This window comes from Lonchura striata, chromosome 1, assembly GCF_046129695.1.
Source record: "Lonchura striata isolate bLonStr1 chromosome 1, bLonStr1.mat, whole genome shotgun sequence".
NCBI classification, from domain to species: domain Eukaryota; kingdom Metazoa; phylum Chordata; class Aves; order Passeriformes; family Estrildidae; genus Lonchura; species Lonchura striata.
Window position 1 is genome coordinate 60,455,895 of NC_134603.1, and position 71,879 is coordinate 60,527,773.

At 41.8% G+C, this 71,879-nt stretch overlaps 2 protein-coding genes across 2 annotated transcripts; one reads left to right on the plus strand and one right to left on the minus strand.

Annotated features, from left to right (window-relative positions):
* Positions 1-7,038: 7,038 nt before the first annotated feature.
* Positions 7,039-11,486, minus strand: ALG2 (ALG2 alpha-1,3/1,6-mannosyltransferase). Its single transcript, XM_021528786.2, has 2 exons — positions 11,135-11,486; positions 7,039-9,324 (listed from the first exon to the last, which is right to left on the minus strand). The coding sequence occupies exons 1-2, from the start codon at positions 11,465-11,467 to the stop codon at positions 8,422-8,424; spliced, it is 1,236 nt and encodes a 411-aa protein (XP_021384461.1). The 5' UTR covers positions 11,468-11,486; the 3' UTR covers positions 7,039-8,421.
* A 256-nt stretch (positions 11,487-11,742) lies between these two features.
* SEC61B (SEC61 translocon subunit beta) lies at positions 11,743-17,035 on the plus strand. The gene is made up of 4 exons (XM_021528677.1): positions 11,743-11,858; positions 11,959-12,056; positions 12,668-12,769; positions 16,702-17,035. The coding sequence occupies exons 1-4, from the start codon at positions 11,856-11,858 to the stop codon at positions 16,787-16,789; spliced, it is 291 nt and encodes a 96-aa protein (XP_021384352.1). The 5' UTR covers positions 11,743-11,855; the 3' UTR covers positions 16,790-17,035.
* Positions 17,036-71,879: the final 54,844 nt, after the last annotated feature.

Below are 71,879 nucleotides of genomic sequence, written 5' to 3' on the forward strand. Positions count from 1 at the left end.
GAAAGGAAAAACATGAACCCTACTGTTGGAATTGATCAGACTTAGATCCTGCCTTAGCTTTGTCCATTTAATGGTCTTAAGGTTTTTTTAACTCGCTGAAACTACAGTCTTTGTTATTTGTTTCATTCAACTTTCTATTGCCATTGTAAATGACCTTGATCCTTTCCTGAGTGTGAGAATCTGATATAAAAGGAATTGTAACGGAGAGGCAAAAACTAGATGAATCCTGCAGGCAAGAGAGAGGAGATTTGAATTAAGTTGTAAAAGGAGTTGATCTTCCTGTCTATCATCTGCTTGTTATCCAGGGGAGTTTTCATCCAAGCAACTGTAATATTGCAGTGACTGAATACTGGCATGTGAGCACCAGGGATCTTTTTTTCCACATTCATACTGTGGTCATTGGAAGAGGTCTCACAGAACACAGTGTATTGCAGATTTAATCTTTCTTTCACTCTTCTGTAGGGCTTTCACACGCTCATAAGAGAACAGCATCTCAATGCCACATACAATTACACAAAGCATTAATCACAACAGGCAGCAGCTTCCGCTCCTTTCTTCTTGCACATGCTGACCACGAAGGCCATTCTAGGAAGAAACAGAGATGAGAACAGATTCCTGATTATTTCGTAATAGGAAGGTGTCTCTTGTATCACAATAAACAGTACAGAGGTGAAGAGACTGAGGAAACGAAATCTAATAAAAGCAAACTTGCACTCCCTGTCCCCTTGTCCAAAGTATTGCACAAGGGGACAGGGAGCAGGGAGTGGAAGACACAGCAAACACAAGGTATCAATGTCAATATAACCTTTCTGGACTTGAGGTGCAGCTGCTTTCAGCACAGTAACAGCTTGGGTTTAGAGTACTTTTTCCTCTTTTCTGAACAACTCTTCTGCAAGCCCAAAGCAATTACAAAATTTTAAGTGCCCTTACTCACTGCAGAGAATGTTGCAAATTTTATTCTAATTGATATCTACTTCAGCCTCCAGAAAGCCTCACTAACAACCCCATTACCCCCAAGTTCTATGAACTGACTTCCCTTTAAGAATATATAGGCAGAAGGCAACCTTACTGTGAGCATCTTTATCCCCATGGAGGACAGCCCGGACTGGACCTCTCTCACTCAAGAGGTCAGCTCTCCACAGTGGGTTAATGTATAGAGAAAGTGCCTTGAGGCTTGAGCATCCCAGATTATTTATGAAATGTAACAGGAATATAAGATGGGGAATTTTACCCTCTCACCTATAATAAACTTACATATAGCTTTAGTGATTAAAAATTCATAGATGAAGATTTTATTCACAGTAAATCACAAATTAGTATCATAATTTAAAAGTGCCAATTTCTTGCCTTGAATTCCCACAAAAGTGTTAGAAGAATACTTCTATGCAGAAAACTAGATGCTGCTGGAATAGGTGAGAAAGCATCCTCTCCTTTAAGTATTGTTAAATCAGACACTGGTACTGGATGAATGGAATAGCCCTTCTTGGCAGAATTCTCTTTGTATATTGCTTTTTATGTCAATGCATACATTTTTCCTCAGACAGGAACTGTTTCAGAAAGAGACTTGTCTATTTTAATGTCCTTCAAGCACTCTATGTGCTCTGTGGGTGGTCTCTTGATTAATTTTTCCATGGTTTGGGATTCTGCCAAAGAACAGAAGAAGCCCAAATATGGATCAAGAATCAGATTAGATGCATATTGTTTTCAGCAGAATCTGTTCAAAAGCAAATGCTTATGTCTAGCATTATTAGTGTGCTAGTATGGTTTTCAGCTCCAAATCACAATTATTGATGGACTTTCTAAGCAATTGCTGTATTTGGACCATCACTTTTGTTGTTTGCATGTAATAATGCACACTGAGTTGTGCTGGTGTATATGTAAATGTAAAACCAAAAGCTCCACAGCCAGTGCATTGATCCAGCTGACAGTCATTTACCTGGAGCAAAGGCTACTTTCTGGTTTCGTTTCTGCTAAGTTCAGAGCTGGGCAACAGCTGTGATCTGTAACTCACACATCTCCAGGTCTGCCCTGCTCACCGTGCCTGGACGCTGTGGGATGCTCACTTCATGGCACACAGCTCCTGGCTCCCTGTTCCTGAGTGACCAAACAGTCCTTCCTGCTCCCTGGGCACTCCATGCTGACTGAATCCAGACACGTGGATAGAAAGGTTTGATGGGAGAGAAACTGAGACACCTGGGAATGAAGGTTTCCCTGGATTTCTCCCTGACCAATTTGAATATTTTCATTGTCAGCACCAACATGGTTTCATTCTCCCTGACCACTGCTGAGCCCCCACTTCATTCAGTGGGGACACTTGCTGTTCTGCACTGCTCTTGTAGGAACTCTGCTTGGACCTCTCTCACCTTGGTGGGGCATCGAATGCCCTGCCAGACTCATCACTAGGTCCCACTGAGATGTCCTTTGTCATGTTAGGCTTCTTGATTCTCAGTTTGTTAAGGAAACAGGGCTTAAAAGGGGGATAAAGGAGGTAAATCCTCTGTCTCTTGCCAAGAGCTAAAAGAGGGGTGCCAGTGTGAGACAGGCTCCAGCTAGGTTTCATGTTTCCACATTTCTCTGTCCTCTTGTCCTGTGTTCCTGCAGGAGGTGGTGGTCAGGATCTCTTCCTGCAAGGTTACAAGGTTTGTACTACACACAGCACCTTGTTCAGCTGTAGGTTTGTTTACAGGGCTAATCCTAAGCCAGGTTTAAAAGAGCAAATCAGACAAGATTTTTTCTTTCACAAATCTGGCTATACAGTGCAGCAGTTCTGTGCATAATTGTGAGGGGAAAAGTTCATTAAGTCAAGATACGTGTGTGTGCCTGTGAAGTAGGTTGTTTGAAGACCAATTTCCTCAAGACTGATTATCTTACATGTGGGTTTTTAAACTGAGCAACTTCTGCTTCCCTTCTCCATGTAAAACCACTCTAAGTTATTTCTATTTTAATTTTGTCAGTCATTACAGTTTTCTATCTTTCAGTGCACAGAAATTGGAGTCATAAAAATACTATAATGTTAATAGATCTGTCTCAGAGCTCATGAGGTGGAACTTGTTGGTCTTCTCATATGACTAACAGTGCAAAAATCTGGAACTAACGCAATTAATCTTGCTTATAGAATAATGGGCACTAAAGAATGGCACACCCATAAATCAATAGAAAGTAACCCCTAATTTATTTCCTTTTGGGTCACACTTTCTACTTTCACCATAAAAGAAGATAAGGATAACTATAATTAAAATGCCTTTCCTTCTCTACTGTTAGTGTTAACATTCATGTTATTGAATATAGCTCTTCCTTAATACTATATTTTTTCAGTATTCTACAGCTATAGTTTCATTAAAAATACCCCTGTGATACTAACTGTATAATAAATTACAATTCAAAATAAAATATCAGCTAGTTCATCCATGAGAGAGAAGAAAGCCATAATAAAAAATAATAAAGTTTACCAATATGATAATGTAGCAAGAGGTTTTTATAGACTCCATGCAAATGTTAAAATCTATAAATTTTTTATATTGTGTAAAATTGTAAAAAATAGCAATGAAGGGGGAGAGGAAAGAAAAAAAAAGCAGCAGGCTCAGGTTGGCTTAATCACAAAATTTTCAGATTTCTTTTTAGAATCTGAAAAAGAGTGTATAAAAATATGCATATTAAATTATGTTTTGGCCTATCTGATTGACTAGATTAAAGGCAAATTGAAGGACAACTCTGTCTTTGCACATTTCTATCCCCAGTATGGGTAAGTGAAGAAACTCTAAAGCCTAATCAGCTCTGTCCTTGCCTCTCCTTGCTTACACCTAATACCCTGCACGTACTCTGCCTGTATTTCTCCAAATATACTTTAAACAACTTCTTTATTTGGCTTCTTTTTATTCATTTGGGGTTTAAGAGAAGGTAGTAGGATGTGCAAATTTGGGGAGAGAGGAGAGGAGAGGAGAGGAGAGGAGAGGAGAGGAGAGGAGAGGAGAGGAGAGGAGAGGAGAGGAGAGGAGAGGAGAGGAGAGGAGAGGAGAGGAGAGGAGAGGAGAGGAGAGGAGAGGAGAGGAGAGGAGAGGAGAGGAGAGGAGAGGAGAGGAGAGGAGAGGAGAGGAGAGGAGAGGAGAGGAGAGGAGAGGAGAGGAGAGGAGAGGAGAGGAGAGGAGAGGAGAGGAGAGGAGAGGAGAGGAGAGGAGAGGAGAGGAGAGGAGAGGAGAGGAGAGGAGAGGAGAGGAGAGGAGAGGAGAGGAGAGGAGAGGAGAGGAGAGGAGAGGAGAGGAGAGGAGAGGAGAGGAGAGGAGAGGAGAGGAAAAAAACATCCTGGATTCTATGTTCCTAATCAAAATTCTTGTTGGATTTCCAAAAAGGAGGAGAGGAAGTAGAGAGGAAACAAAGCTACACTGATAAAATAAGGAACTAATTGCCTGAACTTCTGAAATTGTAAGTCTCTTTCTTCTGTAAACCTAAAACTTTGTTTTCATGTATGGGTCTTTAAAACAGCAGCAGGGAAAGACCAGGTTGGATGGAGCTTTGAGTAAGCAACTTTGGTTTGGTGGTGGGTGAGTCTGCCCATGGCAGAGTGGTTGGAGCAAGATGATCTTTAATATCTCTTCAAACCCTAACCACTCCATGATTCTATGATAGTATGAGACTAGATAAAGAGAGAGATGCTCAAGAGAACAAAAAAATAGCCTCACAGGCTCACTGAATAGTCTGATTGGAAAGGATCCACAGTCTGACTCTAAAGTGAATGGCCCAGGCAGGGATCAAACCCACATTGGCATTATTAGCACCCTGCTTTAATCAACTGAGGGTTCATGAGAACATGGAAACACAAGTCACAGCATAATCTAAAAACATTTAAAACAATCACAGATTTAATTTCTTGATCTGGCACTCTACCTCCACTGCCAGTATTCCACATTTTTTGTCAAAAAAAAGTATGGGACTTTCTGATGCTTCACAGGAGCCTGCCATTTTAAGGTGGCTTAAATCTATCTGGGATCAACATGTCAGTAGTGAGGGTCCACCAGGTATGCCAGGAACTTCACCCTGTGTTGTTGAAAAGAGCTGATTTCTGGGGTTTGACGTGGAGTCACCACTGCTAGAAGTGACTTAGGACATGCCTGGCATAGCCTGTGTGCCTGTTGAGTGCTGGAGAACATGAACATGGTGAGAATACCACTACACAGTTATCAAGCAGACTGTGCAGCACATGATGTACAGAACCATGGAAAGTCGTCAGAGCACAGGAGAGACCAAACAGTGCCACAAGATCCTCATAGTGTCTGTTTCTGGTTCAGAAAGGACTTTTTCTACTCATTCCCTTCTAGCGTGCAGGAAGTGCAGTGCTTCTTAGAGCTTGCCAGCTTCTTCTGACGAATCAAAACAGGCTTTTCCAGTATCATGGCTTTTCTAGTGGTACCTACTTGGAAAGGACCTCACTTCCCATGGGCATGAGAAGCACATAAAGCTCCTGAGGAACAGAAAGAGTAATTCACCACATCCTACTTTACTGTCCTGCCAAAGTCTTGGCTGGAATTTCACTACGGAAGTAGATGTCTCTGAGCCATAGGGGCTATACTGTCCCACAATCAAGCCCAAAGCAGGAGCCATGATGTCTTTCTTTCTAGACAGATCACTCCCACAAATAGGAATTTTCCATCTGAGATAAACAGGAGCTGGCAATCAAGCTGCCTCTGAGGAATGGTAGCACACTCTTGAGGCAACAGAAGAACCAACAGTGGTGCTGGCCTACCACCAGAATACATCTGGCCCAAGTTCTGGGGTAGGCCAGTCCTAACCATCTCATTTTGAGGGTCACAGACAGACAGAGACTTTAAAGGAGCATGCTTTTCACATCCAGTTTCCAGAGTCAACTGATTTGTGTATTTATTGGCCAACTACTTCCCCTGGTGGAGCTCCAGCACTCCAGTGCTTGGCCACTGCAATTGTAGTCCCTTCAAAAACTATTTAAATTAATTAAGTCACCTGGTTTTGGACCCCATGGCCAATGTCCTCCACACAGTCACAATCCATATTGTTCTGGGATATTATTACTGCTGATCATCTAATGTCCCTTGGGATATATAGTACCTGGATAGGCTGTAAAGATTAGCCATATCTAACTAATAAATCCTAATATGATTGTGCAGTCCCCACTGAATGGTTCTGGAAGACCATAAAACCACAGAAAGGTTTGAGTTGGAAGGGACCTTTAAAGACCATGTTGTCTAACCTTCCTTCAATGGGCAGGGATATCTCTTGCCAGATCAGGTTTCTCAAGATGGAAAGCAAGAGATCTTGAAGCAGCCTGCAGTTCTCTGCCACACTTGTACACATTGACCACAGCTTCCTGCAGCAATCTGACCTAATCTGCAGCTGGTGGGGAGCCTGAAGGCCAGCCTCCATGCAGTCAGCCTCAGCCTCAGCAGGTGGTTCAACCTACCTGCCATGAAGCAGCAGGACTGGGGTGAAAAGTCAGGGGAGATCACATCACGGGACAGTGACCCCACCGACCAGGGCACAGTACCCAAGTGGGGCAGCCTGGAAATAGCAGCTGCTGACAGTCACAGTGATCACCAGGTAAATGTGAGATGGCAGGTCAGGTCCAAGTGGAATCCATGAAATTCAGTGAGCTGAAGCTGCAGGATATAGGACTAGGCACATGCCTGCCAGCAACACAGCTCAGGAAAGGGCTGGAGGCCAAGGCTGGAGCAGAAAGAGCTACCCCTGCAGCTATGCTGGCAAGTGTGCATCAGCGTGTCTTGTAAGGCTCCAGGTTAACTCCAGCACAACTGAGAGAGGAGAATGTAACACAGAACAAGAACAGGAATTGGCCCCAACCACCCTGAACCTTCTAAATGGAACTTAAAACTGAGGCCAAGCATGTCTCGAGGGTATTTGCCTGGCCACAGATAGTTTTCACCATCTCTTCTGGTCCTTCAGTCATCCATTGCCACACCCATGATGAAAAAGCTGCACAAAGATTTAGGAAAACTTTTAAGGGTGGGAATGGAGTAGAAATACAGGAGCAGGCTAGAAAGAACAGATTTAGGCTTGCCAGTTTTTCAGATTTAATAGAAACGTAGGAAACAGGGGCTCTGAAACCATCCACTCTCACTCCATAACAAACAAAAATTAGTGTTCCAACTTCTTGATTAAAGACAGTGACAGACTTTGATTTTTGTTTTACTTCAAATAAAAGCTTTATAAGTATATTGAGACATGAGTTTTGGTCCTAAGCAACAGAAAGAATGGTCTCTCTGTTGTGAAGTACTAATGTGGAAATGCCTGAAACTATCTTAAGTAGAAATTGCAGAATTCAGACTACAAATTATATTTCATACCACACTACAATTTGTATTTTATAGGTAACACTGAATTTCACTGGATCTATTTTCACACTTAAAATTCAATTTTGTAGACTATGTGTGTTATAACAAAGAGAACCATCAACTAATAAAGATGCGCCAAGAGAGGCAGAACAAAAAATATATTCATTTCTCCAGGCCAGTCTGGAAAAAAAATCACAATACTGTCATGTGTGCACTCACTGCATTAGGAAAACATAAAGTTACCACTAAATTAGGCAAAATAAAATGTCTTTATTGCCTGGTCCAGATTAAGACCTTTTCTAAGTGTGCTGTCATTTAGAATGAAATATTAAATATAGATAAAATCATTTAAGTATCTACAAACCAGAAATTCCTAAAGTAAAATTATGTCTTCAAGCATTGCAGGCAACAAACATACATAGATTTCAGCACTAACCTTTTTGGCTGAGGTAGTCTGATATCCTTGGTGTTATTCAAGTGTCATTTCCTCTTGCTCACACACCTGTATACTTTTGTGACACCCAATGTGACTACACAATGCCATTGGACAAGCACAGTAATGCTCAATCATTTAAAATCCATAACATTTGTATTCCTAACACTGCCGGGTTTTTGAAACATGCAGTTGGTTGGACTGTGCAATTCTCTCTATAGTAGCTAAGACAAGCTTTTTACTTACGAATTACTGGTGACCATTTTAAATACATAAAACTATGGCTGTGTGTGTCTTATCTGGACAAATCCAGCTTCTGTAGGTTGAATCAGCCATTCCACACAGTGTAAAATAAAACATTTTATTTAATTTTCCTAGTAAGCAGTAATTTTCCTAGTAAGTTACTGCTATTAAACTTTGCATTTTCCCAAGGCACAGTACACAAAAGAACTCCTGCAATGGCAGATCAGTCAGTTTACTACATGAAAATTTTAATTGAATGACACAGTGGGACATGTTTCGATTCTTCTGTGTGTCAAGTGACACAAGGCATTACAAGGAGCAAAACAAGAACATTCAGATATCCCTAGTTCTTCATTAGTCACAATGAATACTAGTCCCTTACAGAAATGAAAGACACAATATTGCTAAATATAACATAGGAATAGTATTTTATTCTGTTAACTTGCGTATGTATTGGTACAGCTGTTCTGAGAAAGCTTCTGAAGAAAATTTTTCCATAACTCTCACTCTCCCAGCTGCTCCCATTGTGTCCTTTAAGAGAGGATCTCTCACAATTTTTTCCATAGCATCAGCAAATTTCGTTGGTAGAGGCTCACACAAAAATCCTGTAACATTATGTGAGATTGATTCTAAAGGACCACCTGAATTAACTGCTATAACTGGACATCTCATATACATTGCCTCCAAAGGGACAATGCCAAAATGTTCGTTGCTTGGTGTATAAAGCACACACACTGAATTACTAAAAAGAGAGATTTTCTGTTCATCTGAGAATGATCTCAGAAAAGTCACATGGTCATTAACATCCAGTTTGGCTACGAGTCTCCTCAGCTCTTCATAGTGCTCCACATTTTCTAGAACTCGTTTATCATAACCACCTGCCATAACCAGGTGAACTTCATCCCACTCATGAGAATCAAGTCTCCCTCGAAGTTCGTGCAAAGCTTCGAGAGCCAATGCCAGATTCTTTTTTCTCTCATACCTATTAATGGAAAGGAACAAGAACTTTTTCTTTTTTGGTATCAGATCAGCTATGTCTGCAGGAACAATTTCTTCAAAGCTACTGATGTTGAGTGATGGGTAGAGGACATCTGGGTTTATGTGTGATAGGGACTTAAATGTGTCTTTGAACACGCTGGCAGTGAACTTGCTGTTCACAACAATACAGTCTGCCATGCCAGTCGTGTACTCTTCCAGCCAGTCGAGTGGCAGTCTGTAGAGGCGCTTCAGGAAAGATTCTCTCTTGGTCAGAAGCTGATCAGGAAAGTGACAGTAAAACAAAACCTTCTTACGGGTTCTGGCCAGTCTAAGTACAGGAATGCAGGCAGACACCTAGTGCAACCAGAGACAGGACAAGAGGAGAGGTTACTTGTTTGTGTCAGTGCCACCAGTGTGTACATGTGATTTCAAAGCCACGCTCTGAGACACTGCTTTGCAAGCCAAGTGCCTTCTCCTTCTTCCCCACACAAGCACATCAAGTGGTACTCCCTCATCCAGGACCTCCTGTGGCCCTAGCTCCTCAACAAGATCCCATCAAGCCCCAGGACTTCCCCAAGCACCTCCTTCTCCCACTACACAGGGTGCTGGGAGCAGAGCACAAGCAGCAGTGGCATCCTCTCCCTCCAGCTACCTCAGAATGTAAGAGGTAAATTGAAAAATGTGGAATAGGTCAAGATTATCTAAAGTCACGATGTTCTTTGATGTAAGATCTTCGTATACTTTCAAGCCTAATCACCAAGAAAGAAGACCTCATCAGTGGAACTGTCAGCAGCTAGCATCCCTTAGTCAACGACATCCTGGAACTAACAAGCTTTACAGATGTAGTAAATCAAGATGTTGATTTAGGTCTGTGTATTCATTCCTAACTTCACGAAATACTCAAGGTCCAAGTATCCTAGAGCTGAACTATGTTCATTATAACACTAAAAAACAGACCCCTGCTCAAGTGAAGACCATTTCCCTGAGCAAATGTAGAAGTTAGCTGAGAATATGTAACTTGTATGGAATCACAGAATCAATTAGGTTGGAAAAGAGATCACCAAGTCCCAGCGATGACCCAACACCACTGTGTCAACTAGACCATGGCATAAAGGGCCACAACCAGGCTTTCCTTAAATATATCCACGACCAGTGGCTCCATCACCTCCTTGGGCAGTCCGTTTCAATGTATAATCACCCTCTCTAAAGAAATTCTTTGTAATGTTCAAGCTAAGTCTCCCCTGGTGCAGCTTAAGACTATGTTCTTTCATCCTGTCACTAGCTGTTGGGGAGACCAACCCCCACCTGCTAGAACATCCTTTTAGGCAGGTGGTAAGGTCACCCTGAACCTCCTTTTCTCCCAGCTAAACATCCCAGCTCCCTCAGCCACTTGTCATAAGACCCGAGTTCCAGACCCTTCCCCACCTTCACTGTCCTTCTCTGGAAACTATTAACCATTAACTATTAACTATTTTGAGGGGCTGAATTTGAAATGTTACCAACTTTGAATTTCTGTGTATAAAAGATGGCACAGAAAGTCTAATGGGGTGTCCTTAATTTGTGCAACACCGTGGAGCAGCCAGGCATGCACAACTCTGAAATGAACAATCGATGTCTCTCTCTTGAGTGTGTCATTATTGGCTTGTTGCACACCTGATAATGAATCCAATTTTGTGGGGATTTGATACTCCAGGGTTCTGGAGCATGTCTCTTATGAGAAACCGCAGGAACTGGGCCAGTTTAAGCTAGAGAAGACTAGCAGGGGATCGTACTAACTCATATAAATATCTCAAAAGTGGATCTCGACTCAAGAGAATGCTGCCAGACTCTTTAGCGGTCCCCAGTGTCAGGATGAAGAGCAGTGGCTAGAAACTAAAACATGAGAACTTCTACATACACGTGAAGAACTTTTTTACACTGAGGGTGGCAGAACACTGAAACAGCCTGCCCAGGGAGGTTGTGTAGTCTCTGCAGACATTCCAAACGTGCTCCTGCACCACCTGCTGTAGGTAACGCTGCTTTTGCAGGGGGTTTGGAGTAGATGATCACCAGACGCCCCTTCCAACCCTACTAATTCTGTGATGAGCAGCCCACCAGCATCCCCGCCTCCAGTCGGGCCGGCGGCAGCGGACTCCCTTTCGCTTTCCCATGGCCATGCCCGCACCTGGTCGCACACGAAGGCGTCGAAGGTCTCCCCGCTGAGCAGCAGCACGTAGAGCGCCACGAAGGCCATGCGGAGGGCGGCGCACAGGGCGTGCCCGCGGCCGCACAGGCTGCGCGGCAGCCAGCCGCCCGCCCGCCGCACCGCCAGCCCGCGCGTCTCCGCGAAGCACCGCGCGGGCTCGTAGTGCGCCGTCCAGATCTGCACCCGGCAGCCCCGCGCCCGCAGCGCCAGCGCCGCGTCCACCACCAGCCGCTCCGCGCCGCCCAGGCCCAGGTCCGGGTGCAGGAACAGCACGGACGGGCCCGCTCCTCCCGCCTCCTCCGCCTCCTCCATGGCCGCGGGGCGGCATGCGCAGCCCGGCTGCCCCGCTGCGACACGTCAGCCTCGCTTCCCTTCCTGCCGGGCCTTCCCGCCCGCCCCGCCCGCCGGGCGGCCCCGCTGCTGCCCGGCGCGCCGCTCGCCGCCCGCCCGCGCCGGCCCGGCCGCCGCGCAAGGAGCGGGCGCGACCGAGGCGTCGCGGCGGGCAGCGGTCTCGGGCCGCGGCCGCCGGGCGAGGGGCACGGGGCTCAGGGGCTGCCGGCGCTCAGGCGTTATCCGGGGAAGCCGCGCGGCCCCGGGATGCGCGGCGCGGGGCGGAGCCTGAGGCGGGCAGGGACGTGGCCGGAGCGGCGGTAGCGGAGCGTGTGTGAGACCGCGCCGAGCCCGAGCCAGCGCCGCCGCCATGGTGAGAGGCTGCCCCAGGCGGGGGGCGGCTGAGGCGCCCCGTCCCCACCGGCAGTGCTCGCCGCCTCTCACCCCCTCCCGCTTCTCTCCTCTCTCCGCAGCCCGGGCCCAACCCCAGCGCCACCAGCGTCGGCTCCTCGGGCCGCTCCCCCAGCAAGGCTGTGGCTCCCCGCGCCGCCGGATCCACCGTCCGGCAGAGGTGGGTGCCGCCGCCGCTCCCCGGCGGGACAGCGCTTGCTCTGCTAGCCCGGCTGCGGGCTGGTGCCCTCCGCTGACGTGGCAGCACAGCTGAGGCCAGTCCGGAGAAGGGCAGCGCTGCTGGGGAAGGGTCTGCAGCACCAGTGCGGTGAGGAGGGGCTGAGGGAGCTGGGGGTGTTTAGCCTGCAGAAAAGGAGGCTCAGGGGTGACCTTGTCATTCTCTGCAACCACCTGAAAGGAGCGTGTAGCCGGGTGAGGGGCTGTGTCTTCTGCCTGGCAACTAGTGGCAGGATAGGAAAACACACGTCTTAAGCTGTGCCAGCTGACGTTTAGCTTGGATATCAGGAGGAAGGGGCAATTAGACATCGGAATGGGCTGCCCAGAGAGGCGTCACTGTACCTGTAGGTATTTAAGGAAAGAGTAGGTATGGCACTTAGTGCCATGGTCGTGTCGGGTCATAGGTTGGGCTTGGTGATCTTAGAGGTATTTTTCAACCTAACTGATTCTGTGAAGTGTATTATTTCTGCAGAGTCTCGTGACTGCTTAGTCCTAGAAGCTGGTGGAGTGCTAACGTGTTGTTTGGTCTTTGTTTTCTTCTGTCATCCCTTAAAGGAAAAATGCCAGCTGTGGAACAAGGAGTGCAGGCCGTGCCACGTCCACAGGGACTGGTGGGATGTGGCGGTTCTACACTGAGGACTCCCCAGGGCTCAAAGTGTAAGTTGGGTGAATGGGTGGTGGCAGGCTTCAGGGCTTTAGAGTTCCCCTGCCTACATAGTCTTGCTTTCTTGGAATTAATACTAATCTGTCAGTGTTGTGGTGTGCATGGGAAAACTTGCTGAGTTGAGGGTTGGGATGACATAGTTGATCTGTAACCCTGGAGAAGGCATTTTCAAAGATACAGTGGTTTTAAAAAGGTAGGTACAAGTTGTATTTTGTAATTGCTAAAGCTTACCCTAAGTGGTCTTTGAAGGTTGTGAGCAATCACTTTGAAGCTGAGAAAGGCCACTTGTCTCAACGAATAAAAGCATCTGTGTGCATGTTTTCATTCTCTTTCTGTACACCCCTTGAAAATACAATATAACTTGCATCTGGTGTTTTTATTAAAAAGCTGCAGATAAATTACTTTAGCTGAACTTGTCTAGCAAATAGCCTGCCAATACCTTGTGTATCTCCATTTTCATAAGGTGAATATTCCCAAGATTATGATTGAATACCTAGTACTGTCCCTTTAACTATAAAAAGAGCCTAAGTTTTTACTCTTTTGACCAGTCTGAGTCATTCAGATGACTTTCTAAACAAACTTTTCAGCCTAATACTTGTGTAGCAAAGATGGAAGGTGTATTTGAGGTGATGGAGTGTGTGGTAAGTTATACCCTGCATGGAAATTTGTGCTTATTGTAGAATTACAGTTCATGAGCTCTTGTTCTTACTAGGTTGAGAAGTCTTGAGATGCTCCAGGCTGACTATGTTGCTTGTTTTTTAAATTTCAAATGCATTAATATTTTCTTTTGGAGTTCTTCAAGAGGGCTGCTGGTAGCTGCACAGATAGAACATTTGGGGAAGGACTGGTGATAGGCTACTTAGTGGTAGTTCTGTGAGTAATCCTTCCTTTGAAGTTGTTTTACATGTTTTCATTTTCATATGTATTTGAAACTTTAGGAAACAAAATGTATCCAGCAAACCACCAAAGCAGTGCTGTTCTGCTTTGTTCACTGCATTCTGAGTCCAGAAAGGAGACAAGGCAGAGATAATGAGCAGCAATAGTGTTCTAGAGCAAATCTATGCAGATAAGCAGGGCAACTGTTTTATCTGCTGTTTGATCTACTAAAGTTCAACTTAAAAGATGAATTACAAAAGACAAGGAAAAAAAAAGAAACAGAAGGGCATTATGATTTTTTTTTAATAGACTTGTGATACAGGCTTTAATTTTGCTAAGTTTCCTTGTGAATCCTTTGATTTCACTTTTGGTGCTGAATGACACTCAGTTCTCATGTTCAGTGCCAGCAGTAAATAGATTTTCCCATCTATTTATGTTGAAATACAGTGCTTCCTGATTTTAAGGTTTTGGAGCACTGGGAGTGGTTTATTTGGAAGCTACTTTGGGTAACTGTATGGTCAGGTTTTAATGAAAGAATCAAACCTATAAAAGTGAGTTGGTTTTACAAAGAACCTCACACTAGATGTAAATTTTTCTGAGCTATGGCTTGGTAGCAACTTTCTTGCTTACAGCTTTCTTACAGCTTTCTAGGTACTTTTCTTCAATTTTGTTGTTTTTTTTTTCCTTAGAAGCAAATTATTATTATCTCTGCCCTGTTTAGTAGACTTTAAATTGAGAATGGGTTATCAAGGGTTTGTGATTGCCTCAGTGAAGTGCTCCAGGGAAGTTGTTTTTAGAAATAGTTGTGATCAATATTGCATAAAGCAATGGGAAAGCTTAGCCTTGTAGTGGTGGTGGGTGGGCTTTTTGATGTTTTTTGATATTGTTTAAAATGCAAGCTCTTAAAATTACTATAAAAATACATAGAGCCACCTGAGAACAGGTTAACTCTTACTAGCTACAATGAGGAGAATTTTACTCTAGATAAAAAAGTTTATATATTTTATATATAAAATATATTTTATATTGTGCAGAATTAGACTGATGTTTTGGGTATTTTGTATCTGTATTCGCTATCCAAAATAGTAAATATGCTGAATAGGCAAGTTGGTTCCCATCAGGAAAGATGCTTTATTTGCATTGCAAGATGCATCAAGATGTGTATGCCTTTAAAAACAGCTATTAGTGAAAGGGAGTTGTGGGGGATTTGGCTGACAGGGGATATGATATTTTTCTCTTTAAAGCTTGGAGATTACATGCTTTGAAAAGAAAATGAAACACAAACCTTTTTGTCTTTTTGGGTCACTTGGTGCCTGTCGTTCCTGTATCTTGTCTTGGCTTTCCTGTTTAAAGAGCTATAGGCAGCTATCCTGTGGGTAGAAAGTCAAATTGAGCTTGTGGTACAATATGCAGGCTTATGAAAGACATTCTGAGAATGCACAGTACCGAATTTTTAGAGGTGTCTGAATCCATTTATTTATTTGTGGTGGCCTGAGAAGATGCAAGTGTGTGGAGGAGAATTGCAGGGTTTCAACAGGTTTTCTTTGGAACTAGAGGAAATAAGAATATGTGTCAGTGTTGGAGAGTTGATTTTTCTCTAGGAGTTCAGTGTCATCTTCATGTTAAAAAAACACTGAACACACAATCAGTCCCCACTGTTCATTTCCATGTAGTTCTGTTCTGATTAGTGGGGCTCTTTGTTCCTGTGTGCCTTTGTCAGAGCAGCTTACCTGTTCCTACTGCTGAAGGCTCAAATGAATTAAATAGTAATTCAGATACAATGTAAGGACTATAAATTATGATTTATATTATGTATACTATAAACTTACATGTATACATATATATATATAAATGATAAAATATATTTATTTATAGGTATAAAATGCTAGGGTTTGAAAACTACAATCTGTTACTTAGTGAAAGATGCCCCTTGAAGGGGTTGCTTGTGTAGTCACAAAGTATGTGGACTTTGTTTATTTTGTTATTGGTTTATTTGCTAAATGCTTTATGTCTGTGTTCAGGATTCTCCATACCCAAATAAGTCTAAGTTTGATAGATAATAACCAAGGTTTAAAACTCAGTGTAAGATTACAGTTGTGATCATTTCAAGTATGTGGATCACAGTCTCATAGAAAAATATGTCAATAAACTCTTCGAATCCCTTTTCAGTCTCCTTTTTTTTTTTTTTTTTTTTTTTTTTTTTTTTTGCTTTGTATTCAGGTAGCATTTACATGCTTATAAATGCTACCCTGGAGGGTAACACAGGCTGGATAACAGATTTCCCAATAGCATGTTGAAAATCAAAAATGAGATTGTATGAAGTGAGTGGTATGAAGGAGTGTTGAGTGTGTGTATTCATGTAACTGTTGCATCTCAGAACAGCATGAAACAGCTAATTAAAGCTAGCAACATACTCCCTAAGATTAATTTGGTGTTTAAAAACAGTACTATGCAATTTCCAAACAATATATGAAAGTAAAAATAGTTTATTCATTTTAGGTAAAGATTTAATAATGTAGTTTTGCCACTTTGTGTATGTTTTTCAAGAAAGCAGAAGTCCTGTCTCTCACCTACTGCTGCCATTGTTTCCAAATGAAACAAAACCTCTAAAATAAAACAGATAATGAGAATTTTTTGCCAAAATTTTAGTAGCCGCTAGAGGACTCTGTTGTTTTTTTTATATCGGGCTGCATCTTTGCACAGTTGGCTATCTGAGTTGTAAACACAGGGGATACTTTTCCAGAGACTGTGGAAACAGTGATGAATACTAATGAACCATTAATGGCTTTTTTAACAAGGGGGGGGGGGGTTTGTTGTGCTTTTTTTATGTTATGTTTAGGGTTTTATAGAACTGTCTTTTAAAATAGTGGTGGCAGCAGCAGTTTTTGATAGAGATGACTACCTAATTTCTATGTGCCTTAAGGTGTTTCTGTGGGAAAGGAAGAAGAGTTTTCTTGTACAATTTCATATGAACTGATGAGCTCACGTGGCTGATAATGGGCAAGACAGACTTCTTTTTTATGTTAATGCATTTTCTCTTTATTTTTAGTGGACCTGTTCCAGTTTTGGTCATGAGTCTTCTTTTTATTGCTTCTGTGTTTATGCTGCACATCTGGGGTAAATACACTCGTTCCTAGACTCAACTGCCAACTTAAAGCATACATCTTGGACCAAAACTATGGTGGATCCTGGTTGTTCTTGGAGAGAGACTGGGGAAGCTTCCTATCACCTGTTGAAGTCCTGTCAACTTTGGCTATAATACCGAATTAATTTCTCAGTTCGCTACTTGGGCAGCTTTAAAGCCTGTCATGGGTCATTTTGTATTTGTATCTGTACACTTAGAATACAGGTATTGCAATAAAAGTTGTATATGGAAATAGAAACAGTCTTAACTGTATTTTTTCCTTTTCCAGTATACCACAGCTAACACATTTTACTAGTGGTTTTCTTAAATAATCGTATTTCTGAGTAAGTGCTCTTTGACAGTTCAAACCAGATTCTTCCAAACTCTATGTTGCTATATAACTTTATGCTAGAAGATCTTTTGTGACAAAATTAGGTTCACAAACATGAGAAGGTAACCAATGTCCTTGTTGAAATAAAACTGAAGTACCAGTGCTGAGATGGGCATGTTCTTCTTTTAACTCCAGAAGAATAGCTGGATTTCTTTAATTTATTTTCTAAATGCAAGTTAAACTTTACTCAATGCTCATTATACATAAAAGTTATGATATATTTTTTTTTGAGCTGCACTTGAGGAACAACATGAACTGGCACCTAACTGATTTTAAAAAGAATAATTGCATGGCTGTCAAAGGCATTTTTCACCCTCAGTCACATGGTGTGGTTCTTGGGGCCGTCCTGGGCAGGGCCAGGAGTTGGACTTCAGTGGTCCTTCTGGGTCCCTTCCAACTTGGGATATTCTGTGATTGTAGGTGACTGCAGGTCCAGACTCTTTCAAGGAAAATTAAATTGAATGGGAGGATTGGAAAAGCAATGACTGTAACAGGATATGCAAATAGACTGAGATACAGCTAAGTGTTACTTCTGATAATCACTCCAGTTTACTTCTGGATGTTCAGTATTTTCCTTTTGAAGAGTCACACAGCTCTTTCTCCTCTTTTTAAAGGTGTCTATGTATTTGTGCATTAGCATTTCTTACTGCTAATATGATCTTGAAGTTGGATAGAATTATTTTAGCCTGCTGTTCATGTTGAGTCCTGGATGAATATCAGCTTGTTATGAGAAAACAATATTCTTAGTTAGCCTTGATAGAAATTCTAACTGCATGTTCTAGAAGCAGCCTCTCTTTAGCACCTTCCCTAAAGCAGTTCTTAAATTAGTGTTACTTCTGAAAAGACCAAACTGTTCAGAACAAAAACAAGAATGAGGAATGTGGTCTCAGGGCTACAGAGGTAATTGTTTTGAGCTGTGTTAATGGATGGTACCTAATGTAAATGTAGAGGGAAAGATAGAAGACTTGGAGCAGAAACTGAAAGTTATCTTAGAAAATGTAATAGTAGGAAGATGTTTTCAGAGGTTTGGAAGTTGAAGAGCAAGGAATTTTGGAGACTCAAAGGCAGTGTTGTAGCAAAACACTAAATTGGTGGAAACTGATACAAATAAATCATGTATCAAAGAGAAAAGGATCCATAAATAATTTACCTCTATGCATATGGAAGTTAAAACACAAGGGAAAATAAAGTAAATGGTGTGGGGGGGTTAGTTCACCACTTCAAAAGGTGGAGACAAGGATCCCTCACTTAAATGCTTTGCTTAGCAAGAAAATAAATTCTGTACAGTCAGCAATTTCATTTTAACGCAAGAAAATGTAAAGAGAAGACCAAATGCAGGTCAGTTGTTCTGCTGACCATGTGAACAGACTGTGCTAAGCTAATTTGTGGTGCTCAAAGGAAAATTAATGGGATATTCTAAAATAGTGTAAGCATAAGGAATAACAGTAATATCAAAGTAAGTAACCTCTTTTTTACTATGTTTTCTAATACACTGTTTGACAGTTTTCTAATGCAGCAGGAAACAATTTTCTTTTAAACACTTCCAGTTCCTAAAAGCTGTTTTCTCATATCAAATAATTCCATTTAAAGCCTTCCATATTTTTGCTTTTTTGATGTCCTTCTGCTTCTGAAGGCCAGAATTTATGATGATCTTGGAAAAGTGATGGGGGGAAGGCTTATTGCTGTACAACCTTTTGATAAATTTTTAATACATTTAAAATACATTTTAATACATTTAGTTCAACTGAGTATAAAAATGCTGACTATTTTGACAGTGCTGTCCTTGCTTAAATATTTTAAATAATTTTTTTTTCTAGAATGGCCTGTATAATGGATTTTTGCATGCACTGTCAAAAGAGCCTAATGTCTCTCATTTTGCACAAATTACTTTGCACTTTTGCTTGGCTTTATATTTTGTGTCAGCTTACCTCTGGTGTACTTAAGTTGGACTCAGCTAGCTGAAATATCTGTAGTTTTATTTTCTTTGTATTGAATTAAAAGCCAGATTTCTCTATTGTATGCTTCCAGGTTGTAATTATTTAAATTATTACAATGAATGTGTTGGATATTCATGCTCATATTCTTAGTGTTGCATGTACACGAGTTTTAGTGGAGTCTTGCAACTGGTGCTTATCAAACTTCAGCTCCAGAGAGGAACTGATAAAGAAATGCAAGTTGCAAAGACTTACCAGGATTTTGGCTAAAAATGAAGGTGAGAATTCTGTTTGGCCTGGGTGAATAAATTATGGCCATACTGATAAACAGTAGCTAATCTGTGATACAGAAAACTAGTCTTTCAGTAATAGGTAGACTAGAAGAAGGGACAGTAATTTGAAAAGCTTTGTATCAGGTGACTTGGAATTTGTAAGACTTGGGATTTTTATGCCTGCTGGTATGTGACTGAAATACAAGCTTGACTGTGCTGACTGTTGTAAATATCTTTACTTAGGTGCTGCAGAAGGCTCTTAAGTCCTTTAAGATCTTTATTTTGCCTCCTTTACAATAAAGATTCAAGATATCTGGAAGAACTTGTATTTCCATAGAAGAGATGATAAAGTACTAGAACCTTTTATTCTTGACTTAAAGTATTTGCAACCTCAGACTCCATTATCCCTCAGCTGAAGAAGGGGTTTTATAAGGAGATGGTTCTTTTGCACAAGTTAATCTTAAGGTTTTCTTCTCCTCCCCCCACTCCCCCCCCCCCCCCAACCCCAAAAATAAATCTGAGTATGTGAGCAGGTTCAGTCTAATTTAACAGTGACTTAGAAGCTGAAAGATAGTGTTCTTGAGGATTGGATGGAATAGGTAACTGATAGAAGAGGAAGATGGTCAAAGTTCTTGTGCAAAAGCCTTGCACTTTTAGCTTATTACCTGGGAATAAAAGGGGGAGAGAGACTTCTTTAATGCATTTATGATAGGAAAATTTACCTTTGCTCTTGCACATATTTGCACACTGAAGTCGATCACCCACGGGCTATTGATCTGTGGGTATATGGGCTTCATTAGTTCTGGTGTTTCAGATTTGCCTTTTACTTTTGCCATATGCTTAGAAGCAGCTCTAATGCTCAACACACTCATACATGCACATACATACTCTCTCCGGTGGTTTTTGGTTTTGTTTTTTTTCTGGAGAAAGAGATGACTTCAGAGTCTCACTGGTTATATACTTCCTGTTTTGGTAATAAGGCTGCATTGACATCTTCATATTAGCCGTTTATATAAGCGTGTTTCATGGAAGATTTTTCTAAACTTGGCATTGGTAATAATATACTAAGAATAGTAATGATTCTCAGCTTAAGATCTCTGAGGGGTGGGCTCTGCCTTTTAGTTTTTTTTTTTTTAATTGAGGGGAAACTTGTACAACATTTGTGATTTCTGCTGTGATTTCAGAAGTTGCTGAAAGGCAGACTAAGCAAGAGCACGTGTGAAGTTACTGAGTATATCTCATCCCTGACATGTATTGCAATCTTCTCTTCTTCCTTCTGTGCTCTATTTATCTCTTTTTCTCTGGAGACCTCAGAAGATACTGAATTGTGCCATGCAGTAGGATAGTGCTCTGATGCAGAAATACGCCAGGCAGTAAACCTATTTTACATAAGTCAAAAATTCAAGTTCAGATGTATATCACCACAGATTTGATACTGCTATGCAACATGTGGCAGCAGGTTGCAAATAATTATCCTTGTTTCTTATTTTGAGTGATTTTTCCCATGGCTGCCTTTCAGAACAGTATCTGTGACTTTTTGACCAACCCAAAATTCAGAAATTCTTTGAAGTTACACTGTTCTTTCATAAAATAGAACTAAGCTAAACTTCTCATGCAGCTCTTGAAAGAGCTGCTTGTCTTAAAAGGTGAAAAAAGTGAAATTCCAACTAGTTTAGTGTGATTTTTTTTGTTCATGCATTTATCACTGAGTAAATATACTGACTTGGTTTTCTTCTAAGATACTAGAGAGATATAGAAAATATGCTTACACATTTTGCAGAGGTTAGACATTGTCTGAGTGAAACGCTTCCAAAATCAGAAATAAATTTGTGGTTACTATGCTCCAGTTTCAATGGGGCTGCATTCCCAACATTGCTTAATTATCAAACACTATTCTGTGAGAACTTCCAGTTTATTAGCTACCATCTTGGTTGTTTTTCTGGTAAGGTAATATGAACAGAACCTAAAGCAACATTGCCTTAAATTCTCAAGATTGGCTGGTAAGTAATGTTACTCTCGACTTTCACAAAAGTGCCATGCAGTTGGAGTGTGGCATTTGTTGTAATCAGTGAAGGAGAACATATGTGTTCCTCACCTCAGGGAGACATCTGTGAGAGAGGAAACATAATTGCATGATACAACTGCACAGAAATTTGTAAAGGACCAAAGTATTGTAATTCAGTGTGAATCTGAACTTGATGCAGTTGTGGGGTTTGTAGACCTCGTTTTCTAATTCTGTTTCCATGTTCCTCCTTTCCTTTCAAAAAGTAATTGAGGAATAAAACTAATTAAATGTAATATTAAATATATTTTTTAAATTAACACTCAACTTTCTTTAACCTCAAAGCAATTATTTTTTAAATTCTTAATGATTTTTTTTTTGTTTGATTGAAACTACAATGAAGTAATTGCAAATGCCAACATTTTCCATGAAACTGAAATTCACACTGAAACACAGCTCTTAGCACTAGATAGCCACAACAGTGTGAAATAGTATTGAAAATATGGGTATAGGTCATAGCAAAATGTACTTTGATAAAAACTTGTGGATGTCTTTGATCCAGCTCCCAGCTCAGAGCAGAGTAAATCATCAAGGCTTGATCAGGTTGCTGAGGGCCTTCTGCAATTGCATTTTGAGACTCTCCAAGGAAAGGGTTTCTCTGGGTACCCATCTCTGTGCTTAACCACTCTTTGGTGAAGATATTGTTTGCTATATCCAATCAGAATTCCTTTGTTAGACCTTGCAGTGATTGCCTCTTGTCCTTTTGCTGTGCATTGCTGGGAGGGTTCTAGCTCCATCTACTTTCTAACCTTAGCTGGGGACAGCAGCTTGTGTTTTGCCCTCAGCCTCTTGAGCTAAACAAACCTGGTTGTCTCTGTCCCTGTGTGCCATGTGCACCAGCCTCTAACCATCTAAATACCCCTCTCCTAGATTCTCCAGTTTGTTTGTGTTTCTTTTGCACTGGGGGCACAAAACTCAGATTTCTGAATGAGTGTGCAATATGAGAGCATCGAATGCTTTGCTTGACATGCCCGTTGTGCATCTTGTTCCATGGTTAGGCTTTGTTGCTGCAAGGGTGTGCTGCTGGTTCATGTCCAGTGTGGCCACTGGGACATTTTGTGCAGAGCTGATCTCTGGAGCGTCAGGCCATGTCTCACTGTGTGGAGTTGCTCTATCCAAGATACAGGACTTAACATTTGTGTGTTCTGAACTTCAGAAGGTTTTTTTGTCTCATTTTTCCACACTGCCAAGGTCCCTGAGACTTCAAGGCTCTTCACCACCAGCTACCACTTTGTGAAATTTGGTGTCCTCATAAACTTGCTGAAGATGCAGATAATGAGACCAATTGCCTTCCTGCCAGCAGCATGACAGTGAGTTTGCATCACTGCAGGATTACTTCAAGCTTCTGTCCCTGTTTATGGCCATCCTGAAAAAACCTGATATGTCTGGGATTGAGTGTAATCCTGGCACTGAGATACTGAATTTCACATAAGGACAAGCTCTAGCCTCATGCATGGAGGATGCAAGTGAAGACTCAGACGTGCTTGAGAGTGCCTTCCCAAAATTCACTAGGCACTGTTCCCAGGCCTTCTGCTTATTCATTTCTCACTCACCACCTGTGCATTCAGATCTATCTGCTGGCTCATAAACTGATTTATATGAAGTTCTAACTTCTCAATAGCCTACACCATTTCTGTTCTGTGTAGATCTCACACAGACTGTACTAGAAGATGCCCACAACATGTGCTAGGTGGCCAGAGCAACATATAAAAGTTAATTTCTGGTATGATTTCAGTTGAAAAGTTTGTTTTTCTGACTTTCCTCTTAGCATTCCCAGTGAATCCAGAAGAAGGAAGAAAACTTCCAAGTATATACTCACCCTGTATTCTTTCTCCCCTTGAACTGACTATTCTCTGAAAGGAAAAGGGCTCTAGGAATATAATTGTAACAATTCTTCTAGGCACTTCTTTGCCAATAAAAAAGGATCATTAAGATATTTTGCTAAAAGGAGTTAAAGCCACTGCATACCTGTGTGATTCCTGTGTGTCCAAATGATGAGGTACCTGTGTGTCCAAACCAGGATGAGAGACCTAGTTCTTTCTCCTGGAACATTTGTCTGTCCAGAGTCTCAAGGCTGGATGGTTTTCACCTCATTCTCAAGCAGGCAAGAGGCTAAAAGTGTTGAGGAAGAATTGTCTTCATATAACCCCAGGTAGATGCCAGTGCTAACCAGCCAGTTCCCGTGTAGTGACTGAAGTGTGGGTGTTTTCCAGGGTGCTTGGGTACAGATATTTGAATGTTTGCAACTGACTTTTCTTTGCTGTATAGATGTCAAAGCTTAGTGGGCAATGTCTCAAAATTCACTTTCCCTGCTCTTGCAGGCAGCACAGCATTAAAGCATTTTACAGTTTTATCAAACTCTTTAATGTAAGATATATGAACGTCCTATATCTTGTCAGAGAAGGTACACTGGGATATGTACAACAGTTAGCTCCCTCCCCGTATAAAGACACCTCTTGGCAATGAAGTTGTAGGTGTAGTGTAGTTGTATCAGATTTAGTAAAATCTAGCCGATTCACAGGCAATGTGAATATGCCTGTACTTTAGGAAGATGGTGTTGGTGGAGGTCAGTGTGTGCCTTAGCTTTACAATGCACAAGCATCAGGTAATGAAAAGACATATCTTAAAAAGCCACCTAATCACCATGTTTCATAGAAAAGTTCTGTGAGACAAATGTATTCGTGCTCCAGACCCTGTTCCTCCACCATCTACTGTAAAACTGTGGCTTTCAGATAATGCTGAAGTTGGCAACAATACTGCTACTGATAATTCATGGATCAGATTACAGGGAACTTTGTCATAAAAATTGGCATACATTCCAAACGCAGCATCCTATCTTACTCTAAGCGTCTTTGTGAAGTACCCAACTGTGAAAAACCTGCAAAGGCAGATTAAAGTGGGAGAATGATGGCACCACGGGTTCTGGCACTCCAGCGTAAATCCATTGTGCTGTTGTAAACCAGCAAATGTATGGAGTCAAAGTGGTACTTTCGCATACAAAGTCTCATTTTTTCACTGTGCATTTAACACCATCAGGTCCCAGATTTGAAAGTGTAACTGCAATGCCTAATTAGCACGCCCATGCTAAATATTTCCAGTACCTTCTGTGACAGAAGAGCTTTCATGCAGTACTTCCCATCCTACATTTCCCTTCTCACCCTCACTTGATGCTGCTGGATAAAACCCCATTAGTGCTAAGAAGCACTGCTACTTACTAGCTATTAGTAATAAGCTATACCGCCATATTTTCATTATTCTCCCAGTTTTCTGCCTTCAGGCTTTGGCCAGACTAACCCCTCAAGCCTTTTTCTGTTTAAGCAATCATAACACTTGTGCTCACCTCCTGATAATGACCTGAAAAAGTAGCAGTTTCTACTTTGAAGGGGGAGATAATTCATGTGTCAATGGTGAGGTGGCTGGAACTTAATGTTCTTTAAGGTCCTTCCTGCAACTCTGTGATTCATGTAGCTCAAGTTTGGGTGTAGTTCACTGAAGAGCTGACTTGGCCTTGGTCTTGGTTGGTCTTGCACAGGCAGTTTCTTTCTGCTTGCTGAGAAAGGCAGTAATCATAGGTCATGTTCTTTGTTGTTGTGTGTGAGATAAAGCTGTTTCCATCAAAACAATTGCCAGTGGTTTACTCCTGCTTTCATGTCCGCACTGCATCAGTGCCACTCCCAATTTCTTTGAGTATGTGCCCATCTTCACTCCTTGCCAGAAAGTACTGCTTGGCCTTCTGCTGAGAGGATCTAGAGTCATCCTGCCTTTTCCAGGAAAAAAAAAAATTATATGAAAGCATTGGGTCAGTCCCACCTTATCACATCTGCTTCTAAAACTATCTCTGTGCATTAAGGGGTATATTCTTTTGTCACATTAATGAAGAAATCATACTGAAGAAATAATAGAAGAAATAAAGTGTTTGTCTCAGGCCAGGCTTGCTAAGATGGGCTGAATCTTAAATATATGTATTTTCTGTGGGATGTTTGCTATCCTTGCATGGAAGCAGTGTAGAAATGAAAGAATTTAATCTTTTTTGTGTAGTAATTCTGTGATCCAGGTCAGGCTGGAATTCAGGATTTCTGGGGTCCTTAAGTTATAGATATTCCTCTATGTAATGCTGTGCTTGGCATAAAAGTATGAAGTCCATCTGAGTTAGCCTGTGCATGAGCTGTGAGCATGAGGAAATACAGGAGGAGAATAGCACAATGTGTCAATTTGCAACAGAGATTGGCTGTGTCCACCTCTCACCCTATATGATCACCCTTGGTGATGGGAAAGACAGTGATGAATTGGGCTTAATAACATCCTTCCTAGAGCTACACAGAGGCCATGAAGAAGTTGAAGGCAGTCTTTTCATGGCAGTTCATGGCAGGAGGACAAGAAACAATGGGGTTATGTTGAAGTGAGATCTATTGGCTATAAAGAGATAGCTTTTCACCCTGAGGAGGGTTGAGTCAAGGTTGTCTCTAGATGTTGTGCAGGCTCCCTTTTCCATTGGATGTTTTCAAGATCTGATGGATAAAGCCCTGGGAAGCCTGGTCTGATCTCATGAATAACCTGCCTTTGAGGTGGAGGTAACAGAGGGTTGCACTAGATGACCCTTCAAGATCTCTTCCAAACTGAATTATCCTATGACCATATGATTCTTGTGGAGCCTTTTTGACGCTTAGATGAATGTCTGCATCCTCTGAAACTTGTTATGTTTCTGTTGCTCTGCTGCACAGCAGGTGATTCAAAGAGCTGATGATAAAGCAGAGCCTCAGTAAAAGTTATGTCAGATTTTTAAAGGTCTTACAGACTTATGAAGAGAAAGAAGCTATAGCTATCAGCTATATTATCCCGTCTTTGGAGCTTGCTTTTTTTGATAGACTGAACCAAGTAGAATTCCATGATATTAGGTAAAAGCATATTATGCATTACAAACAAATAAGTCCCATAAATAAGTCGGCAGGAATCATCAAAACTGTACATGCTACTCCATCTGCTGGGGAAATCAATAACAACTTCCAGTATTTAAGAGATGAAGACATTCTTCAATCACAAAGGCAGGGTTTTTCAAATCTGCTTTGTATCTGTAGGCAAGTGTCTTTGCTTTTGCAATACTTACACTACACAGGATAGACAAGAAATCTTAACTTGTATGGGGAAATTACGATTCTTGAAAAATTCTGCAGATATAATTACTATTTTTTCGCCTGTTCCCTTTATTTTGAGATGAGTCACTCCAATTGATGTGGTTGAGAGGTTGCAAATGAAAGACAAAACCCTGAAAAGTTTTACCTCCTCTTTTCTACACATTGCAGACTCAGAACATGAGAATGTTTGCTAAACTACCCAGGGCAGATCTTGGAAGTCAGTCTGTGTGGTCCAGGACCACTTTGCATTCTGTCTCTTTGTGAAGGGCTTAGTTCAGTGGTCCCTGATTAACACCTTTCTGTCTGCTGGAATTTTCTTCACCAAATTCTGTAATGACTCTGTTTAGAGATAAATGAGAATAATGATGCTGAAGTTGTCTGAAAATAACGGAATAATAACAAGCATGTTAGCATGAAATTACAATCTTATATTTTTGGAAGGTAGTAGGTGTGAAGGTCACATAGCCTCTTCATGAGCTATGAGACTCCATGTGTGATAATAACTTCTTTCTTTAAAAAAGAGAACCTCACAAGAAAAAAATCCATGAAAGAGCTAAGAATTATGTGGCTTTCATAGGTGTCTTTTTCTTTCATTACATAATCAGTAACAACTGCTTTTTTCACAGTAACACACTTTTCAAACTAATACATTGAAATGGAACTGGAGAGGTCAGAGACAGTGAGCTTCAGTCTAAATCTGTATTTATGTTTTAATATGCATGCAGAAACTGAGGATTGTGTTTACTGTCCTGAAGACTCACATCTACTGTTTATTTCCATATTTTGAGCTAGAGAAAGAGCAGTGAGCACCTCTCAGGAGTACAATCACTTCATTCTGGTGAGAAGTAAGCTTTCATTTGGACCAAAGAGAGTGTTAAAGTGCTCTTCACAGCAATGAAGTCTTCAGTTTTGATCTTCTTTTGCAATGAATAAAAATGTGTGTTTGTTTCCTGTATGATGGCAAATTTGTAATTCAGACATTCGTCATGGAGACTGACTGATGAGTAATGAAGTCTAGTCCCTTCTAATCTAGTCTGAATTGAATATTTGATCTTAAAGAGAGCATTTGCATCACAGTCCGTGTCAATTCCCAGAGGTTCACTTGATTTGAAGAGATGAATTCTTGAGAGGCTTTTTCAAGCTCAGAATTTTACTGAAGACTGTTCTGCTATATACTTTCTGATCTCCATCATAAGGCCAGGGTTCAAGGAACAGCTGTAGCCTTGTAGCCAAGTAGATAAGGTGGTTCCATTTATTATAAGAGGCCACAGGCTTTGTCTCAACAGTGGAGACTTCTGAACCTGTTTGGCTCTGAATGGACTTGTCTTGGGCTACTTGTAGATTTATTTTAGCTTATTTACCTGTATTAATGATTGTCTAATGACCATGTAACTATTACTTTGTTTTAGCTTTCAATCACTTTATACAGATCTGTTGTATACCACCTAATCCTATATATTTTTGTAACTAGAAGATATTAATAATAAGCACTTATTCTCTGTAGAATGAACTGTGTATGACTGATCCTGGAATAAAGCACCTTGTGGGTTACAGGGACAGGATGATACCAGAGGCCCCAGGGCTGTGAACAGTTCACCAGAGGTCCCTTTCAAGAAATTGAAGAAAGGCAATCTTTAGAAATTGGTAAAACCAGGTTGGGATTACAAAAGAGCTAATACTAAGTATCTGACATATGTACTGCACACCATATATAACAGTGTGCAACAGAGTTGGAGAAGAGTGAATAAAGAGCAAAGTGCAGAGGGTGATAGAAAACATGTAAAAAGGCTTTCAAGCAGATTCCAAATTGAGAAGGAGGAAACCATCAACATCATACTGGCAAAAGATTTGAACACTAGCAGCTCACTGTTCCTCTCTCCCTGCTCTGAAGCCGTCTTTGTTAAGACTCAGAGTGCAGTGGAAAGAAAAGCATACCACCAAAAAAAAAAGGGTTGGTATTTCCTGGACATAGTGACCACAAAATGATAGTTTTCAATTCTTGGTCAAGTTAGGAGTGATGCCAGCAGAATTGCCACCTTGGACTTCCAGCAGGCAGACTTTGGCCTGTTTAGGAGATCGAAAGGCAGGTCCTGCTTGACCAACTTGATCTCCTATGACAAGGTGGCACACTTAGTAGATGAGGGAAATGCTCATCCATCTAGACTTCAGTAATGCATTTGACAGCATCTCCCACATCATTCTCCTGCAGAAAGTGGCTGCTCGTGGCCTGTATAGGTGTACCCTTTGCTGGGTTAAATTGCCTGGATGGCTGGGCCCAGAGAGTTGTGGTGAATGGAATTACATCCACCTGGTGGCTGACCACAAGTGATGTTCCCTAGGGCTCAGTACTGGGATGAGTCCTGCTTAATATATTTGTTAATAACCTGGATGAGGGGATCAAGTGCATCTCAGTAAATTTGCGGACATTGCCAGATTAGGTGGGAGTTGATCTGCTGAGGCACCTGGACAGGCTGGATTGATGGGCTGAAGACAACTCCATGGGGTTCAACAATGAGTGGAACAACCCCAGGTAGTGCTACAGGCTGGGAGCAGAGTGGCTGGAAAGCTGCTCAACAGGAAGGGACTTGGGGGTGCGGTTTGACAGCGACTGAGCGTGATCCAGCACGTGCCCAGGCCGATGGCATCCTGGCTTGTATCAGAAATAGTGTGGCCAGCAGGACAAAGGAAGTGATCATCCTGCTCTACTCAACACTGTTGAGGCTGCATCTCAAATCCTGTGTTCAGTTTTGGGCCCTTCCCTTCAAAAAGGACACTGAGGTGCTGCAAGTGTCCGGACAAGGGCAGCAAAACTGGTGAAGGGTCTGGAACACAAATACAAGTCTTATGAGGGTCAGCTGAGGGAGCTGTTGTTGTTTAGCCTGATGAAGAGGAGGGTCAGGGAGGACTTCATCACTCTTTACAACTCCCTGGAAGGAGATTATAATGAGGTGAGGATTGATCTGTTCTGTCATGTTTCATGTGCAAGGAGGAGAGGTAAAGGCCTTAAATTGTGCTAGGGGAGGTTCAGATTAGATATTAAAAAAAAAAAACTTTTACTGAAGGTGTGGTTAGGCACTGGAATAAATTATCCAGGAAGGTGGTAGGATTGCTGGTAGGTAGGAAGTGTTCAAGAAGCATCTGCATGTGACTCTTGAAGCTGTAATTTTGGGGTGATACAGTGGTGCTGGGTTGATGATTGGATGAGATGATCTTTAAGGTCTCTTTCAACCTTAATGATTCTGTGATGCTAAAATGTTTGTATATATACAATTGTAAGTAATATAATTTGAGCTGTGAAGCAATCGTGTCATTGTAACTGGATGGGTAATTCTTTAATTAGACTGTTAAGACTTCGCTAGAGTCACTGTAAGATCATGGCTTTGTATATATGGTGTGTTCCCTTTGCCCTTAACTTTTCAAGTTTATCAGACTGATGGGAATTCAAGCAGTCTATAATGTAACCTAAATGCAATTATTTGGTAGAAAAGGCTAGGGAACTGATTCATGTAGCAAAAGTATCTTGGGGTGGCCTGTCATGAAGGGGTACATGCCCACCTTTTGTTGTGCTTAGCTGCAGCAAATGAATCAGTTTCCAGAAATTTTTTTTTTTCAGAAGAGGGTGAAGGTGCAAGCTGTACTCAAGCAAGGAGTGTGCTTATGTCACTAGTAGCCCTCATTCTAGAGAGGCAAGCTGTATGACTTTTCTGAGTCTTTAGAAAACACAGCTTACCCACTCCTTTGAATGACACTACTGGATTTGGCCTTCATGAACTTGACCCAAATACACTGAATACACAGTTTAATTCATGAGATGTTATTTGGGGATGTTTCAAGCAGTCATCATCCTCTGATGCCAGTATTTGCTGTCTTTCAAGATAACCTTTAAGTGCTGCTACAGTCAATCTGGTTAGGTCTTGGGAAGTCTTCTGCTGCTGAGGCTTCTAAGGAAGAAGAAGGAAACTCACTAGATTTAGAGCTTATTTACTTTGTCTAACACTGTACAGTGATTTAGGTAGAATAGTCATCGCATTTCAGAAATTGTACCAAGAGAGCTTAGCTTGGGAGCAGATCTGTGAAGGAGTCTGTGATGGTATTTAAAGGAGAGCATCAAAGACAGGAAATTAAGCTGCTACTGTATTGTTTTAAAAGATTGGAGAACAAGTTACATGGATATTAAGAGGAAATATTGTAAGCCATAGGCTGTTTCCTCTGAGGCCAAAATGCAATCCCTGCAATTCAGACTGCTCTTCATGTGTGTGAAGGACAGATTTAGACCCACGAGGGAAAGAAAAGCTGTGAAGAAGAGGAGGAGGGCTAACAGCTTACTTCTTGGCTCTTAACATTGAATAATTAAGCACTAACAGCCAAAAGGAAAGCTGTTGTTTTCCTAGTCCAAATATCCAGCCAGGAATAAAACATTAAGCAGCTATAGAAATCATGTCTTTCATTTTCTTTTCATAAAACAAATGACTAAGTTAAACAACATATACTTTGGATAGATGGAATATAAATGTATTTCATATAGCCAGAAGTTCAATTTGTGGAATTTATGCTTTGTATTTAATGGGTAAACTGAACATGATGTGCTGACTTTTTTCCCTTAAAATTCATTGTGGATCTGTGGAAATAAAGGCTAGTATCTAGAATACTAAATCTTTACCGTGACCACTTTATGGTAAAGAATCCCCTAAAGTTCTTATGTATACCAAATCTTACTTGTTTTGTTTTTTCCCAGCTGTGTTACTTGGTTCAAAAATTTTGTTATTTACTAACCTTGTCCTGCTTCTGGAAAGCAAGTCATTAGTCCATGCTTTTACTGATGGAGGGTCTGGAGGTGTGGCATTAGGCTGTGGCCCCTGCCACTTTTGTAGTCTTTTTACAAAGGCTGATCATTCTAGAAGTTCTTAACCTGCAGCTTAAGCTTACCAGAGAGGAGAATAAAACAAAACTTTTACTGGTAGGTTTTACTGGGTCTAAAGTGAGGATTGTAAAAATTTGAGTGAAAGACACACCACATTCATGATTTAAGAGTACAACCCATACCCATTCACACGTTTTATACTGTAAGAAAACTCAGAGGGGAAAAAAAAAGCCTAAGAAAAAAAGACATATGAAATGAAGGAGATATGGCATTCAGCATGTCTGACAGAAGAAATAGCCCCCAGAGCCAGAAAATTGTCATCAGGTAGCAGTGATATCAGTCTAGAGCTCCTTCCAGCTTTGGATCACAGGGCCCATCAGCAGAGCTCCCTGTATACAGCACCCCTTCACAGTCACTCGTCAATCAAACAACTCTGAAAATAAAGACCACATGTCATCAAATTTGTGGAATTCTTCTCTTCCTGTTTATGCAAGGACTGCCAGATCACTTATGTTGCTGCACCAGCTTTCTGTCCTCAGAGAGGTGGGTGATTTTCTTTTCCTAGTGTCAGCATAGATAAGTCCTTTCACTTCTGGTGTGAAAATTAGATGTTGTGAGACAATTTCATGCTGCACAGGAACACAGAGGACCTTTGTAGGAATGCAAAGGCAGTAGCTTTGAAATGCTGTTTATTCACCTCTGTAAAGACCCTCTGCCACCATGGATAGGGAGGAATAGAAGGATGGATCCAGAATGTCATGTTTGCCTGCGGAAAAGCCTTCATACTTGTTTGTACTGGTTGGATTCAAGCACTGGAACTGGCAAATTGCCCCAAAGATGCAGTGTGTGCTTGCTTGTGTGAAGGTGACAGGAACAAAGTACAGAGGCTGTTGACCTGCATTAGCTCTTGAAATGTTACTAGAGATCAGGATGTCATTTGGCCTGGGCCAAAGATGTGCAAGAAAGAGTGCTCATACTTTTGTGGGAAGGCTGATTGCTTGCTTATGCTCAGTTTACTTGGATAGGTGCAGCAGAAATGGGACAGAACAGCCTTATTTCAGTACATGAAACACCTGTATGTAGCTCACTCCTGCTCAGCTTAACATCGGTAGAGACGCTATAAAAAGTAGAGATCGCTCCTTGTAGTAACCATCACTCCTTTCTCTAATAAAGTTGCACAGATAAGGAAAAGGTTGAAAATTATATTAAAACCATCCAAAAATAGCAGTAGTTTTGCTGGCAGATTTCCCAGCAGACCATATGTCGACCTTTTCTGGTCAATGTAAAATCCACAATCAGCCTGGATGAGTGCCTAACCTCAGATGTATCACCCCATGCTTTGCTGTCTCGCTGGTGCCACCTTGTCACCCTTTCCAAGTGGCTTCAGGCTCCCTTTGTGTGACCTTTTGCTCACAATGTGTGTTCTCAGAGAAGCCATCACAAAGCATAGTCTGAATGTTCCCCACAGCCAGGATATCATTTGTTCCTCTGCATTTCCTGGGCCAGGGCCCTGTTTTTTCAGTGTTGCTTGGCCAATCTTAAATTTTTTTTTATAAAGCCTTTTTTTGATGAATGCTAGGTTTCTTTCTTTGATTATCTTCCTCTTCCACATCTGTCTGTATTTTCATTCTCTTTAACACAGAGACAAATTTCAGAGGGCTTTCCACCCTCCTGGCCCAGGAAGACAACCTGATGCCTCTTCTTTGCTGGTCTTTGCTCCATATGCTGAACAGGAAGGCTTTGTATATTTTTCAGTGTTCTCCCATAGCATTAATTCTTTATATCCAATATGAATTATTGGCAGATTAACAGCAATCTGGAAAAACAGATGGTGCTTTCCAGACCTCCCTCCTCCTTCCCTGTCATGGTTGAAAGGAAACTAACATTAATTCAGCCCCAGCCTTCAGTGAGAGCGCAGGCCTACTCAGTGTGCCAGGCTGCCAGATATTTACGTACAGCTTTATCTCATGTACGTATGTCCTATTTCTTCTGGATATAGAAAGAAACCTCTAATATATATCAATGTTTTTATAATGTGCCAAAATTTTATCTATAGTTACAGATGCAAATATAAAACCACCACTTAACTATGTCCATGTCTAATCACATAATGATATATTAGTGGCTCTGCATTTGTGCTCCTAAATATATGGAAGTGTATTCAGAGAAACAGGTATGTATGTATGTGCATACACGATACATCAGGTGTGTGTTTCTTAAAGCCATTGGAAACGCTAAACTTAGTCTGATTGAAAATTGTTATTATGGCTTGGAATGGCAAATGTCTACCAGCTACTGGTTAATCACAAATGCCTTTCCTGGCTAGAAACAGATCCTTGTATAATTTTCTCTGCACATTTACACTATGTCCTGGCTTTATGTATCATGGTTGGCACCATTTCAGTCTTCCTCTGCTGGACGACACTCTTCAAAGATTTCTTGTCAAGAAAATTCATCATGCCAGTTGTATGTATGACTTTTCCCTGTACCACCCATATTATTTGTCACTGATTGTACTCTAGAAATAACTAATACACTACACTCAAAATCTTTCTTCAAATTTCTTCCAGGAAAACATTAATTTTTTAAGCAATTCTTTCATTTCATTGGAGTAAAATTAATAAGAAATGCACTGAAGCCAACATTAGCAAATAATATGTACACATGTATATACACACTGATGCGCAGAGGTTTCAGTCTGAGATGTAATCTCCTTTTGGCAGATGCTTTCCCTTTGTTTTCAGTAGTTTATATTTTGACTATCTTTTCTCCCAGCCTACAATTTATAAAGCCAGTCACCACAGACTGTGAAATTCTTTCTTCTTTATTCTTTTGTATGCTAATAATCTGTGCTATTCCTTACTGTGCTATCTGTAAGAAGGGTTTTGATGGAAACCTTTTCAAGACAGAAAGAATCCCACAGCGCTGGTTACTGACGTCTATGTCACCCTCTTAAATTCTGCACTTCTGCACTACTTACAATATTTATTTTTTCAGGATTTTATGAAGAGTAGTGTTTACTCACTTGATCACAGCTCCCTTACATTGAATGGCAAGAGGCCACCTTGCCAGTGAATGAGTATAGCATCTTTGATGGAAAGCACTGCAGGGAGAGAATGTCAACTGGGATGTGATGGAATTTTGTGAGGTTTTGCTCTGGTTTACTTTGGTTTTGTTTTTCTGTTTAATTTGTCATTTTGGATGTCTGGAAATATCAAGTGTACTTTAAAAGTAATGGTGTTTTCCTCAATCCATGTCCATCTCACTTAAGGTCAAACACATCAGCAAAAAGTTTACCAAGAGAATCTGGAGGCCTGTGATGAAAAGCAGAATTTATTTATTACTAGTGGCTTCTAGTGTCATTTCAGACTGTTTCATGCTCATCATATAAACAACCCCTTGCATTTACTCAGCTAGATACTTATATTCCAAAATGAGTAGCATATGGTACAAAAACCAGATGCCCCTGCCCACATAAAAGCTCTATACATTTGTTTGAGTGTAGTCAGGAAACAGTCACGATCTTCTTCCCACTCTCAGAGGAGTCAGCTGAATGCAGTCAAGACCCCGTTTAGCTCTCTGTGACTACTGGTGTTGCCTAAGCTATCCTGGGGGATAATGGGATGGACTGTCTGGCCTCATGGGAACATTTCACTATGAGAACTGAACTTCCCATGCTCTGTGGATTAATTGTCTCTACTGAAATAGTTTTTCTCTTCCCCTAAAAGGCTGTCTGGAGTCCTCCACAGAAACTTTTAACTCCATCCTTCTCTTGCTTCTGTCTCTGTAGTTCATTCTTTGCTTCTGTAGAGTAGTAAACATCATTAGGACTTCCTTCCTGGTTGCATTTTATGTACAGGTATGGTCTCTGCTTCCAGAAGCCAAGTTTGCATCCTGTCTAAAACCTGTCTTTAATTCCTGAGATTTTAAAATCAGTACTCCAGATGAGAACCTGTCACAAAGCCTGTGATAAGTCACAGATTTCAGCTCTCTTGCATTTTCCCTTCTGACCATTCTTTTTTGCAGGTTGGTATTTATGTCAGCCATTAATTTTTGATAGGCTCCTTTCAGCTGTCTTGCTCCTACAGTTTTCTGGCATGTGCAGCTGTAACAGAACGCGATGCACTGAACACTAACACGGGTCCCTTCCATGTGGCATAGAGTCTCTGGCATGCTTTGCCATGAGATGATGGGTTTGTCAGCATGCAGCGAGGTCTGGCTCCGTGCTCTGCCAGTGACCTGCCATGCGGGGGCACAACAGCTCCACCTTGGAACATTGCATGAGTTCTCCCAGAGAGAGCTGGTGGCTCTGCAGCGCTTCTCTCCACAGAGGCAGATACTCCACTGAAGAAACCTGCAGGATTAACTGGGTTCTCTAGAAGGCCCTTAGGTTCAGAAGATTCTCATTAGGCTTGTGTTGTTCTTCTTCACCTTTGCAATTGTTGATTTGGCTGCTCCTGCTATAGTCCCAGTTCATAGGAAGCCCCCAGTCAGCAGAAATTCCGTATCTTCTGCTGCACCTGAGTTGTCAAACAAGCCAAAGTCAGCTTCAAACATTTAGTGAAGATCAGAATAAGGTAAAAGTACATATGACTACTGTGTGCTGGCAGCATCCTTGTGTAGACTGAGTCAAGTGTGATAGTAGTAGGAATTGCATATGCAGAGGAACTGCATGGCATGCAGCAGTGGTCTCCAGTGGATGGACCTCTGCATCTCCTCTGCAGACTCCAGTTACAAGAGATACAGAGGCATGGCTTTCTGTTAGGACCTATATTATTTTAATATTCTGCTTTTTTCAAGATTTCTGGGCATGGACAGTAAATCTTTAAAGGAATTGATTCTATTTTTAGTGGTGCTATTCTGAAAGTCTTCCCTGCAGAAACTGCAAATACTATTTTAAAAAGTCTTTACACCTCTAAGTCATATGAGTCACAAAAAAAAGGGTTTATATCTTATTTTTTAGATTTAAAAAGAGTTTTTTCCTCCAGTAGATACTTTGCTCTCCCAGGAAAATGGATGGGTTCTTTCTTTCAGTCAGACTAGAAGGTGTTGTTAAAGGCCCTTTGATATATTTTTCTCATGTACATCAGATGATGCAGCTAATGAATGGACAGTGCTGTGCCTGATATTTGACTTGCAAATACCATTTAATACTGGGCTTGGCCTGCCATTTCTGTCCTGTTGGTGAAGCTGCACTTACTGCATGCCACTTGATTTTTCCTTGTTGCATGTGTCATGCCATTAAAGGCCAGAATTCAAGCAAAGAATCTTTTTGGTTTTGATCTTTTATAAAAAAAAAAAAAAATATCACATAAGCAAAAAGGTTTAGAGGGACATGGAGGAAAGGACCTCTGCTTTCTCCTCCACTTCCACCTATAAAGGAGCTTCCCTTCTGAACTGAGTTTAGCCTGAAGAAAAGGAGACTCAGAGGCGACCTTATCACTCTCTACAACTTCCTGTAGGGTGGTTGTACTCAGGTGGGCTTTGGTCTCTTTCTCCAGGCAGAAACTGACAGAACCAGAGGACACAGTCTCAAGCTGTGTCAAGGGAAATATAGGTTAGATATTAGGAAATATTTTTTTCACAGAAAAAACTCACAGAAAGAGTGATAAAGTTCTGGAATGGTCTGCCCGGGGAGGTAGTGGAGTCACTGTACCTGGATGTGTTAAAAAAAGACTGGATGTGGCACTCGGTGCCATGGTTTAGTTGAGGTGTTGGGGCATGGGTTGGACTCAATGATCTTTAAGGTCTCTTCCATCCTAGTCATTCTGTGAATTCAGTGAATTGTATTTCTGGTAACACCCGAGTTTCTCTTCTCTCTATCCTGCTGTGGAAAAATCTTCCTACTGAAATTGGTGAAAACTTCTAAAAAACTACTTTTTTCAAAACCTGCAAGAAATAGTGCTAAGCCTTTAAAAAAATCTGAGTAAAATCTAATTCCTTAAATCCCCGATGGAAGAAATCTTATTACCTTCAATACTATTATATACAGGACAAAGCCTGTAAGGCTTTGCTGAGAGATTGAAAAAGGCAAATTAATGACAGCACTTGAAATTACCTGTAATTATCAGTGACACTGGGTCAACATCATTGCAATGACAGTCTCACAGAGTGATGATTCTAACTGGTTCGGGATTTATGCAAAACTGCCAAACAAAACGTGACCTCCACAATCAGTATTAACGTATCTCTGGAGCATTTGAGCATCTGAATTCACAATCTACTGTGTAGCTGCTTTCATCTTTTGAAGAGCAGTTAAATTCTGAAGGGTCCCAAGCGTTTTCCTGGTCAAAATCACCTCTCCTTTCCCATTCATATTTACTCAGGCCTCTCTCTTCACTGTCACCATCGCACAATGTCTCTTCAGCAGCTATAACAACTGCTTATATGAAAAAGTAATAATAGGAAGGCGTTTAATGAATTTTAAGCTGACTTTAATGTAATTTAGCAGCTGGAAACAAGGAGAAGAGCCAGCACAATGTGACCTGCCAGCTCTCTATGGATTATCAGTGGTCAATGTAGCACATATTTCTGCTCTGCTCTCCAGGGTACGCTGGCAATGTTTCTTTTCTCCAGCTACATTCCTGATTTCAATTAAATCAGCATCTGAAGTACTCTTTCTGATATAGTTAGTGCCTTCCAATAAATGCTCCTGGCTCTGCTTCTCCCCAGATGCTGTCCTTCCTAACACTTCTGTTCTCAGCGAGTGAAGCAGACATCACCTGAAAAGCAAAGATGTTTTTAGAGAGACTCAACACAAAATTTTATCTTGAAAAAGTAGCCCTTTGGTTACAGAGCCATAATTTCTTCCTTCCTGGGGAACGTCTCCAAATTGTTCTTTTGTTCACTCCCTGTTACTTTTCAATATTAGTTCTGGAGTGGTGTTGGTTTTTTTGCTTTTCCTATAGCTACAAAGAAATTTCCAACATAAAACGACTCATCAAACTATACAGCTGACGTTTTAAGTTTGTGGTCACCAAGCATACCTTGAAGTTCTTTTCTCTTTATTTTCCACTAAGTATACAAACCAAATTGTTAACACATTGACCCAATGCCTTTGAGGCCTTTATAATAGTTTTTATGACAGCCTGCAATTAGTATTATATAGTTTCTTTTGAAGGAGACGTGCAACAGGTGTCTTAGCTTTCTAGTCTCTCCTTCCGTCCCCTCCAGTTCAATGAAAAATATGCACTTTAACACTATTTATTAAGATTACCCTTGCTTCTGGTTCAGATGTGTCTGTACTAGGACACAGGAGGAAACTACATTTATATACTCAGCTGGACAAAGGACTGCATTTGTCTTTTTTTTTTGCAAAACTTTATTTTGATACAAATTAATGTTTGCAGTTTTCAGCTGTTTTAACCGTTAAGGAAAAAAAGCAAAACACAAAACCAACCAACCACAAAACCTCTCTGTGACATTACTGTGATGAGCTCCACAAGCAACTCTTTGTGGTGGGCCCACTACTGAGATACAGAACAGGACAGAGAGTTGTGCTGGTAACATCTGGAGCCACTTGCTTCGGAGCTCTGCAGAAACTATCCCAAAGAAGACAACAGCCTTCAGATAGTTTTCTTTGCTTGCTGTGGAAGGGTCTTCTAGATCTCTTCAGGCTTATTTGTCCAGGTGACAGCATATTCCTTCATTGTTTGTTGGCACTCTCATTTTGCCTGTTTGGGTTGATCACTACAGTGATAACCCGAGGCTGCTGAGCCACAGGAACCAGCCTGTCCATGGCAGTGTGCAGCAGAAGGCTGCAGCTCCAGGGACCCGACTGCTCATGGCCACCGAGGATGCCTCTAGCTCCCAGGCTTTCCAGGTTTGTGCATGGTAGGACTTCCAAATACCAGCAGCTGTTCTGCTCACAGCCAAATAGCAGAGGTTGTTTGGGGCTTCTTGGTGCTGCAAACCGAGCACAGTGTTGCTACCTCCAAAGTGAGATGCTGGGGTAGGATCCATGCTGTGGGAGGGGAGAAAGAAGGGAAAGGAGCTGGCTCAGAGAGAGGTAGGAGAAAGCCTGGGGAATTCAACGTGTTAAATGGGATGAGTGAAGACCTCAGTTGAAACCTCTGACTCCGTTCTCAGTGGAGTCAGCAGCTGTGTTGGCATGGCTTTCAGCAGCTCCAGTGTACACAGCAGGCATCAGGGCTGTGGTTGGTTGTCAGCCTGCTACCCAAGACAGCTGTGTCCTTTGTGCTTAAGATTGGCTCTGCTGTGCATGGAAGTTGAAGGCAAACAGGCAGAGATGGCTCAGTCCCCAAAGTCAAGATATGTAGAAGCCCTTGAGCACTGACCTCTCACTTCTATCCCTTCACTGCACTTTCCTGAGTAATTTCACCAACTGAAGACTCAGGTTGAGGATAAACACCATTAAAGTTGGGACCACTGCTGACTATTCCTCCCCAGTTACACATTCTTGTCACTTCTGTTGTGGTGTCTCTGGCACCCCAACACACATTCAGGAGATCAGAAAACTGACCATGTTACAGAAGTGAAGCCAAGAGCAATAGTATGACATTTGTCTGAAAAAAACCCCAAACAAAAAACCCAAACTACAAACCATAATATTTACATCCCCTTTGTCTTTTTCAAATTGGCCCTATCTCCTCTGACATGTCCCTTAAGCATCAGTGGCATGTTGACAAATTCAATGATTGTTATAATTAGTACCTGTAGCCAGAAAAAGAGCTTGATGCTTACAAAACATCCTTGTGATTCTGATAGTTATATACATGCACATGGGAAACTAAAAATCCCACATGCAAGTTTTTAGGACAATTTATTTTGAAATCTGTAAATGCATATGTATTCATGCTCTCTTGTACTATTTCCTCTGTCCTGAAATATTCAGTTAATACATGGGTTATTTTCTTAATTAAATTGTGAGCATCGTGTTCTAAAAGTAGTTCTTATTAATATGAAGAAAGAGAATGTTTGACTAAGCCTGAGGGTTCCTAAGGAATGGTGTCTAATTGTCAGGGCTATAAGAGCCCAGACCTGAGGTGTGAAACATACCACTAAGTGCTGGGGGATTCATAGTTACTTGCAGACCACAATGTGAGTGGGCAGACTTATGAGCCTTTCTGAAGGGAGGCATGATGCTTTGATGTGCCCAGTAATGACATTATGAGTTCTAATTGATGTAAGCAGTAAAGACAGAGTGCCTCATGGCATGGAAAAAGAGACTGGCAGATACAACTAGTTGATAGCTGAGCTTTGGTAAGAGATTGTCCAAGTGAACATCTCTCCATTCAATCACATTTTCCACTGGAAATTCCTCTTTCTATTTAACATACAAGACTGTCTGTGGGCTCATTTGAATAGGTTGCCACACAGGTACCTCAGATGAAACCACAGACTGTAGCCTCAAAAGGAGCGGAAATACTATTTTAAAGATCTTGTCTCTCTGTGCGAGTCATGCTGGCACTGTCTGTTGCTTTCCTGCTTTTACATGTACTTGCCTAAAAGAAACTCCACTCCTCAAGGACTTAAAAACCCCAAGTAAATAAATAAAAATCACTTTCAAGGCCAAAAAGTCTGCCAGCCAGAATTTGCCATGGTTGTGTTGCACCCTTGGAAAATCCAAGGTTGTTTCACAAAATCCTGTATGCAAGAAGGTTGGAGCAGTATTTAAATCCTGAGGTGTGACACATGTCTAATTAGTATATCTGTCTGTGCATAAGGGTGCTAGCTCTGTGTGAGTAATTGGGGCAGGAGATGGTGCCTAAAATCCCCTTTTAGACATCACACAGGTGAGGAATCAGTGACAGGGTGGGAAACATGACTCACATCAGTAGCGATCGTTGAGATTAGACCAGAGAACAAACCTTCCTCTAGCTACCATGCTGGATGCTGACAGCAGGACTTCTACAGCATTTGTCTCTGTTGTTTAGCAGGTTAATAAATCACATTTTGGAGCATACAGTTCCCCACCAGTAAAATGCTGGGCAGGAAAGAGTAGGGCAGCACTATTCATCTTGGCAAGAGCAATGAAGAAGAAATCTGCACAGAAGTCGCCTGCTTACTAGAACTGTGTTCTTGGTTATTCCTCATCATGAAGACTTACTAGAAAAACTGAGGTGAAAAGATTCTTCTTTTAGGCAACAGAGAACTTAAGATACAGACACATCAGAGTCACTTATAGCTGTGACTGTGAATTCTTTCATCATGTTTGTTTTAATGTTTTTCCTTGAAGAACCACATTTTAATAGACTTTTTAACGTGGAGATACCAATTCTAACTTGACAAAAACATCTGAGCTCTGCCCTACTTAGCGTGGAAGGTTTTAAGAAGTGACTTAAAATCTCAGTATTATTTTACTTCTTACTGTGTCTGAGAAGTGCCCTTCATAAAAATAATTATCCGGGATGTGGCAGTTCAGATAGACAGGGCCTGAATCCAGAATCCAGCACCGCAGCCCCCTGGACAAGCAGATGTGGCTGCTGGCATAAGGAAGCATCAGTATGTGAGAGTAGAGTGTCTGGATAACACAGGATAGGTCAGGAGTCGCTTAAACTATCCTGTAATTCACACACCTTGTTGTGACAGGCTGTTCCTGGGCATGGTGGGTCATTACTGTCTTAGTAAGAGCTTCCCCTGAAGCTGGCAAATGCCCTCTCCTGTCCTTGGCTCGGGTGTTATTGGCAGGGAAAAAGACTTGGAATGGGAGGTGAAGGTGAGCATGGGAGAATGAAGAAGAGGCATCACTTCCTGAGCCCTGCAGGCATTTTGGAGGCCATGCTTCTGGCCACATTCCTAAATCTTGAAAAGCCCACTTAGAAGCAGCACAGGATAGGGAGAAGTTGGAATACTTTCATCCTCTGGAGACCACAGAATTGTTATTTCTTTACATATTCTTTGGGGTCATTAATTGCTGTTAGTAGGGTATTCTGTTGGAAGATTACCACAGAAACTTTGGTGCCTTTATGTGGTTTTTTTCCTCTTAGGTCTCATAGAAAGTGATCAGTGTAAGTAAAGGGTATTTTAAAATTAATTTTTGGCTTCAGTAAAACAGTGGCATAATTACTGCACATAATTTTGCAGTGAATTTTTGAATAAAGGTAGTATAATTACAGTCTATTCACTCTTCCTGATCACCTATAGGGCTATCTCCCTTTAATTTTAATGGATTCAAAATTATCTGGTTTTCCTGTTCCTAATAATGATAAATTACTATAACCAGATCATATAATTTTGCTTACATTTGTAAAGGATACTAAATTGTTATGAGTCTTTTAAGGCATACTCATATTTTTTTTAATTTAATGAATTGCAAATTACGAGTACTGGGAACCTGCTACTCCTCTTTTCCTGTGCCTCAACCCCAAGACTCACCCCAGTTATATTATGAATCACTTTTAAAAAGATAATTGTTTCACTAATGCCAAGGATGATAGGAACTCAAGTGGGTGAAATAGAAATGTAGAAGGAAAACTTAATCCTAGAGAGCTGAAATACTGCTTAATAGGATTATAAGAAGGAGTGATATAGAAAAAACTGAGTAAAAAGTGAAAACAGCAGTAATATTTTATGTAACACTGCCTTACACTGAACGCATGATACCAAGATTAGTGGTCTTGAGATATCTTAGGAAAGACACATAAACTATTGTGTTGGATCCTGACTGGAGTGCTCTCATGGGTGAGCACAGTCTGCTTAGGGAAGATCAGTGGGCTTTCTGTCCCCTCTGTAAAGGTGCTCCTTGACTCAGCAGAGCTCTAGCAGAAATCCAAGGATGTATCAGCCAAGAGCCAAGGCCTATGGGCAGAGTGCCACCAGAGATGCTGTGGTCGGGTCTGACCAAAATCTCCTGAACAAGATGTAGAAGATGAGGCTTTCCACAGGCAAATACAGAACTCTCCTGACTGTGCCTTTGTCTTCCTGGGAGATTTCAGCTGTCCAGGTAGACATTACTGGGCTTGCAATGTGTGAGCAAGCCAAGAAGTTGTAGACTATGCAGCTCACAGGTTATGATGCAAATGCCAGAGGGGCTGTGCTTGACCTGCTGCTTGCAACGTGGGAAAAAACACCCAAAAGTCTGGCAGAAATGGCAGCTTGGGCTGCAGTGACTGTGAGATGACTGAGGTCAACATACAGAGGAAAAGTGGAAAGAGAAGTAGCAAAATTAGGACTCTAGACTTCATAGAGTTTGGTTCAATTAGGGAATTTCCCTAGGCAAAATTTCTAAGGAAGATGCCAAGTGGGGAAAAGGGCAAAGGAGGGCTGGCTGATTTAAAACAAACAAAACTGAAAGGAAAAAAAAAAGCGCAAAGACAAGCACAAAAATTTCAGTTTCCTGAGAGGTGAGGAGCAGTCAAGCATCCCATTGTGCAGGATGGGCTTCCAGCAGAAGGGGCTCCGGACTAAGCATGGGGCAAGCCATTAATGCAACCAAATAGCATACAAGAATTGAAAAGATGAACAAAGGAAGAATATAAATATATTATTTTAGCATTTTTTAATAAAAATGAGTACAGTAGAGGCTCAGCTGAAGTTTAGGAGAGGCCATTAATGGTGACAAGAAGAGATTCTACTAGAACACTAACTACAGAAGAAGTTCAGAGAGAATGTAGGCCTGCCAAATAATGGGAGAACAACATAGTGGCAAGCATTACAAAACAGGGTCCTCAGTGTCTCTTTTGGATCAGGCAAAGATTTACACCAGCACTGTTTGTTATGGAGGATAGCCAACTGGGAAGGAGCACTGAGCTAGGGGCAACCACAACTGGATGCATTCAGATCCATAGTGCTTGGTGAGATTCATTTGACACTGAAAGTGTTACCTGCTGTCTATCATCTGTGAAAAATCAGGGTGGTCTGCAGAAATCCATGAAGACTGGAAAAAGGCTAAGGGCTGAAACACCTGTCTTTCATAAAGGAAAGAAGGAGAATCCAGGGAACAATATGATTGTTATTGTCACCTCAGCCACTGAAAAAGAACATCTTGAAATTCATTTTCAGACATAGCAAAGACAAGAAGGCAGTGGCCTGTATGTGGAGGCAGATGGCACCGTTAGCAAATTTACAGACTGTGTTAAGTGTGGGGGGTGTGATTGACACACAGAATGGCAGAGCTTTAGTCCAGAGGAATCATCAGAAAGTTGAAAATTGGGACCACAGAAATTTCATAAGATTAAGCAAGAAGAAATGCAAGTTTCTGCATTTATGGCAGAGTAACTCCAGCATTGGTACTGCCTAACCAGCAGCCTGGCTGTAAAAGGACCTCAGGACTGTGGTGAATTGGTTGAATCGCATGTGGCTGAGCCATAATTAATTGTAAAGTAGACTACACACTGGTCTAGAAGGAGTGTACTCGGAAGGTCAAGCAAAGCTGTTCTCATCCACTGCTGCTTGGCACTGGTGAGGCTGGAGTCACATGCCCTGCTCTATGGGCCCACTTTCACCCCACCCTGTTACAAGAACGCTGTGAAGAAGCTGGAGGGAGCCCAGCAGAGGGCTGCCAGGATAGCAAAGGACCAAGAACACATGCAGAGTTTGAGGGATTAGTCTGTGAAGAGGAGTCTGTGGGGTGATCTTAGCAACAGCCCACAGCAGCTGGAGCGGGAACAGCAAAGGTAATGGAGTTAAACTCTGTCATTTATTGTCAGTGGTATGACAATACGACAAGGAGCAGCAGCCAAGAACTGCCGTGGGAAGGTTCCTGTGGCATGGTTGGGAAAACCCATGAGAGGGGTACTGCAGCCCTGGAACATGTTACTGAGAGTGGCTGTGCAATCTCCACCCTAGGAAATTTTCAAGGGTTGGCCAGACAAACCACAGCTTGACAGGAGCTAGTGTGGGGAATACCCACAGTACTAAGGAAGAGGATGGACTAAATCATCTCCAGAGGTCCCTTTCAGACAACTTCTGTGTGATTTTCTGTTGTAAACCTCATCTGTAAGTAATAAGACATACCCATGTGATTGCACAGATGCAAAGCTAAGTATTATCATGATGATACAGAACATCTTCTGGATCTGAGGGCAAAAGCAAAAATCTCTAGGAATGTTTTAATGATGCTGCATCTTTCTTTTTCATGTGTCCTGACAAAGAAATGTCAGGATGTATTTTTTCTGCTTCCAGGAAATGTTTCCTGAAGCATTTCTCTTTCTGTTCCTGATAGCCATTGAGAAAATAATTAATTTCTTTTCCCACACTAGTCTGTGTATTTTGTCTGTCTACAAGTTCCTCTCATGCTTCTTAATGGAATTTGAATTAATTTCTGATGAACTTTTCTCTGTTATGCACTTGTAAAATCATTTAGTACCTGAGTCATAACTCTTGAAACTTTCTCTTGATTTTGCCATTGGGTGTCTTTATTGTATTTGGTTGGATTTTTTGGTTCTGATATTTGTTTTAACCTTTGTCCTAGATTATTCAGCTGCAATGAACATAACTTAAAGAAGTCTAACTTGTGGACTTTTCATTTACTCTGCTTCAGTTTCCTTCATGTTAGGAAGTACACAGTCCATGTCCTTCCACAAAAACAGCAGAAGAAACAAAGCCGTGCCAAATTTTTTAAGCAAAAAACCAACTTGCTTCAGCCAACGCATTGTTCCTCTGAGCTCACAGAACAGAACAGGTTTGTGATGGAGCCATCAGGATTGTACATTTTTGAGGGCTGTGAGAGAGAAGGACCATGAAAGTAGGTGCAGAATAGCCATCAAACTCACTGAGGATTTATAAATACACCCTCTGCATTTCAGCATAATCTAGAGCTAGTTCAATGTAGTTGTAAGTGCTTGCTCAGCTGAAACTAGGCTGTGGCCTCCCTAGTCTCCAGACAGCACCTTCTGCAAGGGAGTGTGTGTGGGACTTTCACAGGCTTTCCAGTTGCGTCTGTTCCGCCTTGTGTTAGTAGTCACTGAACCACAGAAAGACTGACTTGGCTTCCTTCATATTCTTGTTGTGAATCAGGCAGAGCTGGGACCTGTGTTTGGTTCTCTCACATGTGATGTGAATTTCCCTCACAAGGAAATTACTTGCTATCCTGGCATTCCTTTCTTCCTAGTTTTTACTAAAATGTGTAGCCCTCCTTATTGATACAGTCTTATTTTGCCCTCAAAGTTTGTGTTTGACTAAGCAACATTTTCTAAGAGCAATATACAACAGATAATTGCCCATCAGCCCCTGAAGATAACAAAGGGTGTAGTACATCCCCTTCCAGGGATCTAAAGGTGTGTGATTTCAGCTCATAATTTTACAGTAACTCCTTGAGGTATACCAACCTCTCAATCTCTTTTTAGTGTTTGCTGAACTTCACCATTAATTTGGTCGACGTAAGTACGTTTTTTCTGTAGCTGCATATCTAGGAATCCTAGAAGATTCATTGGGCTGATTATTTGTACACAAAAGGAACAAATACTATAGGAGACCCCAGACAGATGATGAGAGACAGAATTCAAAAGGCTGGAGCAAGGAAAGAAATGGAGAGGGTGTGTGTGTGTGCATGCATAAGAGGGGAAAGATGTTGATGCAATGGTGAAATGAACATAGAAGAGGGGAGAAGTTGTTCTTTGCTTTTGTTTGCCTTTCTACCTGTCCTACTTCCCCTAGAGTGCCATTGATAATGAGCAGCACTCTTTGAATTCGGCTTCCAAATGTTGTGTACAGGTTTCTGAGACTACCTTGGACCTTTGATGGGATTATGAATATTGTTATCTAGAATTTCTGTTTTATCTGGTGATTCTGTTGCTTTGTATCACTGTTACATTATCTTCCTTGGTTTTCTTTTTCTTTTGTTATGTTCTATTTCATATTTAAATGTGTGCTCCTCTCTCAGGTGCCATCTGATTCTGCCCTCTCTCATCTTTTAATTTTTATGTATTGTTCCAATTTTACTTTCTTTTGATTGGCTACTACCTGGGTTATAGGTTTCCTCACTTATTTTCTGTTAATGATTTGAAATTTTTCTATGATGATCACCTTTTTGCAGCTGCATGTTTTGGTTTTACTTTAATACTACTTCTCCACTTTCTACCCCTAAAGAATTTGATCCTGTAGTGACTTCTGTGACTCAGCTACAGAGCAAATACTGCAGTTAGTGATACTGAAAGCACCCATGGTGGCTTATTCAGAAGAAAAAGAGCTGTCCTGCATGTGTCATGTGGCTGTCTAAATGGTGGAAGGAGAAGAAGCTGTTAGACAGCAACTACACAGCAGCCTCTCCCTGCACTGTGGGAAACTGAGCCCTAATATAGCAGTAAGTTCTTAACTTCTGAGACAGTCTCTCCCTGGCTCCAGAAGAAAGCAGCGTGACAGAGCTGTAATTGTGTCTGGCTGCTCTTTTGAGGGTGCATGTGGACTGTCAGTGGGCTTTGCACACTCCAGATTGAAATCTCAGTTTTAGAAAAGCTGGCAGAGGAGTGCTGTAAATTTTGAACTGAAGTTGCATAAGAAGCTATTCTTGGCTCAGCGTTGCTCAATACCTTTATCAACAATTTGGAAAGAAATGTATAATCGTCACATAGATGCCGATGATATAAATTGTGACCCAGTAGGTGGATGCCAGCTTATAAGACCTTCCGGCACTGAGTTCAGTTTGTTCTGTTCAGAAGGGAATTGTTCGAACTACTTCCCATAAGACTTTTTTAAGGGAAATGGTGAATGACATAGTTTGGCATTCCCCCCACCCCTATCTGTACTGTTCCACTGGACATTACTGTACTTCCATGCATTGCTATTTTATGAAGAAAAGGGTTGGGTTCATTTTGTGAGAGCTAATAGGTTGTAGGTAGCAGAAGCTCACTCCCTGCGGGTGCCAGTGGGTGGCCCACTGGTATGTAGCCAGTATAGGTGGAGTTATGGTTCCTCCCCTTCCCTGCTTTAAGAAATCCAGTATCACTTGTTGGTAATGATTTACCAACGTACATCCACACAAAATGTTTCATGGAGTCAGTGCTGCAAGAGTACACAGCAGAGCCAGAGAGCAGCGTGCTGTTCACACACTCTTCTTTCACTTACCTGTTATTAATACACAGCCAAATGTGGTTTTATCAGTTTTTCCTAGCAGTTAATACCCTCTGCTTCTAGTAACCACTCACCTATGGCAAATATTATTATGGCTGTTTCCACATACTTGATATTAAATGCCAGGGTATGGATGGAAAACCAAAGCAATGAAGTTTTGATCCAGCAATATAGAGGTAGTTCACAAAGCATTTAGTTATCGTGTGGATCAAGCAGTTTAGTACATTTTCTAAGATTAGATCTTTCAGAAGGTTTGCCTGTGCTTGCTGTCAAGTTTGTTTGCACAAACAGATTTCTGGTGGCACAGTGGTGTTATCCTACCAGGGGAATATTTAGGAGATCTCTGCATAGGCTTCTTGCATTCCCTCACATAGATTTATAACTTGGGAGTTCTCTGGTTTGGTGGGCAATTTCAGCTAGAAGGGTGTCTTTGAGGGACCTCTGGCAAACACAGAAGACAATCTGTTGCTCTGAAGGAAAAGTACAATCTAAACAAATAGATGTGAATTTTAAGCTGTATGACGGAAAAAGAGGCAAGTGTAGCTGACAGAAGGCCCTTTCCCTTCCCCTTTTCCCTATCCCTCATTGTAATCAGTCAGGTATAGCATCGTTAGATGGGCAAAACATTTCTGCTCTTCTATTGCTACTCCCATCCCTTTGCCTACTTGCAACATCTGATCAGACATTCAGAGTTACTGACACAGAATGGAAAAGTTTGATACTTCTGCATCTCTGTTTGACTGTGTCTTCCAGTTTTTTCCAAGTGGAAGGATGCCCAATAAATCCTTAGTTTCTAAAGTGCCATCTTTTTCTTTATTCATTTTTGCACTGCTTCTTATTTTAATAAGTCTCTTATATAAACCCATGTTCCACTAAAGTATTAATGCAATTTTTGTTAAGAAAATCAAATGATAGAGCAAGATCTAGCCTTAGAGAAGCCAATGGATTTGAGTGGGCCCTATAACTTTTTTGAATAATCACCACACACCTAAATGTATATTTAAAAATAAAATATCACATCATTAAGTGAGAATTCTCAGACATAGTTCAGAAGCATTCTAACATATAATTGCTGAAGCTGGCATTGAATCTCTAACTTCTTTTCAAGGTGATGACTGCAATATCAAAATATTAATGTCTTTTTGGGGATAATGCAGACCATTATTACAAGTCTACCTTTTGTTGAACTGAACAGTCACTTCACAAAACAAATGGAAAAATTTGATTTAGTCAGGCAATTTTGCCAAACATTTTGTTAGTTGTAACTACTTGTCATCTTGTAGTGTTTAGAAAGTATAAAACTCGTGAGACACCACATTAGTCAGGACCACTTACCAAATTTCCTCTCACTGCATGTTCTGAGCAGCCAGCTCATTTTTGTCTACCTGGGCTTACACCAAAACTACTCTTCAGCAGATGGTGCGGTAGTTATGGCACTGAGAAACACTAAGGAAAAAAAATACCCATGAGAGAAGAGCAGATAAAAATCTTTCCTTTTTTCCTGACATTTTCCATACTTTCCTCAGTCTTATTTCTCTGCCAAGCAAACAGGCACAGACGTGTGTATGCCTGCACGACTCTCTGTGTCCAGTGCCTGGCTGCCAGGCTTGCTCCAGGACGAGCAACTGGCATTTGCTGAGTCCTGCAGATGGGTCATGAGTGACACACACACACACAGGGGCAGCTGTCTGGGTCTGGCACTCAGGTGATTAGTTGTTTGCTAATCAACCAGCAGCTCCATTTGTGGAGTTGGAGGTTCAGAGAGGATGATTAAATATACAGAAAGAGAAGCTGTTGTGTAGTTGTGAGTGAAACGTTGGGTGGTAATTACAAGAGATGTAAGGATAGTTATTGTTACCAGGGCTGGAGCAAAAATTAAATCTATCTATTCAAACTGCTTGTCACTGAATATCCAATAGCAGTTTCCTAAGGTAGAACAAAAAACCAAACCCTCTCTGTTTTCCAGTGAGAATAAAGAGGTATCTCCATGTTTACATTAAAAAGCTGGAGTCACCTGCAAAAATGATCAAATTTCAAGCTAAATCAAATATGAAGTTTCTCACAACTGGTCGCAAAGGACGTCAGGAGTTATGTGTGAAAAGAGAAGGAGTGAAATCTGATCACTTTGTGCTGCTCAGTTCAATTAGTTTAGCTAGCTGACCAAAATTGCAGGTATTAATTCTGCAGGTGCCAGTTGGGTCTAATCAATCTGCAGGTTTTAACTGATGCTTAGTGTAGTTCAGCTGGCCAAGCAGTGGGCTTAATGCCTAGCAGTGAGGGATGGTCACCTGCTAGGGTATCATTTGTTGCTGTATTTTATGCAGCTTGTAATGAAACATTACTCTGTGTCATTTTTAATTTATTGTGGGGTTATGTGAACATTTAACATATACAGAATGAAGAAAAAATCCTCAAATTATTTTATCATTGGAGTAGTTGGGGTGACATCCTGAAGTCATTGGTTTTGACCTCTGTAGAAGTTGAGTAGTGTCATTAATTTTGAGTAAAATGCTCCTGTGCCACAGGCTGGAGTGTGTAACAGTGGGGTGAGCTGAGGGGACTGGGAGTATTTTTCCCACAGAAGAAAAGGAGAAGGGGAGATGTAAGTGCTGAGCTCAGCCATCTAAAGGAGGGGTTACACAGAAGATGGAGGCAGGCTACTACCAAAGCTGCTGAACAAAAAAACAAGAGGCCGTGGTCACAAACTGCAGGGTGGGAAATTCTAGTTGTAGAAAAGAAATTCTTCACAGGAGACTTAGTCAAACACTGAAACAGGTCTCTTTGAAGCATTGTAGAGTCTCTGTCCACAGAGACAGTGAAATTTTCAAGGCAGCTTGGTCTGCCTTGAACCTAGCACTGCCTTGAGTAGGTGGTGGAAATGGAGACCTCAAGATGACTCCTAACCAAAATCTTCCTGGTGTCCCAGGTTGCACTTGTCCCTGCTGTCACCTCCAATCTTTTACAAGGACATAAAATTTGTCCTCACCTCAAGATCCTGTTAAGAATTCAGAATAGAAAGTGGAGAAGGCTTGCTTTGAAAGAAGAAGCTTTTAAGAAATGATTGTGGCTTTGTTAATTTACTGTTTCTAATTGAAAGCGTATGAGGAGTATGATTTTGCTTTCTAGTGGTTAACCAGCTGACTCATGTGCTGTCTCTTGTAAGGACCACACAGAACAAACTGCCCCAAATCGTGCTCAAGACACCTCATAGGCTTCATGATGTCTGGGTCTGCAGTAGGGGCTGTGAACAAATTCAAAACCACTGTTTGGTTTAAGTTAAGTAATTCCAGAGTTTCTGCTAAATAAACTTGTTCCTTGAGTTTTCTTGTGAAAGCAACAAGGCGTTTTGGAAGTAGAGAGAGTTTGTGGAAGCACAGGTTAGCTGTCCCCTCCATTTCCTTACAAAGTCTGGACTCCTGCCCAGCCTGCCTGGTGCTGGAGCCACTGGTCCAGGGCAATATTGTACACAGGTTTCCTACAAGCCTGACACAACACTACAAATAAGCCAAATCCCAGTTTCTCTTGGGTACCTTCAGAATTAGTGTCTTGGGTATACACTGGGGAATTGCAGGGTATTAAAAGGACAGAAAAAGGGCTGCACAGTTGTATGTTCATTTAGTATGCCTTGGTCAGATCTTGCTCTTCAGCTTCCTCTGCTTTGCTCATAAAGAGGAAGAAAAACCATTATGATGCCTTGTGTTCAAAACACCTTCTGTATAAGATCTCTTCTTTCTGTTCAAGCCTGAATGCTCCTTTCAGAAAAGGCAGATTTTGGCCCTTAGTTGGTGACATGGAGATGACGGATTGGGCTCCCTTTGCTCCAGCCCTGGCCTGACTGTTTGCAGTCAGCTGTATCTGCTGTTGGGTGATTCTGGCTACCTTGCAGTAAGGCAGGACTCCTTTTTAGGGCTTTTTGATGAGGTTTTAGCATGGCTGTGGTGCATTTGCTTTCAGGATGAGATGACCTGAGGACCTCCATGATGGATGTCTTACCTCCCGGAGGGCTTTGGAAGTTGACTGTAGGTCAGAGAGCACAGAGCTGGTCTCTGCCTGAGGAGATATTTGGGCCACCTGAAGACCTTCAGCATGGACACAGGTAGGTTCCTCTACTTCAGACAATCTTAGGAGCAATCTAGCAAAGCTCTGTAGATGTGGCCAACACTGTCCTTCTCACCTTATGTGTACAGCTATGGAAACCTCTTCCTCTGTGTAATTCTTCTGCATGTTTCCCAGGCTCTTGCACCTTGCAGAGGTTTACAGAAGTGTCTTCACACAAGCTAATCTGCTTGGGAGGGTAGGGCAGATTTCAGAGGGGCACTAGCAAGGTTCCAGCTCCTCTGCATAGCTGCTATGCCTGTGGCCAGCCCTGGAGCCCACTAACTTCCCTGGCTCCTTCCAGGCCTCAAAGAGCTACTCTCCCTGCACACACCTTCATTTAATGAGCAGTAGCTTCCCCCCGTAGCCAAGCTATTGGGCCATCCACTATTCCGTGTTGGCAGGGTGCCTGGCAGGGCCTCGCTTTAGGCTGGCGCTTAGGCAGTATTGTAGTAAATTATAAAAGATCCCTTCTTTGATGCCTTGTGGGAGAAGGCGCTGGGCCTGATTTCCCCCTGCCTCGTTCCTCGCGTTGTGATTTGCACAAGATGCTATAAACTGCTACCATGCTGGTTTGGTAACCACTTTGCCACAGGTATAAATTACAACCCAAGGTGCACAGCAGTGGGGGAATGAGGCCAACCATCTCTAAAGGTCAAAGGAGCATTCATCACACCAAGTCTACTGTGACTTCATTGTGACTTTGCATCAAAGTGCTGTTGTTGTTAAAGAATCTCAAATCAATACAAAAGAATTATTTTTTTTTAAAGGCCACACTTCTCTTTTCTGCTCCTTTGTTCTGTGCAGAAATGTCTCATCCTCTGGTCTTCAACAAAAGTCCTTGGTGTACATGTTGTAGATATAAATGCATTTAGTCAGAATCAGTCTAAAGGGATGGGATCATTCTCAGCCAGCCTAAAATAGAAGGGAGCAGTGGTTAGAAACAATTGCTACAACTGTGACTTCCTCAAACAGCATGGCTCTGATGTCAGATACCGGGAAAGAGGAAGCAACGGTTAGAATGCATGATGGTTTAACCAAAGGTGCAATTTGTTCCAGCTTTCTGATTAAGTCTGCCCCCTGTAAAAAGGAAATATGAGCAGAGCAGGCAGAGTGCTGTTAGAGCTTTCCAGCTGTACAGAAGTAAATGAGGAGCAGATTCGGTCACCCTCAGCTGCCTGACACTGACTGCAAGAGCACATGCTTACTCTCAGTTCTCTCCTTGTATGCCTCTGCTTTGGTCTTGAGAGAGCCTGTCCCCACCAAAATACCACAGAAACTCCTACTTAACAAGGTTAAATTACAGTTCCTAAAAAAAAATATATAAAAATCTGAAAGATCATGAAAGTCATTAATATGTTTGATGATGCTATCAGGATTTTAATCTGCTGCTTGTGTTTGGATTAAAGCATTAGGTTTCCTTTGCTCAGTTTGTTGCTAAATTTGAACAGCTTACAGTTGATGTTTTCTGGCAGCATTTACCTGAGAAGCTCATTGTGTATCAGTGTCCCATTTAAATATGTTTTTAAAGTAGTGGTTAAGTGAAAATGTACTTATGAAATTCTTGTAAATTCTCCATTTGATGCTGTACATCCAACACAAATACTTACCCCTGGTCTTTCTGTTGTGTTTCATTTTGATGTTAATCAGCCACTGTCTAACTCTGAAGCTGCCCTTCTCGGGCAGGGTGTTGGGGTAGGTGACTCCCACAGGTCCCTTCCAGCTTAAGTGTCTGGTGCCTGCACTGCTGGTGGCTGGCAGACCAGAGAGGCAGGCAGGAGGATTTGTGGTGAACCTCACTGTCATTTCTCTTGTGACCCACACTCAGCTGATCTTGGTGCGTGGTGCCCACACAGTAATACAAAGGAAAGTGAGAAACCTGAAGCTTCCTCTCCATCAGTCCTGCAGAATTGCATTTGTCAAACAGTTCAGAAAAGGGTAATTTTCCTAAAGTGTTGATCAAACATATGATTGAATTTGCATGTTCTATAGACAAGTTGTTTGGGAAGTTCAAAAGAAAGGCGCTCTTTCAGTATCAAGACATAAATTCTACTAACTTCTCACAAGTCTCTGTATGATCACACTATGCTACATTCCTTTAGACTCGTAAATTTGCTGGGCCTTCATGACATGCCAAATAACTGAAGCCATTCTGCAACGCCCAGATTGGAGGCAACAATACATGGTTTGCATGGTTTCAGTTTTCAATGGTCTGTTTTAACACATTTGCTTGGCATCACCTCTGATTCCTATATCTGCAGCAATCTGAGTGTCTGAATTATGCTCAGTGGACAACATAAGAAGTAACACTGATGCATTCACATGGTGTGAATGATATAAAAAAGGGTTAAAAAAAATCAGTGGGAGATGGGAAAGGGAATAAAATCACAGTTTGCAAGCATCTCTGTTTTTCTCCTTCTTTCCTCTTGTCTGAGGAGCAAGAGTTGTGTTCTCTTAGAGGTGTGCTAGTTGTGCTGGCCATGGGACTGATGGACAGGCAGGTGTTTTGTCCATGGAAGGGAGTGTCTTAATTTTGGGAATGTGTGGTGCATACACTGCTGCCACATAGAGACTGTGCCATAGAAGTGGAACCTTGCTCTTCGTTCCCATGACCAGCAACACCAGCCTTGTCCACCACTGGTCATAAGTCCTAGTGGGATAACCAGTCATCCCCACTAGCTGTGTGCTGCCTGTTGCTTCCTGCTTCCTCAAGCTGTAGCATCTCTTGCAGCAGCCCAAGCAGCTTTTCAGAGAGGGGACAGTGACAGCAGCAGGACTGAATGGACTGCCTGCCATGACAGGTGCTGTAGAGGTAAACAGTTTGTAAATCCAGAATCTCCAAGTATGCAAAAGAAAGGAAAATTTCTGGCCCTAGTTTGCAGGTTTACTCTTTAAATTCAAAACCTAATCAGCACTTGGTACAAAAGACAAATTCAAAAGTAATCATAGGATCATAGAATGTTTTGGGTTGGAAGGCACCTAAAACATCATCTAGTTCCAGCCCCCCTACCAGGGACTGGGACAGACACCTTCCATTAGATCAGGTGGCTCAGAGCCCCATCCAGCCTGGCCTTGAACACTTCCCAAGGATGGGGCAGCCACAGCATCTCTGGTCAACCTGTTCCAGTGCCTCACCACCCTCACAGTAACAAATTTCTTACTACCTACTTTCCTACTACCATTTGCCCTTGTATTGTCTGTCAAAAGCATTTCTGTTGTGCCTCTCAACATAGCAATTAATCACCTGTTCCTCATTTATAAACGTTTTAAATGGAGTCCTGGCATGAATTAAGTGGGGCTGGAAACTCTACTGCCAGTGAGAGTTACAGATGGAGATCCATGGGCTTTTAATGAAAATCAAACTCAGAAATTTTTATTTAAACTGGGGTGTCATTTTTCCAAGGTAAAGGCTACTCATCCCCAAATTTAGAAGCTACTATACAATCAGGTTTGCAGCCCATAATAATGGCTTCTTCATTCTCCCATGCATGATTTAAAAATTTTACCCGAATTTTTCTATTAATGTGAAGCTTCAATTTTGTAACTCAAAGACAGCATAGCATGCAATCGTGTGATGTTATAACTATCAAAAAAATCACACATAAGGTCGAGAGAAATGTGCTGAGTGAACTGGGACATTTGGAATCCATAGGCACACGGCCTTAAGGCTGAAGGAGATTAATGCTTTTGGCATCACGCAGAGCCAGTATTATGTTCATGCTGTGGTAGGGATTTCTTTTTCCATAGACCTCCTGATTGTGAAAGGGGATTCCAAAGCTCACATGCAAGCAGCAAATGTCTCCAAGTACACTGTGGCACCCATCCAGGAACAGAAACCCCCGTTACTGTCTGCTGCCACGGTACACTGATTGGAAATGAGATAGCCACCCGAGCGCGGTGTATCACGGCTCTCAGCAGTCATGTGAGGGAGACATCAGGAAACAGTAGCTGACAGTCACATCGCTGCCAGTCAGAAAGGGATTGGTGCTTAAAAGGAAGCCCTGGAAGCTTTCAGCATGACTGAATCCACTGCTAATCTACATATGTCTGGATTAGAAGTCACACCATCATAAAGATGCCACGAGCCAGGCAGCACCCATATGTCATTCGTGTGGTGACAATTCCTAAATATCCCATCCCACACAGCTCTGTTCCTAAGCGTAAACACCAAATAGGAGGCAAAAGGCAGAGCACACAGGCTGTAAAGCATCCCTGTCCTGATCCCAGGATTCTGTATCATAAAGATCATAGGTTTTTATACTCTGGTGTGTTTGCATATCCTCTTCACCATTTGAAAGAGAAGATTATTGCATTTGCCAGTAGTTTTTCATTTTAGTCCTAAAACAACATTATTATGTGGGTTAACTGAATATATCATTCTTAATCAGATGCAGAACGGCATTCCCTAACTTCCTGACAGTGTTATGGACTGCATACCATTTAATTTAATCTGGTGACAGGGTTGTAAATGTGGAGTTTCACATCAAGCTCCCCACCAGGGCAATGCCTCCTCTTCCAGCCTGAATGCAAATACTGCTGGAGGTGGAGGCTTGACTCAGAGTGACCAGAAGATGAGGATCAGTACTGGTATGTGTGTCTGGTTCTGAATGCAAGTGTGAGCTTGGCACAGAAGGGCAGACAATTTTGGACAGATTAACTTGGATAATTTTGACCATGTGGATAAAATGAATCGAAGGTCAAATTGTATTAATCTAGATCTGTGCATAAGGGATAAGCAATATACATGGTGCTTTCTTTTTTTTTTCAGTGCATTGATTTGTGGGGAAGACCTGTGTGATGTTACCTCCCAAAATATTTTTCACATGCTGGTGATGATTTCTACAGCAGACTGAAATTAAGAGACAGAAAAGTTCCTGTTTAATATAACATTTAATATAAAAGAAAGTTTTGCCATGAAGACAGCCGTATCATGCATATATAAACAAATACTTCTTGAACCAGAGCTGACTTTACTAAAAACTGCACTTCTTCCAAGTCTTTATTTATCTATGTGTGGTGACAAAGATAGAGGCAGAGGTAGAGCTACTATGTAGGCTCTAACCTCTTTGTTCAAGAGGCTGTCAGTGAAGAGTAGTCCACCTGCAATGCCTGTGGAGTGGCAAAATGATGCTGACCAGGTCACAGCCCACAGTTTGTTGGCACTCCCAGGTGTGTGGCCTCTGGAATGCAGCTGCAGGTTGCAGGCTACCTGGTAGAGATGCTCCAAGTTACCAGGGTAGCAGGGGAGAACAAGTTGTGGAGATACAGAAAGTTGTGGAGATAAAGAGCCTTTTTTTTCCCCCCTTTTCTTTTGGAAACCAAGCACATGAATCAGCTGTTCCAAATGCAGGTGCTCTTCACTCATCACTCCAGCTTTACATTCTTATTCCTATTTGTATGTCAGTGCTTTGAGGATGATCAGGCTTCACTAAAACAGTGCTACCCAGGTTTCTGCTGGGTCTGAATCCAGAATCCAAAGTATATGGAACCAAAGCTAAAGCTGGTTCAGTCTTGCTTAGAGCTACCCAGCTCTTCTGAGCACTCTCATGTACTAGATACTAGGTAGGCTCTAACCAGTTTTGGGAAGATGTTTTTTGTTTGTTTTAATGTGTGCCTGGGCAGACCTTATCTGTAAGTAAGGGCAAATGTCCCAAAATACATAGTTTTTCACAGTTGCTTGTGGCAAGGTTTCCAAACACAGCTGAAGAAGTTAGGTACTCAACTCTTACTGATTTCATGAATGCAGTGGGAGTCAGCCAATTGGCCTGTTTAGTCACATTTGAAAATCCCACAAAATATTTATCTATCTCCTTCAGCTGCTTTGAAAACCTCTCTCCTAGTGCTTTCTAGAGTGTGTTGTCATTAATATTGAAAGGTCAGTCGGGGTTGCAGTATTATTTGAACAGGATTGATGTGTGTGGAGGAGACACATGCGCATCATACAGGAAACATGAGTCCTGGACTGGAATGCACAGCTAAGGCTGTACTGGGCTTAGCTCTGCGTGGCTTGAGGCAGATGGGCACTTCTTGCTGCAGATGGAAATGCAGACTGAGGGAATATGATTTAAATACAGGCATAAATCCTGAATCAGGACTGAGATACTTCAAGCTGAACTAAGTGATTTGACTGTATACTCTTCTTTTTAGAGTGTAATTCATGGCACTGGATGCAAAGTTTACTCTAAATTATTCAGTAGCTGTGGGCCCTAGGTATTATTACATGGTAACTAGCTTTCCTGAATTAATGTTGCTTATTCTACTTTTGAATAAAGCTAAAAAATTAATTGTTACAAGCTCAGAATTTACCTTGTTTGATCTCACATACCCTCTGTGTTGTAGAGTTGGAGCTACAGTGACTTTTGAGCGTTGGGTACAGTGCTTGTCCAAACTCATGAAGATGAATAAAAAATATATGTATATACCTCAAGGACACAGTAACAGGAGGCAAGCAAAGTCACCATGATGTTGATACAGATGCTCCTACTTGAAATGACATTCTTGGGCTTAGGCGTTTATGTTTACTTTATGGGCTGTTAAGCAAGTACATTATGTTTTGCCCAGAAAAAAAGACTTACATGAGCTGGATTGCTCATTCCCTGCTTCCATGACATCAGACAGCTTAAAGGAAACAATCCTTAGGAACCACTTGAGAAATTCTGCCTTTCAACCTGTCCTTCCTAGGACAGCCACCTTTTAGCCCCTCTTCTTATTCCCCATGTTGTGCACTTGATTCTTGAGAATTGCTTTCTCCTCTTTCAACCTCCCACCATAAACTTCCTATGTCAGAAAAGGAAGGGGGAAAATTATACTAATTTTACTTTTTACATACATGTAAAAAGTACATACATGTAAAAAGTAAAATTAGTATAAGGAAAAAGAAGTCCTGGAAAGCCTGGAAGAAGGGTGGTGTCCAGGAAGAAGGAAAACCATTGGACAACAGAGAAGGTGAGAGGGAGTGTTGATAACGTGCAGTTCCTAGCCTAGATGAGCAGCAGTATTGGATTTGCTGGCCAATGCCTGTGCAGAGCCTTGTGCCAGACCGTCTCAGACAGCTTGAGGGTGAGCTGAAGTTTTCATCACTCTTCATTTATAGAATCATAGAATGGTTTGGGTTGAAGAGGACCCCTAAAGGTCATCTTAGTCCAACACCCCTTGCATAAGGTGTGTGTGTGTGTGTGTGTGTGTGTGTGTGTGTGTCTTAGTGGTGCATTGCCTACTAAAGCTAATCTAAAGTACACAGCACACATCAGGACATGTGAATCTTCCTGTGTTAGCATCTCTCACCTGATCTGCCTGCACACCTACCATTTGTTTTCAGCACCTGCAGGTGATCCCCTGAGGGCAAGGTCCTATTCCAGCTTTTTTGGATGAAGGGCATGTGTGATGATGGGGTGGCTGCTCTCAGAGCAGGGATGGTAAGTAACAATTGCCACATGGGGAGGCTTCAGGATTGGGACCCACAAGGATCATCGAGTGCAACTCCTGACCCTGCATAGCACTATCCCCTGGTTAGAGGAAGGAGGGTGCTTGTGATCAGGTCTGTGGCGGCTCTGCGGTCAGGGAAGTGGAAATTCCAAAGAGTGAGGTCTCTGCACACCCCGTGAGAGCAGGGCCGGGGTGTGTGGTCGGTAGGGAGGGGTGGGGCGCGGAGCGGAGCTCTCCGGAGGGCGCAGCAGCAGCAGCCGCGGGTGGAGGCTGCGGTGGCAGCAGAGGGTGCCCGCGGCTCGCTGCGCACATGTCCCCGGGCATCCCCCGCACATCCCCCTGCCCGCCCCGTGCTACAGCGGGCTGCAGCCTCTGCGTGGGTTTCGGGGCCTTGTAAAGCTTTATCTAAAAAACACTTTAGTTTTAAAAATAGTTTAAAAAATACTTTCCTCAATACTTTTTCCTTAATACCTTTTGTAATCATTTTCATACCTCTCTTTTTATCGTTCAGATGGTTCTTACCCCAATACCCTCCCACTCCACTCTTTTTTTTTTTTTTTTTAATATCTCCTGGCGGCTCTCCCTTCTCTTCCCTCCTTCTCCAGGAACATGAACAGCTACAGAGTTAGCCAGAAGAATGAGGCAGAGGACAGAAAGGTTTGGGCAATTTCCTTGCCCAAACAGAATGGCCCCTTTTCTCCAGCACACGGACAGAAGCTCTTCCGTCTTCCCAGAGCTGGCCCATATAGCAGAGCCACCTTCACACATACTCTGTTTTCACAAAAGATCAGCTTTTCTTCAGGAGTCATCTTTTCACCCAGCAGAAGTGTCCCAAGGGAAAGGGCAGGAGGTCAGTCACTGGACTAGGGTGTCCTAATGTCAACACCAGGAAAAAGTGATGAGAGAGAAGGCAAAGGGGTGAAAGCATGCAAGGAATGAAAAGGAAAGCGCTGGACTCACTGTAGTTATGAGATAAAGGAGGAAATGTTATTTGCTAGAGAAATGTGGAACCTGAGGTTAAGGGGCAGCAGATGTAAAGTAAACAAACACATCTGAGCTTATATTTTTCTTGCTTTTCTACCATCCACTGAAGAACTAATTAATGAAAAATCTGGCAGCTTGGATTTCATTGTCTGGGGAACAGACCACAGGAAAATGTGTAAAATTTTGGCAGTGTTTTAGTCATAAGGTCATTCCAGGAAAAGGAATACTGCAGCCCATTTAGTTACTTTGCCCAAGGAATTGGCATTAAAATTATCTGCATTTTTAAAAATCAGCAGAGCTGAGGCTATGCCCTGAATTCAGAAGGTCAGAAATTAGCTCACAGTTCAAGGGGGTTTTTAATCAAAAAAGGGGTTTTTTTTTTATATTAAAAAATCATTGTATCTATCTAACAAAAATCTGAGTTTGTTAGTATTTGTTTAAGACCTACAGTAGTATGGCAAGAAAGGAGAAATAGATGGGAGATATGTAAACAGGAGAACAGTGATATATTCCATTAGTGGAGACAGTAATAAGCAAATAGTCAGCAAGTAAGAAGAGAGGCAGTGTAAAGAGCTCATACTTAAACCTAGGAATAAGGACACATTATTAGACCAGTTTTTATTATAAGTGCTTTCTCATAATTTGAAACAGTAAGGTATTTTCATAAAATATCCTGTTGATTTTGTCCGGGGGAGAGTGTTTCCTAGAAATGCCACAATGCAGGCAAAAGTCATTGATGTAAAGAGCCCCAACATGGATATTCTGAAAAATAAGGCTGCTAAATAAAGGAAAAGGGATATTTGAGGGAGTTACAGAGATACCATTGCACTGTCCTTATTGTTAATCTTAATATTTATTTAATTAAACATATCCTTTGTTACAGCAGAAAAGAAGCAGTGGCAGAATTGGCTTTTGCCTCCACCAGATTGTTGCAGAACCTGGGAACTTTGCCAGTACAATTACAGTGAAGTTGGCTGTGGAGTATGTGAGGCCTCAATCCCAAATCTGGATAAACTGAGGCATAACTGTATCCTCAAATGAAGGATGAGGCAGTCTTCCCAAGCATATACTTACTATAGATTTTTCACTGGGAATATACATTGTCTTTTCTCAAAACACAAAGTCTGAGTTCAAGGTGCTGTACCTGGGTGGAACAATCCCAGACATGAGCACAGGCTTGGAGAAGAACTCCTTGAGAGCAGCCCTGCAGAAGACATGGATGTCCTTGGGGACAAAATGTTTAGAGGCATGTAAGTAGAGAGGAAGACACAGGATGGAAATTCCATGTGTTTGCATCTAAGAACAAGAAAAATATATTCAGCCTTTTCCGTAACATACTGTGAAGGCATCACTGACAGGAAGGGAAAAGGAAGTGGGCAGCTGTAGGGCAGGGAGTTCTCAAATGTGACTAAAGTCAATGTCCCCTAACAATTTAAGTATTAAAAAGGGAAAAATGGGAAAACCAAGGTCAGCCTCTCTCTTTGAAATGTAAAGCAAGCAGTATTGCTGTGTTTCTGCTCATTTGCTTCCAGCTTTCTGAGTGAGTGGCCCCACAACAATGATCTGATGCTCTCAGTGTCACTAAAATGGAATCCAGATATTAATGCCTCATGTGCACAGGGTCACATGTTGGTTTTGGGACACCACGGGTAAGGTAAAGATGGACAAGCCTGAACAGACTGCACAGCTGAAATACAACCCTTTGTGATCGTATCCATCACATGTTTTTTCCAGGGGGAAAGGCATGATCAGCAGGGATGCTAAGCTTTTTAACCTTGAATGACATCCTGTGATAAGCCTGGGCACATAGGAAAAGAAAGAGGCAATGGCTTCCACCCACCAGAAGTCTTATATTTCCACAGTGCTGAGGCTGTGATAATTATGATACATCCAGCTGGTGCTATTATTCAACCATTCCTGAAGGAGAGGGCTGGTCTTAAGCAGCATAAAGAATGCTACAAAACTTCACAGTGGCCAAAAGTTAATTAATAAAAAGCAGTTAGCTATTCATATGAATGGCAGGAACAACTTCCAGAGCCATGTGATTATATTTGCATTCAGTGCAGTGCTTAAGATGCCTCGCTGGTGGGCCAGAAGCCCACTGTGCTAAGTGCTGCATGAAATGGGTGAATGGAAAAAGGAGAGAACAAACTCGTAGTGGCAGTTGTCAGCCTGCTCTTGGAGGAACAGTTGTTGCAGTTGAGCCAGTGCCAGTATAATACTTGCAGTGGGAAAAAGAGGGGAAGGAATCACAGCAGCAAGAGAGCATCAGCAAAGCTGTCAGTAGGGCGAAAGCACAAAAGGTTGAGTGCAAATGCTGATGGACTGGAAGACCCCAGGTGAGGGGTTGTATCTGAGAGCAATGGATAATGCTGAAAGAGACTTGGTCACAGTTGGAATTTAATAGCAGACGGAACAAAGAAATAACATCATTTGAGGGGTGGCCTCTTAGGTGAGAGGGAAGGTTGAGGCATGGGTGCAGACAACAGAAAGATACAAGCACAAAAAAATCAACACCTACAGGATGGGCTTGTTATCTGCACACAGGTATCCACATCCAAGGATGAGTGAGAGTGGAAAGAGGATGAGAAACTCCAGAAGGAGTCTTTCTCAGGAGACACAATATGAAGAGAGTTATGGCTGAGAACAATGTCAGAGCAGAGAAAGAGCTTGGATGCAGAGTTGTTCAAAAGAGCAGAAATGAGAAGGAAAAAAGAAAGAGATAGAGAAAGAGAGTGTCAGAGGAAAAGAGGCATCTTAATGGGAAGATGGTTTTATTGACAATGACAGCAGAAAAATCACGTCTCTGTTAGGGATGGGAGATGATGGAGAAATTGTTCGCTGTCTGCAGTAGGGTTAGAAATGGTACAAACATGGAACAGACTGTCAGAGAAAAGAGGTAAAAACTGAGTAGCAAAACACTGGATGTGTTGCCATGAGATGTTATAGAAGGAAAGCTTGTGAGGGCAGCAAAGAGGAGTGTGGGTATAGCCAGGCAGCCAGGATGGGTCAAACATCATCAGAGGTGAAACAGAGTAAGGCCAAGGTGGACTCTGGGTTTGTGTAACTGAGTGAGGTGAGAAGTGGGAAGAGCAGCAGACAGAAGTGTGAGTGAAACAGAAATCAAAGAAAGGGCTCAAGCAGAGCGGGCAGGTGGATGGTTTGAGTTTGTAAGTAGAGTTCTTGGGAGTAACAAAAAAACTAGGAAGCTGAGTGAGTTTCATCTGGGGGGAAAAGGAGATCACTGTGAAGATTATTCTGGTACTTGTATAGCCAGAGGGTAGCTTTTTCTTTGTAAGGAGGGTGGAAGTGGCATAGAGTAAAAAGGGTAATGGAAATTTCTTAGCAGGGGCATGTGACAATTAAACCTGAGGTAATAAGTAATATTTGATCATTTTATCTTAATGGGATGTTTTGTTACATTCATCTTTGTGGCAACATTGTGTATAGTGACCTTTTCTACTGTGTCCTGTCCAGAGCTGGGCTTTTCCAGCTTCTGGAAAAGAGGAACCAGGGTTAGACTGGCCACTCCTCAGTGCTTTCCTGAGCTGGGCTTTGGTAGGATGGCTGGCTGTAGTTATTTTTAGGTGACATATAGATTTGCCTTTCTTCAGCTGGAATTTCCTTCTCGTTATCAACCATGGTTTTCAGCCCTACTAGGTTGTCAATCTCAGATCTTCCCCAAATGTCTGGAAATGTTCTTAAAACATGCTCTAAAGACTTCTCTTAGATCCCACTGTTCATACAGATTCTTCTCTTTCTGCCTGTAGACCAGCTGTACTGGTCAAAAATCAAAATCATCACACTAAATTTCTGTTAACACTCATAAAAATGCATGTTCTGTCAATGACTAAAAGTGTTCATTTTCCTTGCCTTTGTGTTCAGACAGTTTCCTACATTCATACTTTCCTTTTTCTTCTAAATCTTTTGCCTCAGACAGAGTTCATTTTTTGTCTTGCTTTTTATGTTAGAAACACACCACGTCATTTGAGTTAACAAAAAAGTCCCCTATTCCTCTTCCCCTACACTGTTTGAATAGAGGCCTGTGTAAGAAGCCCTGCCAGCTTTGAAATGGGAAGGCTGGTATTTTTTTTTTTTTTTTTTTTTTGCTTACATGGAGATCATTTTAATCCAAACAGACTCTCATTTCGAAAGATATAAAGGACATTCCATTGCTTCTTGGGTCCAAAACACTCCTAAACTGACACATTTACCACTTGGTCTCAGTTTGCACAGCACAAAGCACATAAGAGTGCTTTGTCCATGGTGTTATAATGCTGTTCTTTCAGAAGGCTGATAGTTCTCTAGTTGAGCTTTGGCACGATCTGACTAACAAAGCTCAGCACATGGGCAGCAGGGTACATGTCTGAGGGATGCCTTATGTCAGAGGCCTTAGTTTGTGATAGCACGAGGTGACCCTTGTCCTTTCTACATGCCTTCAGCCAGTGCAAGACAACGTGAGCTACAATCAATCACAAGCATCCCTTACATGCCAAGACTTCAAGCCCAGATTACTATCATCAACAAATGCTTGAAGAGCCATTACAGGCTAATTGGGCTGCAAACACTACTTTCCTATCTGTAGGAGCGTGAGAAATTCAACCTCAGCATTAAAGGCCAAAACCCCAAGGAGGGGATCTGCTCAAGACACCATTTGTCTAGTGCCTAGCTGCTCTCTCCATGTTATTATTAACTGCCTAAAGTGAGCATGATTTGAGCACTGTCAATCTTCCTGAAGAGAAAAAGTAACTTTGTCTGTCTGAGGCTTGTTGATAGTGTCTTACCTGACAGTCATACTTGTGAGAAGGTGATCCTGCAGCTGTCTCCACAGTCTGCTCCAGCTCTGTTCAGCCCTTATTAACACACCGAGTATGACACATAGGTGCTGTAGTTGCCAGGTACTTTGGCATTTGGACTGCATACAGCTTCTGAACCTTACCAAGTGGGAATGTATTTGAGAATAGAATGAAAGGATTTGGCCAGAGAGCTGCTGAAAGACTATCTTTCCTTCGAGACATGTGAGATACCTGGAGACACCTGCCTGTCATGTAGATGGGGCAAGAAACATTCATGGAGGATCTGCAATAGTGCTCATTCTGAGTGGTGTGAGTGTGTGGCTGCAAGACCTTTCAACTGACCTTGCCTAGGAAGAAGTCTGAGCCTAGTTTGAGGGAGGCTGTTTTATTCCTTTACTTCAAGCATTAATGCATTCTGAGCCATTTTACCCATGTGGCCTGGATTTCAACCAGTTCCTAATCCCCACTACATTAAATGAGATAACAGTCCGGCTTTCAAATGTAAAATAAAATATTTTTTTATCTCAGCCACTTCCTACAATTTAAGAGTAGACGAATATGGTTCAAAATATGGATTGAAATGGAAATGAGAACAAATTTTCACAGACAGGACACCCAAAAACGTTGTGTCCCAGAGTGTGAGTCAGATTGGCAGAATAGGGGCCAGAAAACAAAACTGTGTGGAGAAAATAAAAGAAAACAACCCTGTGGTTCTCTGAAAGGGGCAGTCCCCTCTGATGAAGAGACTCTGGAGGCAGCTGTCTCCCCTATCTGTGCCATGAGTGGGATGCACTCCTACTTCCTGTCTGAACAGAGAGATAACATGAAAAAGCCACTGTGACATTTGACATTTCTTTTAGTTTCCCTTTTTGTAGCCAAACAGTGTGATTCACTGGGGTTCTTCTTGAAAGTGGAGAGCTGTGAAAAGAAAATTCAAGCACTGGGCTCAGATATCAGAAGGTGAAATTCCCACCCTTGTGACTGTCTCAAGAAGGGCTGAGGGTATGTCTGCTTTGTAGTAATTACTACTTCATGTTCTACCCTATCATACATACAGGACAGTTCCCTTATGGCTGCAGTTCTGCTTCCTTGACCCTTGTTGCACAGAAGTCTTATCTAGGCCAGACACATAGGAAAAGATGGGTCTCTTGGTTTTTGTTCTGGTGCATTTGCTTTACAGTGCTCTGGAGCAAGCTCAGCACATGCCCTCTTCTTTCAAAGTTATGTGAATGGCAGGTGAAACACTGTGGAAGATGGCAGATTTCTGTAAAAAAGCTTGCATAGGTAGCCAGTCCGCCACAGCTTTTCAGTTGCCTACAGTCCTTTGATGCATATAAAGGATTTAATTTAGCTAAGTAAAGATCTAGTTAAGTTTTTCTTAAAGATCTAGTTAAGACTGGGATGGAAACACAGACCTCAAGTATCCATGACAGGTATGCAGCTGGATGAGATTTCAGAATTTAGAACATCATTAAAACTCCTAGTTGGGAGTGATTCCCATATGCAGCATGCATGCCCATCACATAACACCTCAGTTAAGTCCTTTAAAGACAAGATAGGATGTGATGGACTGCCCAATGTGCTGGGATTATCAGAGTGAGGAATGGCATGACCTGTGCGTGAACATTTCTGTGGTGAAACTGTGCCCTGTGGCTTTGCTGCTGCTGCTGCATTTTGCTTGAGCATGTTGAGACCTGTCTAGTCAATGCCATGCACAGCCACCCTATGTTTGTTCCCAGACACAGCCTTTGTAGCTTTGCTGGAGATTTTCCCTATGTGGAAAAGGTGTGGGTATGTGCATGGAGCTACGGAATGTCTCATGAGTGTGGAACACAGCAGGAAGCTAATGAGCTCGTAAAATTGTTGAATAATTTAAGTAGGATCTGACCTCTCCTGGACACAAGTCCATCCCCCTTTTCTGAGCAAAACAAGGTTGATCAGGTCCATGTCCTACTGGCTTTTCAAAATCTTTAAGGATGTAGATTCCCCAACATAGCTGGACAACCTGTTCCGCTGTGCTCCAAGTTTTTCATCTGTGTTTGTGTGTGCATAAATGCAGAAAAAGGGGGTGACAGAAAGAGCAGGGAGTACACACAGAGGTATGTGTGGGCTTATTCATGTACAGAGCTATGCTCTCAAATTCTGTTTCTTTTCTGGCAGCTGAAAAGAGCACACTGCCACTGGCAACCAGGGCAATAGCTGGATGGCTTTTAAAAAATCTTCACATTGAGCAGAATTACATATTGTGATCAATGAGGTAGTTTTTTAGAGAATATGCTTTTAGTTTGGCATTAGTCTTACAGTTATGCAAGGATTCACTGCTTTTAAATAGCTGGAAAAATTAGTGTCTTGAATCTCTTTCATATTTAGATCTATTGTCAGTTTATTAAATTCAGATTTATTGCTAGCTTTCCTAGCCAAAAAATAGCTGTTAGCGCACTATAACAGAGCATAAATTTGAGTTCACTGAATCAAAGACATTATTAAAGAAAAAAATTACTTAATGACCTGTCTGATCTAATAAATCCTGCCATTCGCATAAAACAAAATGACAAGAATTTATGTCCACTAGATGTGTAAAACAAAGGCAGTCATTGTGGTTGGGCTTTGAAATGGTTTCTTCAGCCAGCTGGCCTTTACTGTAGAATCTTGTAGGTAAAAATAAGGTAAGGATATAAATGGCTGACTAATCTGCTATTGAGATGACAGAGACATCTTTGCTAGCATTAAAATCAAAGTAGCCAGATGGTTTGAGACTTCTGAGGTTGTCTGTGGTTGTGCTTCATGCCTAGCAGAATCCTGTAGACAAAAGATCTGCTTTTAAACTGCAGGCTTACAGTGTGAAAGGGAACAAATTACTGTCCCATTCAGGAAGACCTGTTTAACAGTTTGACATGAGCTTGCTGGCCACCAGCACTGGGTGCTGGTAAATCTGTAAAGTCACTTTTCCTCTTTATTTCTCCATTAATAATATCTGACTGAAAATGTCTGAGTCTAGCCTGCCCACCACTTGCCTTGCAGCTGCTCCCTCTAACTACTGCAGTGGCCTTCATTTGTGGAAATAGAAACCGCCTTAATGACAGCCTCTTCAAAGCCTGGCTGAAATTTGCCTTATGCTGTTTTCTGACCTTCAGTGAGCCAGCGAAGTGCATGGCGTGTCAGTTCCCTCCTGTCCTTGGTGAGCTGCCACTTGCATGGCACACCAGTTCACATGCCGCTCACTTTTCTGTAATGAAGTAAAAATAAGAGAATTCTTTTGTATCTGCCACATGCTTTTGCATTTACCAAGCACCTACCATTCATTGTCAAGTCAAATAATTAGCTTTGTACTTTTGCCATTAGGCTTGATTTTACAAATATATGATTCAAATGTCTTAAAATATTTGTGTGCATACGCATATGTATGCATATTATGTTGTATATAAGCAAAAAGTAATTCTGAAGACCAGTTTGAGTTTAGTTCCAAAGTGCACATATGCCTAGAAAATTTCATACACCCATGGGCCATGCCTAAACTTCAGAGTCAGGCATGTATTTGTTCAGACTCAGACATCAGTCTTATAACAGATACCATGGAGAATCAAGTGAGTCTCTTCTGTTCTCCTGGAACAGCATTGCCCCAGGGCCATCCTTGAAGGCATCAGGAGAGACCCAAGTTTCTTTGTTTGATTCAAAGCATATCAGCATAGTTTCATTGATTGAAATGTACTTTGGTTCCATTCATTCCCACTCATGTAGTGCTCCCTCATGGCAAGGCCTTGTAACTATGGCTCAAGCATCATTGTTTCTGCTGTCACATCTGGGCTGAATTTTCCCAGGAGCATAAACACTCCAGGATGGGTTTCCTAGCACAGCTTCAAAGTGGGCATTCCCATGACAGCATTTCAAAGCACTTTCCTTTCTTTTCTCTCCCCTGAATTCTGAAACTTCTGTGAGCAGCACAGTAATTCAAAAGCAAACAACGTGCAACCCTCAATTACTTCATCAAACTAGACCCATGGAGCTTTAGCACCCTTCCCATTTATTCCATGCTTTACAGCCTTCAAGAAGACTAATTCATCATAATATCTCCTCAGGATTTCTCTCTGTGTGTGTGCCTGTGCCTGTGTGTGTGTAGGAGTGATGTGCCTGGAATAAGGGGTAATGGCAAATCCAAGAGAGGGGATCTGCTCAGAGAGAAAATGAGAGAGGAAGTGAAACAGTTTTGTGAAGGGTCACAGGAGGTAATAGTGAGCTCATCAAGACTAGGAAGAAAGAGGAAGCAAGTGGATGACTTGGGTTCAGAGAGATAGTGCAAAAACATCTCCACTTTCCTCAAGAGTGCAGGCTTTTTTTCTGGATGATTCCTTGCAATAGCTTTATTGCTTCTAAGGCAGGGCATCCCCCATGTGCCTTCTTTACTTCTCTCTATACAATGCTGTAGGACATTTGGGAGTAGAGAAATTTTCCACCCATAAGAAATAAGCCCAGATGGCCTGGCAATGTTGAATTCCCTTGCCTCAGGGGCTGCATTGCTGTGTCTTTTTTGGTGATAATATGTCAAAATGCAAATATAGTTGGATTTCAGGCCTCCATGTGGAGCTTTTGCCTAGGAAATGTAGCTGATGCTCACATCATACTTTCATGTATTTATTTTTGTTGGTAAGTTTGAACATATTTTTCTCAGCCTGTGGTTCTCTCCCTGCTGGTTGTACACATGTAGTGAATAATTCATTCCTGAGAATATAATTTCACTTCCTTAGTCCTGATGTTTTTATTCTACGTGTCCAGATGTGCTGTTCCATTAACATTCTTCTAATGTTAACATTAATGATAACTGGATTTGCCACTGATGGCAGCTGCATTTGCCTGTTTCAGCTCAAAGTTCTACTAGTGGGCACCTGTGTGCCTTGAAAGAATGCCCCACAGGTAGAGATGTGATTTTAGGGTTATGCTAGCTCTGTCTGCTGGCGGTTGTGCAATAGCAGACTTTGGGGAAAGAGACCAGTTAGTCCTCTGTGGCTTTCTTATTTAAGATTAAGGTATGGCCAGCTGTAAAACTGATAGAGAACCCATTCAAGTCAGAGTTGTCTTTTCTCACTCAGTTCCAGCATATTACCTGTATTTGAGTGAGAGAGGGCATATCTAAAGTTGTTATACACAGGGCAGGGTAAGTGAAAATATTTCAGGAACTAACTGCTATGAATTTTCAGTTGGTGGAAGTGAACATGAGCATCTAAGTTTGAAAAGGCATGGCCCAGCATCTGGTCCATTTAGGTCTTTCCAGGCCTTTGCTGGAGCATCCATAAATCTTCACACCACCTTATCCCTGGACATGGGCTCCATCAAGCAGGGTGGCAGCCATAGATGGCTTCTAGGCCCACCATGCCAGCAGCACCAGATGGGGAAGTTGAAAAAAGTAAAGATCTTCCATGCTGGGAGTCTGTCAGATAGATCTAGAAAAGAAGAAGATGCTGTCCCTGAGAGCCAGAAGATCTGAGATTTTTTCCCCACCAGGAAGGCTTTTCTGGTTGGTTTTAGGGACAAACTGGAGAAAATGCATCTGAGGATCGCCCCTCCTCCTTTGGTGATCTTGAAGAAAGAACTCACAGACCACTCTGACCCTCTTGAACCAGTCACTGGTTGTTGCTGTTCTGTTGTAAAAAAGAATTATCTCACAAATTAAAAATAGTCCACAAAAAGCCATATTAATTTCCTTTATTTATTCTAGAAGTTAAATGTGCAGCAGGATTTCCTGGTCACACATACATTTAGTAACATATAGATGCATACTAAAAATATATTGTTAAAGCTTGATTTTTTGTTGTTTCTGAGAGAGAAGGCATATGGAATATAAGGAACATACCGTGCCTGAAACATGAGTAAGTAAAGAGTTTTAAGACTTACCACAAAGCTAATCCATACTCATGGAGTGATCTTTAACTTTTAATGAAAATAAAAGCTCTCGCCCAGAATTATCTGGTCCTCCAGTTAACAAAAACCACAGGGAATGAAAGGAGAAATGTAATGTGTTCCAACAAGAGTGCACCCAAGCTTTGTGGCTAGCAGTCTGCTCTGGCTCTGGGAGAAAGTGTCTGGTGAATGCAGAGTGCAACAAATTTATGCAGAATTGTAGAAGTACTGGCAAAGTCTCAGCATCATCCCCTACCCTCACCCTCACTCTTCATGTTACTCAGTCAA

Coding starts and splice junctions, on each gene's coding strand:
- SEC61B (XM_021528677.1), top strand. Junction 12,057..12,667: donor GGATCCACCGTCCGGCAGAG/GTGGGTGCCGCC, acceptor CATCCCTTAAAG/GAAAAATGCCAGCTGTGGAA. Junction 12,770..16,701: donor GACTCCCCAGGGCTCAAAGT/GTAAGTTGGGTG, acceptor CTTTATTTTTAG/TGGACCTGTTCCAGTTTTGG.
- ALG2 (XM_021528786.2), bottom strand. CDS start 11,467: ATGGAGGAGGCGGAGGAGGCGGGAGGAGCGGGCCCGTCCGTGCTGTTC. Junction 9,325..11,134: donor ACGCCTTCGTGTGCGACCAG/GTGCGGGCATGG, acceptor TGGTTGCACTAG/GTGTCTGCCTGCATTCCTGT.